Source organism: Simochromis diagramma, unplaced genomic scaffold (genome assembly GCF_900408965.1).
Source record: "Simochromis diagramma unplaced genomic scaffold, fSimDia1.1 OVJJ01000352.1, whole genome shotgun sequence".
NCBI classification, from domain to species: domain Eukaryota; kingdom Metazoa; phylum Chordata; class Actinopteri; order Cichliformes; family Cichlidae; genus Simochromis; species Simochromis diagramma.
In genome coordinates this window covers 315181-387099 of record NW_024386759.1, presented here as the reverse complement: position 1 = coordinate 387099, position 71919 = coordinate 315181, and the positions used below count along the sequence as shown (strand labels likewise).

The 71919-nt window shown below is 44.1% G+C and overlaps 2 protein-coding genes and 1 long non-coding RNA gene across 7 annotated transcripts; 2 read left to right on the top strand and 1 right to left on the bottom strand.

Moving 5' to 3' along the window:
• Window positions 1-25781: 25781 nt before the first annotated feature.
• Window positions 25782-47329, top strand: ldlrad2 (low density lipoprotein receptor class A domain containing 2). The gene is made up of 5 exons (XM_040029077.1): window positions 25782-26138; window positions 32663-33154; window positions 44206-44355; window positions 44498-44638; window positions 45992-47329. The coding sequence occupies exons 1-5, from the start codon at window positions 26054-26056 to the stop codon at window positions 46270-46272; spliced, it is 1149 nt and encodes a 382-aa protein (XP_039885011.1). The 5' UTR covers window positions 25782-26053; the 3' UTR covers window positions 46273-47329.
• On the top strand, window positions 37792-43479 carry LOC120731816. 5 transcript variants are annotated; one of them, XR_005695423.1, is made up of 4 exons: window positions 37793-37806; window positions 38967-38972; window positions 42742-43049; window positions 43456-43479. It is a non-coding gene; the product is annotated as an uncharacterized LOC120731816 (long non-coding RNA). The 5 variants fall into 5 exon arrangements; XR_005695422.1 differs by lacking the exon at window positions 43456-43479 and adding an exon at window positions 43178-43296 and having other exon boundaries at window positions 42742-43019; XR_005695421.1 differs by lacking the exon at window positions 43456-43479 and adding an exon at window positions 43208-43291.
• An 18542-nt stretch (window positions 47330-65871) lies between the features above and the next one.
• LOC120732042 (E3 SUMO-protein ligase ZBED1-like) lies at window positions 65872-67933 on the bottom strand. Its single transcript, XM_040029415.1, has 3 exons — window positions 66751-67933; window positions 66071-66523; window positions 65872-66016 (listed from the first exon to the last, which is right to left on the bottom strand). The coding sequence occupies exons 1-3, from the start codon at window positions 67821-67823 to the stop codon at window positions 65872-65874; spliced, it is 1671 nt and encodes a 556-aa protein (XP_039885349.1). The 5' UTR covers window positions 67824-67933.
• Window positions 67934-71919: the final 3986 nt, after the last annotated feature.

Genomic DNA, 71919 nt, shown 5'->3' with positions numbered 1-71919 from the left:
GTAAAGGGCAGAGAGCTCCAGTCAGACTCAGACGCCAGCAAGGTGGAGGTGGAGTACTGGTTTGGGCTGGTATCATCAAAGATGAGCTTGTGGGGCCTTTTCGGGTTGAGGATGGAGTCAAGCTCAACTCCCAGTCCTACTGCCAGTTTCTGGAAGACACCTCTTCAAGCAGTGGTACAGGAAGAAGTCTGCATCCTTCAAGAAAAACATGATTTTCATGCAGGACAATGCTCCATCACACGCGTCCAAGTACTCCACAGCGTGGCTGGCAAGAAAGGGTATAAAAGAAGAAAAACTAATGACATGGCCTACCTTGTTCACCTGATCTGAACCCCATTGAGAACCTGTGGTCCATCATCAAATGTGAGATTTACAAGGAGGGAAAACAGTACACCTCTCTGAACAGTGTCTGGGAGGCTGTGGTTGCTGCTGCACGCAATGTTGATGGTGAACAGATCAAAACACTGACAGAATCCATGGATGGCAGGCTTTTGAGTGTCCTTGCAAAGAAAGGTGGCTATATTGGTCGCTGATTTGTTTTTGTTTTGTTTTTGAATGTCAGAAATGTATATTTGTGAATGTGGAGATGTTATATTGGTTTCACTGGTAAAAATAAATAATTGAAATGGGTATATATTTGTTTTTTGTTAAGTTGCCTAATAATTATGCACAGTAATAGTCACCTGCACACACAGATATCCCCCTAAAATAGCTAAAACTAAAAACTACTTCCAAAAACATTCAGCTTTGATATTAATGAGTTTTTTGGGTTCATTGAGAACATGGTTGTTGTTCAATAATAAAATTATTCCTCAGAAATACAACTTGCCTAATAATTTTGCACTCCCTGTATACCTGCATCTCTACCAACTTGCATTGCAGTTTCTGCAGCCTCTTCTGTTCCACATGAGAGAATTCTTTCTAAGGCAGGAGAAATTATCTCCAAGAAAAGAAACAGATTCAGTCCTCGCACAGTGGAATAAACTCTCTTCTTAAATAACAACCAAGCAGGATGAGCTTAAATATCATCATACATCATGTTTTTACTTTACAAGTTCATAAGCATTTTCCCTTTCCAGTTCAAAATTCTACCGACAGGTCAAAAATATGTGTAAGAAAATTGACCTAATATAAGATTATTTATCAACCTACCTGTCCAGCTGTCCAGTGATTAATAGAATAAGTACATGGAGGCAGGATCTCACAGCAGAACCATACCCCATAATGTGTTGTACATTATTATATGTAAATTATATGTATTTTTCATCAACCAACATCAAAAAGTTACAAACAAAGAAAGTTTAGTGATCAAATAATGAAGCAGTACACTTTAATTTGCAGATTCAAGCTGTTCTTCATATCTTTGGCCACCAGATGTCATCAGAGATGACTGAAAAGCTTTGAGTAGTGAATTATTTTTTAAGACAAGCTTCAATGCTTCAGAAAGCTTTGTTTCGTCATCACTAGCAGTAGTGATGTGCTCCCTGCTTTTTGTTGGTGGCTGAATTCATTCACACAGACACCCTGGAAAACATGCTTCACACACACACACACACACACACACACACACACACACACACACCTGTGTATTTATATCTTGTGAGGGACATCTCATTGACACAATGCTTCCCCTAGCCGCTTCCCCTAACCCTAACCATCAAAAATGAATGCCTAGCACTGACCCTTACCCTAAACCTAACCATAATGTAATGGTACTGACTAGTGGCGGAGCGGGGGGGTGGCTTACTGGGCTTAAGCCCGGGTTGTTTTGTCAGAAGCCCGGGGTCTTTTGGCGTGTAATTTGTTTCATAGTTAGATGCCTGGCTGACAACTGTATAAAACAAAAAGTACACACAATATTCGAAGCAGATAGTGCACACTGTGGGAATTTACGACTGTGCGTAATTCCCCCCTAATATTGGTATGATCCGAGCTCAGGCACTAAGCGACTGAGAAAGGGGGCGGGGCAGCTGCTGTCTGTGAGTGCGGTGTTGGAGAAACGCAGCCAGGCAGACAGAGGAGAGCTGAAGTTCGACCAGGTACCAAAGAAAATCATTCGTACTGTACAAATAATGTAAATATGACGGTGAATCACGAAAGATTGATATCAAACTGATCACTTGACCAATATTACGTTACTTGCTCTTCAAGTGAATCAACAAAAGGCGAAATGAAAAGCCGAACAACAACAATGCTGTTTCTTTAGAGAGTCTCAGCTCACATGTGTGTTTATTTCATATTTTCAGTTGTTTCCCTCCACGGTGTTACGTTCTAGTCTAGGCATGTCTTGAACGCAACACAACATTGGCCCACCACACTCCACCCAAAACAAGAACCCAAACAATAGTATCTTTTAAAATGCTAAGCAGCCATTTATTTACTTCAGCAGTGAGCAGTGCCAAAAATAACAAATAAAACTCCCTAATGGTCCCTATGCTTTCCTACCCAAACTGAAAACCAAACAAAAGACAATTCCCTTACCTAACTCGCTACATGAAAAACAGGAGAAAACTTAATCAACAAAAATGGCTTCTCACGCCTACCTGGCTGCTGCAGTGAACAATATATACAAGGTGAACAAATTACTCGATTGCTACTTTACAAATCTATTTACAGCTATTTACAAAACTAAGATACCAACACCACAGTGATCACGACCCATGACAAACTGAAACACAGGGCTTAAATACATAGAGGGAGCAGTCAGGGAATGGACAACAGGAGGGAAACACAGCTGGGGCAAATCATAACTGACGAGACAAGGAAGCGTAAACTGAACACACTGAGATAAGACAGACCTTCAAAGTAAAACAGGAAACACATAACAGTCACGCATAACACAAAACACTGACAACATTGGATCGTAACATTTCCCCCCACCCAAAAATCAAACATTTAACTCCAAGTGAAATGTTTGATTCATACAGACGGAGGCCGGACGGGCCCCTCGGACCCTCCAGCGAAGACGAAAGGCTGAAGCGGTCCCTCGGACCCTCCAGCGAAGCAGACGAAGGCCAGACGGGCCCCTCGGACCCTCCAGCGAAGACGGAAGGCTGAAGCGGTCCCTCGGACCCTCCAGCGAAGCAGACAAAGGCCAGACGGGCCCCTCGGACCCTCCAGTGAAGACGGAAGGCTGAAGCGGTCCCCCCGGACCCTCCAGCGAAGCCGGACGGAACGCCGAAGCGGTCCCTCGGACCCTCCAGCGGAGACGGACGGAAGGCCGGACAGGCCCCTCGGACCCTCCAGCGAAGACAGACGAAAGCCGAAGCGGTCCCTCGGACCCTCCAGCGGAGACGGAAGGCTGAAGCGGTCCCTCGGACCCTCCAGCGAAGACAGACGGAAGGCTGAAGGTAAATAAATCGGTTTCAGTAATGCACTGATATACAAGAATGGACATAAGGAGCTTCTTTCAAAGAAAAAACTCTGGTAGTATTTTATATATTATGCTTTGTATGTTGTTCAGTATATTTCTATGCAAAACAAGAGGAACTTCAATACACAGCAGTATATTCACAGCTGAAACCAGATATTTACACTTTATGGAAAACACAAGAACATTTTCTTACTGTACAACATCAATATAGAGTAAACTTGTTTTGTTTTGGAAAAATAAATATTGAAATATCTTTTGAATTAGTTAAATGCCAGAATAAAGAGACAGAGCTTCTATCTTTATCACTTTCATTAAATTTAGGAGTACATATACACTAAGTTTATTGTTAATTAATAAGAAAACTCCAGACGATTCCATTTTGAGCTGAAGAAGCTTCTGATAGGTTCGTAGAGTCCATGTGAGTAAATTGGTGGCACAGCTGTGGATGCATATAAGACACCCCCAAAACACAGAGCCTGTTTCTTTGACATGGGAACATCAAGAGATGTCAACCAAAACACCAGGAACAGAATTGTGGAGCTCCATAAGTGTGGCTCAGTTTGAATACAATTTGGTGCCATTTACAATTAAGAAATACAGACAGTTTCTCTCTTTACTCTTAAAGTTAACAAATATGTTTTTATATTTATCTAAAAAAATAAACATTTAGTCTGATTTGATGTTACAATTAAAAAAGTGTTTTTATCTGAAGAGTTTGTAAATATCTGGTTTCAACTGTAGATTTGATGATGTTGGTGTTTGGCTTGATTGTCAGCACAGAGAGAGAGAGAGAGGGAGAGAGAGAGAGAGAGGAACAGAGAGAGAGAGAGAGAGGAACAGAGAGAGAGAGAGAGGAACAGAGAGAGAGAGAGAGAGGAACAGAGAGAGAGAGAGAGAGAGAGAGGAACAGAGAGAGAGAGAGAGAGAGAGAGAGAGAGAGAGGGAGAGAGAGAGAGAGAGGAACAGAGAGAGAGAGAGAGAGGAACAGAGAGGAACAAGAGCAGGTGAGACTCACATGTTAGTCAAATGGTTGCTTACTAAAAGTATCACCATATCATAGGTCCTCATGTATCTCGTACCTAGTGTTTCTTTTTACGTTTGTTATTTTTCAAATTCTATATTTATTAAGTTTTGCAGACTTGTTTACACAGCAAGGCTGAATAATTATATAAACTTTTCTGAATCTAAATATTGTACTTTGGTAGAATTTAAAAAAGTAAGTGTAGTGCAGGTCTATGATGATTTTTAGTGCTACTATCATCTAGTTCTGATTCTGGTTCTGTCTTGGTTAAGTCCTCAATAGTCCTGATTTTGAACTGTTGTAGTCCTGTTTTAATTCTGGATCAGTTCTGGGTCTGGTTGAATTGGGGTTTAGTCCTCTTGTCTTGATGACAGCCCCGACTTTGTTCTGCCTTGCTGCTTAATTAAAAAACTAGTTTAAGGTGTCCTGCATATGTGATATATATATTTTTTCCTATATGAAGTCATTCTTTTTTGAACAAAACTCAAAACACAGCCTATTAATCTTTCAGTCACCCCCCCCCCCCCCCCAATCCCACATGCATACTACCCTTTAGGGCTAACTGACACTGACACTAAAACCACATTTTGAGTCTCAAAATTGCCTTCAAACTCGTGGGGTCCCCATGAGGGCTGTTTGTCCCCACAAGTATAATAAACTATCAACTACCGTCCACACACACATATACTTGTAAACCTTGCCACATGGGGACAACGATGTTCACCTGAAAAAAATGGGACCCGCGGGGACCTCGGGTTTTTTTGTGAAATACAGGATTGGCTATACCTCAGCCCTTTTTCTAGAACTTTTTGGATGCCAGAAACTACGTGCTCAATGGCATTTCTGAAGTTTTTTTAAAAAAAACTTTCAGTCAGGTTTTATTATTCCGGTGGGGACTTCAATATTACACCATACAAAAACCACCACCAGATGGCACTATACAGACTTTCTTTTGAGGATGTATTAATATGCATGTGCTCAGCATTAAAGATTAGGTTTTTAGAATCAAATATAACAATATAGTGATTGCATTTATGCTTTATTTATACTCTTTAAAGAAGTTTTATATTGCATTAGTTATTATTTTTGTATTATTATTGATATATGCATACTTATTGCTACTCCATCAAAAAACATATAAATTATTTTAAGGTAAAACCATCTTTTAACATTTAGCTACTGTAAAATTTGTATGACAGATACACATCAGACACTGGTAAATGCCATATCACTTTTAGGTCAGCATGTCATGTCTATACATCAGGTAACAAACAGTCTCTAGTATTTGCAACCAGGATAAATATGAAGCCTCACAAGCCTTCTCTTAAGTGGTTGAACGTCTACTTCCTGATGGATAATGGAGTATGAGTGCTTCCTGAAAAATAACAAACAGAAAATCATTTTCATAGTTTTTGTTATAATATACATCTTTAACCAGGAGATGCTCTAACAGTATGTCATACTTTCCCTTCAGACTCCAAACTAAGAGATCATTCAGATTGAAACTGGAGCTTCCAGTGAACATCTGCCACTTATCCCTGTATGCATATCTTAAAATCATGCCTGTAACTTGAAGGAATCCTTATTCAATTTAATTTGCTACAGTTCATATTGTATTAGTGCAGGCCTGGTGTTGCTGCATTATATCACCCAGATCCACTTGAGACTAACAGATTTGGAGAAGGACAGAAAACATCATATGAACTCGATAAATAGAGGATAGATTTTAAAGTTTTTAAATTTCAAGGTTACCTTTTGTTCCAAACAAATGCTTGAAAGGAAGCATGAGAAGAAGCAGGCGATCTGGCAGATACTGCAACCGGTTGGAGGTGAGGGGAGGAAGACAGGACAAATACATGTGGAAGAGAGCCAAAGATTAGAAAAAGTGGCATTTCCTGTGAAAACGCAGTGTGAATGCCGTGTAGTGGAATCTGAAAACAGCAGAAGGAGAACCATCTGCTGAAAATACTTTGTAGAAACTGAAGTCGTTGCTGAAAACTGTCGTATTTGAAAGGGTACACTGAACAATGTCAATAAAGCACACTGAGTGCAAGCAGAGAAGATGTGTCACAACAGCCACAGGTAGGACTCGAAACTGCACCCCCAGGTCTCACAGCAGCTGCTCATCTCACTGAGCCAAACTAGTTACTGTCCCAAACGCCGATATGGTGAGAGAAAAAATGTGCAGGGTCCCGAAGAAGCTGAATCGTGCTGAAAAGACGTGAAGAAGCAGAACTGTATGCTTAAAACGGGTGAAAAAGCTGCAATTCTGCTTAAAGAACAGAAGAGGCTGAAATTTGTGCAGAAAAGAGGTGAAAAAGCTGAACTTTCTGCAACAAAAAGGAGGTGAAAAAGCTGAACTTTCTCCTAAAAAAAGAGGTGAAAAAGCTGAACTTTCTGCTGAGAAGAGCAGAACTTGAACTTACTGCTGAAAATAGGTGAAGAAATTGAAGAGGGGCAACGAAACTGAAGTTGTTGCTGAAAACTGCTGAAGAAAGTTCTGAATGTTGCAGAAACCTCTAAAATATTCTGATACTATTGCCCAATTAGAAAATTACAGCATGGGATACTATAATGTTGAATTAATTATTTATTGAATTATTCCACAGACAATTAAGACATCTATGTTAATAAAAAGCAAAAAATATTTTTAAAATCTTGCATTCTCAGTGCAACATAAACATGTGGTTCTTTTTCTTCCTCATATTATCTTTTAACTTTGGCATTTTAGTTGACTTAAGGCCTGATTCATGTTCACATGTAGCCTGCTAATTAGCTGCTACTCATCTGCTAGCTAACATGTCCTAGCAAGCCTTGTGAAAATCCAGTAGGTTTTAGTAGTTATTTTTAATGTTATGACAAATAGTAGGAAGTGAGCTTAACAATACAATATCTTATTAAAAGCAGGGTAAAATAACTTAAAACTTACCATTTCTGGAGATTGCACAGCTAACATGCTGCATGCACGTACTTCATGTGTCTTTCCCCTTTTGACAAGAGCATGCAAAAAGGAGCACTGGATTTATCACACAGCACACCCTGAGTTAACTACAGGAGGACTTGAGGAGAGTGAATCATCATGAAAAGTCAGGTTCTGTGTGTATAATCAAGTGTTAGTTCGTTTTTGAACAGAGGGGAAGAGTTGAGGAGGAGACCTAGAACTTTGAACTGTGTGTATAATCAAGTGTGTGAACAGAGGGGAGGAGTTCACTGAATTTGATGATAAAATATCAGAAACAGATCAACTGTTTTAAACCAATCAAGTCTTTTTAAATGATCCAAGCACCAGTAGGGAAACGTGGAGTTACCTTAGTTAATTTCCATCATACTTAGGATCTAATGTATCAGATACATTTCAAAATTTTTAGAAGGATTTAATGGTATATAGATACCATGGCATCATGAAAGTCAGTTAAATTATACATGTACCAATGATTTTATAAATAATCTAACATCTGCCATTGTTTCAGGTTTTAACAAAAGAAAATATGACCTAGAAATAGATAAAACTGCAATTGAATATGTATTATGTCTTTATTAGAAAAGACAAAACAACTCCTGCTGGTAGAAAGTCACTCTTCATTGCAATCTTTCAAATAAAGCTGTGTTCAGCAAAGAGTTCAGAGTCTACACAGTGTTTTCAGGAGATAGTACTCCTTCTGCTGTTTTCATATTCCACTACACTGCATTGACGCTGCATTTTTGCAGGAAATGCAATTTTTTTTAGTTGCATCTGTTTTTACAGATGAATTGTGGAAACTGTGGTGAAGTGCTCTTTGGGCTGGTTTTCAGCTTTGCTTCTCTTCGTACTTGAATCCTGAAACTCGGGTGTTATGTATATTCTCATTAGGACAGAGATTAAAAAAAAAAAGTATATTTCCTGATTCAAAACACTGTAAAAACATACACCTAAAAATGCAATAGCAGTCATCTCACCCCAGACAAGCTGATTTAACATGAAAATATTGTATGAAAGTGTGCCAGGAGATATGCAACAAGGAAATCAAAAGTAATTCAGCTAGGCATAACATGCCCATACAGTGTGCGTATTGTGCATTGTCACTGCTGAAAAAGCCACATAAATAAATACATAAAATACAAAATATGTACCGTGATCACTAGGGATGGGTATCGAAAACCGGTTCTTGTTGGAATTGTTTGCCATTGTTACAAACAATTCCCTTATCGATTCCAGTCGCCCCGAATGAGGTCACCACATTGCGGAGCGTCATTTACCTGGCAGGAAACACGGCGGCTCAAACGCTCAAAAGTTTGATTATACTTTGCGAGAACGGATGACAACAGGGCAACTTGCAATACTTGCAAAGTAGATATTTCATTTAAGGGAGGAAACACTACAAATATGCAAAAGCATTTGCTCACAAAACACGCGATGACCTTAAATGAATGTCGTGTTTTTAATTCCGCTCCAGACTCATGAATCTCAACCCAGCAGCAGCGGTAACGTTCGCACGTCCTCTCCCGTTAATGCAGCAGGTAAATAATCACCTAACAGTGCATATTATGTTAGCGCGATCCGCCTTATTACAAAACCTGCCATTACTGTGCATTTAGGTGACCATGATGAGACAGACAGAGGCTGTATCCCAATTCAGGGTCTGCAGCCTTAAAGGTCGCATTTTAAGGCCGATTACGTCACAGTGGCGCGCCGAAGGCTGTCCCAATTCAAAGGCTGCTCGAAATGCGGCCCTCAAATGCGTCCTTCATTTCCCTGAATTTTAAGGCTGTGGCGGTGTAGACTTCGTGGCCCAACATATCCCAGAATTCATAGCGTGGCAGTCGGTGTGGATAATGTTGCCGCAGACGGCAGAAGCGGAGCAGCCGAAGAGTAAACTGTGAAAAGTAAGTACTGAATATGATGTCACTTATTTATGTGCAAATGTTTAATAATGAGGAACATTAAAACATTCCTGTTGGCCACATGTCAGCAAAGTTATGTGACATTAGTGACGTTTATACTTTCAGCGTTAACTTGGTTTTAAAGCCTTTACATTAAAATATATGCCGTTCAATAGTCGCCCTTAATCTTACAGAGAATGTGATGATTTTGTGGATAATTAAAGTCAGTCATATATCCACAAACACAACAAGCTGAAAGTCAGTGAATGCTGCTCGGTTTGCAGTCCTGAACATCACGGCACAAGCAGGATTCACTGCACTGTTAATGTTAGCTATGTTATATTGCTGCCTCTGTTCGGTGGTGTCGAGCCAAACGGACTTTAACGTGTGTTTGAACGAGCTGACGGTTCACTCGTTAAGCTGAAAGAAAGATGCTTTAATCACAGCAGTCACACATGTGTCCACTGTACCATCTGGAACTCTTCTTGTTTCGTAATAACACAAACACTAAATCCTGCTTCTCTGGTGCTGTTGTGTAGCAGTGTGTACACCTGAGACTGTCACCTGTCTGTCTGTCCTGCACTCTCTCTCTGTTTCTTTCTCTCTGATTGTGGAATAAAAGTATGAGCATGTGTTTATAAGTTACACTTGTGTTTGAATCCTGCAGCTTATCACACATTTGATTTCCATGTGTGACGACTGCAAGTGTCCAGAGTGAGGACAGACTGAGGGACCCACTGCTGCACATCATCTGTGAGGCTTTGCACCCCTGATGATCCACCAGGACAAACTCAGCAGTGTGTGAGGAAGAGGAGGAGGAAGAGCCAGCAGCAGCTGACAGATGGAGAGAATAGACAGACTGTTCCCTGTTTGTGAAGGACTGCTAGCAACGTTTAACATAACTGTCTGTGCTGAATCAGTCTTATTAGGTAATGTTCAAATAATGTTATCATCCCAGTGTTTTCAGTGTGGGAGAAAGTACTCAGGGCCTTCAAGCTACACACTATGAAAGGCAGCAACAAGTTTAATATTCAGAAACCTAAAGTCTGTATCAGCAGCAGAATGGAGCTAAAAATAAATGTTGGTTCCAGTTCTATGAAGCTTTGAGTATTTTGGATCAGTATGAAGGCTGCTTCTAACAGCTTGGACGAGTTTACGGACACTGTCACCTCCTATATCCACTTCTGTGAGGACAGCATTGTGCCATCACGCACCAGGGTGAGTTATAACAATGACAAACCCTGGTTTACTCCTAAACTCAAAAAGCTGTGGCTGGAAAAGAGAAAGGCGTTCAGAAGCGGAGACAGGGACTGCTACAGAGAGGCCAAGTACAGGTTGACTAAAGAAGTGGACATTGCTAAACATCAGCACTCTGAGAAGATGCAGCAGCAGATCTCAGAGAATGACTCGGCCTCTGTGTGGAAAGGTTTTAGGAATATCACCAACTACAAGCCTAAAACCCCCCACTCCACTGACGACTTGCTCTTAGCCAACACCCTAAACAACTTCTACTGCCGTTTTGACGAGCCATCAGGCAGCCTTCACACCTCCAACGGCCCCAACAATAGAGACACTTTGGACACTAATTCCCCCACCTCTCCCCCCTCCATAGAGCCATCACCACCTTCAAACCGTTCACCTACAACACCCCCCTCCTCACCCCACACAAAAGAGGATTTCACACCACCTCCTCCGACCACAACTCTTCATATTCATGAAGCAGATGTGAGGAAGCAGTTTAAGAACCTGAATGCTCGGAAAGCTCCCGGCCCAGACGGCGTGTCTCCTGCCACCCTCAGACACTGTGCAAACGAGCTGGCCCCAGTGTTTTCTGGCATTTTCAACTCTTCACTGCAGGCATGTCATGTGCCTGCCTGCTTCAAGTCCTCTACGAATAATCCCTGTCCCCAAGAAACCTAGGATCACTGGACTAAATGACTACAGACCCGTGGCTCTGACATCTGTGGTCATGAAGTCATTTGAGCGCCTAGTTCTCTCCCATCTCAAGACCCTCACGGCCCCCCTCCTGGATCCCCTACAGTTTGCATATAGAGCCAACAGGTCTGTAGACGACGCCATCAACATGGCCCTACACTTCATCCTTCAGCATCTGGACTCCCCAGGAACCTACGCCAGGATCCTGTTTGTGGACTTCAGCTCTGCCTTCAACACCATCCTTCCAGACCATCTCCGAGGCAAGCTTTCCCAGATGAATGTGCCTGATCCCATCTGCCGGTGGATCACTGACTTCCTGACGGACAGGAAGCAGCATGTGAGGCTAGGAAAGAATGTCTCGGACTCCCGGACCATCAGCACCGGCTCCCCTCAGGGCTGTGTTCTTTCTCCTCTGCTCTTCTCCCTGTACACCAACTGCTGCACCTCCACCCACCAGTCTGTCAAGCTAATCAAGTTTGCAGATGACACCACCGTTATTGGACTCATCTCGGACGGGGATGAGTCTGCCTACAGGAGGGAGGTTGAACGTCTGGTGTCCTGGTGCAGCCACAACAACCTGGTGCTGAATGCCCAGAAGACAGTGGAGATTATTGTGGACTTCAGGAAGCACACAGCCCCACTCCCCCCCATCATCCTGACTGACACCCCCATCACCTCTGTGGACTCATTCCGCTTCCTGGGTACCACCATCACCCAGGACCTGAAGTGGGAGCCCACCATCACCTCCGTCATCAAGAAAGCCCAGCAGAGGATGTACTTCCTGAGGCAGCTGAAGAAATTCAACCTGCCAACACGGACGATGATGCAATTCTACACTGCTATCATCGAGTCCATCCTCACCTCCTCCATCACCGTGTGGTACGCTGGAGCCACTATCAGGGACAAACAGAGACTGCAGCGTGTTGTGCGCTCTGCTGAGAAGGTGATTGGCTGCAGACTCCCATCCCTGCAGGACCTGTACACCTCCAGGACATTGCGGCGTGCAGCTCGGATCTCAGCTGACCCTTCTCATCCTGGACACAGTCTGTTTGACCTGCTCCCCTCAGGCAGGAGGCTCCGGTCCATTCGCACCAGAACCTCTCGCCATAAGAACAGTTTCTTCCCCTCTGCTGTTGGACACATGAACAATAACCATATGACTGTCCCCGCCACTATCACATGACCCTACGCTGTGTCACTGCATCATTCCATGTTTGGCACTGATCACCACCTGCACTAATGTATATATCTTTCTACGTAGCACTCTTAATTCTTATTCTCATGTATATATCTCATGTATATCTCATGCACATATCTTTCTACGTAGCACTTTTAATTCTTATTCTTATTTTTATATCTTTATGACACTATGTTTGCACTGAAGCACCGCAGCAATTTCCTAATGTTGTAAACCTGCTCAACATTTGGCAATAAACCCCTTTCTGATTCTGATTCTGATTCTGATTCAGTAGCACTGCTGTGTGTGTTGCATCATATTGCTGTAACTGTTTATATGCTTTATATATTCTGAGCTAAGTTGATCTATAGTGTTACATCGTATTCTATAAGGATGTTATGTGTTTGTAGACTTTCTGCCCAGTTTGAGCCATTTAGCAGAAGTCAGCCTGTTTAAGGCTCTGATGTCTATTCTGTGTGACTTAAAGCAGTTATGACATGGTCTGATTTTCTCACCCAATAAAGGAATATTTCATATATCAGTCTACTCTTCATTCTATCAGACACAGTTATCACAGCTCGTACATTTGCTTTTTACACATATATGTAAGCATTGAGCCAAATTTAGTAATGCCAACATATTAAAAGAACAATATTTGTCTCTTATATATAATACATCTGTATATACACTGTCATAGATACTTGTCTTTGAGTGAAGATTTAAGGTGACAGGAAATATAAATAACTGCAACTTGAATCTTTACTGAAGCTCAGCATTTGACACAGAGTTCATGTTCACTGCTGTAATAACTAATAATGATTAATATAATATTGTCCATATTATATTTACATTACCAAAGTGATATGACTTTAGTCTCATGAACAACATTAGCGAATTATTATTTACCAGCTAATCTTAAATGACTGTTCAGTACAGAAATGAAGCCCAACAATCATGTTTTACAGTCCTGTGGTCTCAGCCTCAGATACTTATCAAATCACACAAAGCTCGTGTAGAAACAAACAAACAAATGAACAAAATATGTTCTCCTTCATTAATGTCAACCACACATTTCCAGCTATCATGGTTGCTAGGCAACCTGGGCAGCGCGACGGAGGCTAGACCGTCCCATTTCACAAGCCTCACACTTAGCGGTCTTTGAGTATGCGGACCTTGAGGACCGTTGAGGCTGCGTACTTTAAGGCTGCAGACCCTGAATTGGGATACAGCCAGTGTCTGGCTCAGATGCTGGCAGTTCTCGCTACAGTCTACCGGTAGCGTCTCCTTTCAGGCCAGGATAGACGAATGTCACCGAGCAGTGACTAAGTTTATGGTAAAAGGCTTGCACCCATTTGCCACAGCAGGATCCCCCGATTTTCCGTAAGTGAATGTGTTTAATTGTAGGCAGGGACATTACTGGATATTCTTCTGTAATTGCTACAGAATAATTTATTTTATACTTTGTTATTGCTACAGAAGAATATTTATTTTATTATTTTACATTTACAATGGGGACTGGGGACCCTGTGACACCCCATTGAAGAGCCGTAGGCTGGATCTCTTAAGATCTCACTGTTGGGTTTGTAAGGAAATGTTACTCCTAAATTTCTATCTTGTTCAAAGAGAAGATATAAAACAAAGTTCTAAGCTAATCGACCTTAGTGTTCTCCTTTTTTTTAAAAGAATCAGTAAGAGAATCGAATCGTTAAACAGAATCAAAAATGGAATCGGAATCGTGAAAATCTTATCAATACCCATCCCTAGTGATCACTGATATCCATAGAAACCTGAATTTTCTAAATAAATAAATACATTTGAGCCTTCACGAGTAGCCTAATTTCAGAATGTTTTATGGTCAAGACCAAAAAATAAAATTTTTCAAGTCCAGTCCAGTGCAGCTACAGACAAGGTCGACAGAACTGCAGCAAGCACTGGGCAATTACCGTATTTTTGCGTATAAGGCGCACTGAAACAAAACAGTCTGATAAGTCAAACTTTACTCAGCTCATTCTTCTTGCTTCCTCCACTTCCGTACCATTGATTCATTAATGTTGAATTCTCTGGCAGCTGCTCTATTCCCATGGTGTTGCAGTATATTAATGACTTACCTCGTATTGTGGATGGATTATCTCAGTTATTCTCCTGACTGAAGTTTGGTCCGTTTACAGCATCCTGTCATGTGATTGCATTTGTCCCTAACCATCAGGAACCCTCACGTTAACTTTTATCAAGTGGAAAAAAGTTGGCGTTCATCCTCCAGCTTCACTGTGATTATGTTATGCTAACATAGCTGTGTAGCTAGCCACCACGTAGCACATCATTATATACCAGCTAGCACAACTTCCAAGCACAACTAGAATTCATACATGAGGCGCACTGTCAATTTTTGAGAAAATTAAAGGATTTTAAGTGCGCCTTATAGTGCGAAAAATGCAGTAACTTCATGCAAGGGTACAGTCTAAAGGGGAAACAAAGGTTATGGTGACACAGGGCGACTGTGGCTCAGGTGTGTGTGTGTGTGTGTGTGTGTGTGTGTGTTTGCAGAGAACTCAGGACTAACTAACCACTCAAATGTACACAAAATATTCCTCAATAACTGATACTGAAAATGTAACTAATGTAACTAAGATTTGCACTAAAATCTGAAAAGTTCAAATATTATGTGAGAGATTTAGAGGAAGGCAGAACAGAGTGAGTATCGGTGTGTGGGAGGATGAGTACCACAAAATGATTTAACATACCTTGTTGCATTATCCATATTCGTTTGTATGGGCAGTAGCAAAGAGTTCTACTAACCATTTTGGTAGAAAATACTCTACTCTGTGTAGAATCAGGTGAGCAGGTAATTAAAAATGCAATCTTTCTATCAGAAGAAACATCAGCAAACACTGCCCGAGTGCAGTTTGTGTGTGTGTGTGTCACTAGCTGTATTTCCAGGGAGAGAAAAATTTGCAAGCTAACTTTACTCAAAGATGTTTGAAGTAAATGCCAACTTTATACTGTCTAGTACAGTCATTCTCAAACAGTGGTACGTGGGAAGTCTAAGATTTTTTTTTAAAGATAACATAATTATATATGTCACGGGCAATGTTGCCAACTTAGTGACTTTGTCGCTATGTTTAGCGAGTTTTCAGACCCCCTTAGCGACTTTTTTTCTAAAAAGCGACTAGCAACAAATCTGGCAACTTTTTCTGGTGTTATTGGAGACTTATTTATGACGACTTTTTGACATGAAAGCGTCTATCGCTCTTTCGGTGCGTACATGCGATAGAAGTGACCAGAGAGTCAGGTTTACATGTAGAGTCAATGAAGGAGTGCAATGAAGCACGGCTGCAGGTCCTGCGACAAATCAGAAGCAGATTTGCATCGCGAAAAGGCTTTTCTGCCTTATTCGCGCACACAATTAGTGCGACTGTTATGGCCCTGTCCATAATCTGTTTTGGTGGCTTTTGTTGTCTGTGCCTTTAAGTCTTTGCAGGTCCCGGAGTGGATGAGCTGACGGCTGCTGATTGGTCCCCTGGCCATGTGATCTTCTTCAAATCCCTCACCAGCAGTTGTCCTGGGGCAGCCACTGACAGCAGCGGCAGACCTGACCCTGGCCTCCAAAACCTGAGACTTTTGTGCCTGTGATTTTTGCGGCTTTTCTGAGTTTTGTATACAGTGTGTACATTAGTTTTCATTGTAAATTGCACATTGTAAATAGCACTGCAACAGAAGGGGTGAGCTGCCTTATTGTTTTTCCTTGCACTGTTTTCTCCTGTTTATTTCAGTTAGGGAGTTAGGTGTAGCGCTTGTCTTTTGTTTGATGTTTGATTTCACATAGGGTTTTAGATAGCACCTCCTCCTGACTTAGTTTGTTTTGTTTGTTATTTTGGCCTTTGTTCACCCCGGAGCTTCATTTTTGCAGTGTAGAAAAATAAATCACGATTCACTAAGAAATTGGTTTCCCTCTGTGTATGGTTTTGGGGACCAGGGCGGGGCAGTCTTTTCAAACTTATGTTGCGTTCCTGTACACCTAGACTGGGACGTAACAGCGACTGATGCGTTAGAAGCGCAAAGTAAAATACGCATGGCATTTTAGGTGGTGCATTTTGTGCATTCGCGCTTATCGCATCTGCCACTCAAGTTGGAAAAATCTGAACGCCGCAACAACCAATCAGGTGACGGGTGTCAGTGATGCTGTGACTAAGTGAATGGAGTCAGAGCATCAGCAGGACATGGATACTGATAAACACCATGGCTAATCACCCCGAGCTACATGACGCCAGCTGTTTTCTATACAGAGACAGGAATAAAAAAATAAAAAAGGTTAAACTATTTAGACAGGAAAGCTCTTGAGAGGTTTGTGGGTGGCTCTTAAAAGAGCCATTGTGGCTGCAAAGGCCTCGCTCTCTCTGTCGAGAAGTTAGCCATGAACAGCTTCCTCACCCGGACACCCAGGCCTGATTACTCCACCACAGCACGTCCCGCGCCGCTCACATATTATAAACTTTTACTAACCGCAGACAGATGGACAAGCGCTCTGCAGTTGTGATTGAGCGCCTGTAGTTGGTGTCTAGGTGGGCGATGCTTGGACCGACACGGAACAGCAGCTCCTCAAACTGGATGAGGGACAGACGGTGGTACCGCTGTCCCTCATCCAGACGCAGCTCCTGGAGCAGGTGCTGAAACTCACCAAACTGCTCACGCTTCTGGAGGACCTGATGTCCAAGTCCAAAGCTAGGAAGATTATGATGGACCTCTCCCATCCCAACAATGGACTCTTCTCACTGTTGAGGTCTGGGAAGCGCTTCCGCTCCCTTAAGGCCAAAACAGAGAGAATGAGGAGGAGCTTCTTCCCCCAGGCTATTCGGGGCCTGAACCAGGTGTAGGACTGGACTCTCCCAAACACGTCACTATAAGACTGGACTCTCACACACGTCACCACACGCACCACCACACATTTCCTATAATCCTATAATTCCTATAATTTATAATCCTTATCTTTATAATCTCTTCTGCTATTTGCACATTCTTTACTGTAAATTCCTAAGTTAATTTGTAAATTTTTGTAGTAAACTGTAAATTGTCCATCCATCCATCCATCTTCATCCGCTTTATCCGGGGCCGGGTCGCGGGGGCAGCAGCCTAAGCAAATTGCAAATTTACTGTAAATTGTAAATATTGTAAAACTTTTCTTCTGTCATTTAATGGTCGGGCATTGTACAGCTACAAGCATTTCACCCCCATGTCATACTGTGTATGGTTGTGTGTGTGTGACAAATAAAATTTGAATTTGAATTTGAATTTAATTGCTAAAAGAAATTTAACTTGCAGTTCTAAATACATTCTGAATGCATTTAGAACAGGTTTTTTTACTGACTATGTCTCTTCCACAATGTTGTAGGTTACAATTACATTAGCATGACCAATTATGCAAATTAGGCAATGTCATCATTTAGCGACTTTTAGGACAGCCAATAGCGATTTTCTTTACTGAGGAGTTGCCAACTCTGGTCACGGGTGTGACCAGTCATGCCCTTCTAAACGAGGCAGCAGCATGGGGTAATTACAGAAGCAGAAAGATGTAGAACCCAGTTAAATTATACAAAAAAAATATATACACTTTTTTTTTTTTGTCCCGTTTGGATCTTGAGCCATCAGAATTGTTGTCTTAAGGCCAAGAAAGATGCCAAGCGGATTTACTTTACCAAGTGGATCATCATGGCCTTGCCATATTGGTCCATTTGTTTGACCTTTATTATAATTATGTATTTATTTGATTTTATTTTCGGTTGTTACAGACGGGACAGACATGACTGAGGGATAGGACAGGGAGAAAGAATGAAAGAAAGAGAGGGAGAGAAAGAAAGAAAAACAAACAAAACACCTGGATCACCTGTATGGAGAAAAAAAAAGAAGAGAAAGCAAACAAAAAAGAGCAACATGATAAATACAGCACCATCACAATAAACTAGCTAGCAGTAGATAACAGTAGATACTAAATATTGCAGCACCGCCCAGCCCCACAGAGTCCGGGGCAGCCCACCCGACTCCACCGCAGAGAAAACTGCACCCACCCCATCATCCAATCATCTCCCAAACTACACAAGACAATAGACACCCAGGTTGAGTTCATTCTCTACCTCTCCTATATCTCTCCCCCCACCTGCAGAGTGAGCTCCTGTAGAGAGGAGACCACCTGCAAAGATATAACAGCCTCCCCACCAGTTAGAGAGCCCCCTAGTTGGGCCGATGCACCAGAGGTCCCCTGCACTGGGGCTGAGCCCCCCTGCACCCACCCGCCCACACTTTGATAAGTCTTCACATATCTCAGGCCAAAACTTCTGAACTGGTGGACAGAAGCACAAGGAGAGCAGCAGCAGTCACCCTTCTTAATTTTACTGGAGCGTCTGTATGAGTTTTATCAGATCAGCACTTACCCCGCAAGGGCAGAGCTCCAAACTCCGCCTGCCGCTGCTTCGTGTTCATAACATACAGTTGATAACTATCCCGTGGAAGTCGTCCGCCATCAGCCTTGCTCAGCAAACAGCTGAACTTAGTGCCGCTTTCCAACGATGCAGTGTCGCGATGAATAAGATCCATAGCAGATGATGTTAAAAACACACTGAGCGCATTAAAGTTACAGAGACAACATTGTTGCCACCTTGTCTCTCTCAGACAGCAGTTCAGTGAATATTTCCCAGCAACAGTAGATTTTCTCCTCCCATTTGCGACCACGTATCTATGTGAGAATTGCTTCTCTTCACTCGCCTTCATAAAGACAAAATATAGAAACAGATTAGATGCTGAATCCAACTTTAGGCTGAAGCTGACCTCAATCAACCCAGACATCACAGAACGCCATGCACATCCCTCTCAATAAATATGTAGACCAAGTTGCAAATAACAACAACATTTAAATGCTTTTATTGTTTTCATGGAGCCGTTATTATTAATATCCCTTTTGCTGTGAATGTTTTCATGCAGTACAGATGTTATTTTCCCTTGTCACGTCTTGAATGTTTAAATGCAGTGCACTTCATATTGTCGCTTGATGGGTGATTTAGTCAAGTACAGTTGTGGTGTTTTATGACAGTTAAAATAAATAACATTCCTATAAGAAATACAATTATCTTGTGTAAACTGTATATGTTGTTAAATAGGCCTATACTACTGTATTTTAATGTCGGTCATAAGAGTGAATAATAATAATAATAATAATAATGGATTGGATTTATATAGCGCTTTTCAAGGCACCCAAAGTGCTTTACAATGCCACTATTCATTCACTCTCGCATTCACACACTGGGGGAGGCAGCTACAGTTGTAGCCAGAAGCGAGGTATTTCAAGAGCTATATATTTTATGAGGTGGTAGTCATTGTGAAAAGTTTGAGAACCACTGGTCTAGTATAAAGAGTGTAGTGTGATTGTAGGGAATGGAAATCATGGTAAATGGACTGATTCTTGTATAGAACGTTTCTACTCCCAGTGTACTCAAAGCACTCTATACAACATGCCACATTCACAGCTTCTAATCTTTCAGTCACAGCTAACATTCATACTCTGATGGATGCATCAGAGAGAAACTTGGAGTTGGTGTCTTGCCCAAATATATTTGGCATGCAGACTGGAGGAGCCAGGGTTTGACCCACCAACCTTCTGATGTAGATGACCTGCTCTACCTCCCGAGCTACAGCCAATCACATCATCCAAGATGGCTTGTGAAGGTGTGAACATCTTGTGAAACATCAGTTGTATAAATCCACACAGAGCAGCAGGTTTGCTGATCACATCATGTACACTCTGCCTGTGCTGAGCCACAACACAGATTTTAGTGTTCCCCCATGAAGGTGAAGAGGATTGGGTGAAATGGGCACAGCTTCATCCCTGACAGTCAGCAGACCTCAGTCTCATGAGGTTGTTTAAAAGCAAATAAAAGTCACAAACGCCCAGTTAGAGAACTGGTCACAGTAACAAGATTAAACATTAAAAACAGCTTAAATGTGTTTATGTTACTTGTAGGGGTGCAACGATACACAAAATTCACGGTTCGGTTCGATACTTTGGTGTCACGGTTCAATATTTTTTCGATACAAAAAAAATGTTCATGCCTTTTTAATTTGTCATTTATTAAATTTTCACGGCACATTCTGCACCACATCTCTGTGCGTTCATCATTTGTTTGAAGCCAGCTCACCTCCTGCAACCACTTTTCCGAGAATAAGCGCTTCTTTTGCGGTTCGGACTCCTGACGTTTCTTTGGAGGTGGAGGAACATCACAGTAATTGCTTAAAGGAGCTTCTTCGACATCTTTAAGAGTTCTAAACAAATGTCTGTCCTCCTTCTGAAAATCTTATGTACGCAAACACCCGTTGCAACTTCTTATCTTGTGCGCGTTTTTTATTTTGACAGCGAACGCGCACCTGCGGACCACTTATGTGCAGGGGTGCACATAAGTGGTCCGCAGGTGCGCGTTCGCTATTTAGCTCGTCATATTGCAGCCACAGAAATTCTTTTGTCCATGAAACCATAAAGCTGCACTTTCTTTTTGCCTTATAGTCTGATTTGTCATAACTTTTCCGTTTTGTGGTAAGCTTTTCTTTGGCTGTCACTTCTTCACCCTGACCTGTCTTATTTGGCTCAGCAGAACTAAAATATATATCCTACTGCTTTTACACACGCACTCACATAAGCTCAGCGATCCTCTGAGCGATCAACCTCTCACATGTTTAAGCTGCGGGAGATTTCACTTGTCATGTTTGCATAGTAAGCTAACGATTGATAAGAAGATGTCAGAGGAATTGGTGCACAAATTATCATCACTCACCAATCAGTGCTGTCGCTCTCTATACACAGTTCGCGCGATTGCAAAGTGAAAGCAAAAAATAAGCGCAAATTCAAACGCGATGTCAATATTGTCACGGTCTGGCTGGCAGACCGTGGGGATGTGTGGGGAAGGAGGACCCAGGCGCGGTGCTCTATGTATAAACAGTGTGTTTATTTACAATGTGCAACAAAGTAACAATAAATCCCCGTGTTTTCCCAGACTCCCGTGTTGTGTCTCTCCGTGAATAGTCCGTGTCTTTGTGCTCTCCGCTCCCGTGTCAGCACCCCCCGGTGCTCGCTGCTCTCGTGTCTTCCACGCTCCTCCTGCGGGAAACAATAGACGCAGCCGTCAGGACACATACAACTGCGGGCATACACGCACACTAACTTAACTGAACAGAAGACTAACGTGGAGTCTCATGCAATGATCCCGCGTCGGTGGGAGCTCCAAGACTCTCCTAAGTAGCTCCCCCGACGAGCCCTGATCAGCGGCAGGTGTGTGGCTTCGGGTGTGGCCAGTCCCTCCGCAGGGCCACACCCCTCAGGCCTGCAGGTGGCCGAGCTCCATCCTCCAGGCACACCCGCAGACATACACACCCATACCTCGCCTAAACATACACTGAACAAAAATATAAACGCAACACTTTTGTTTTTGCTCCCATTCCCCATGGGATGGACGTAGAGACCTAAAATTCATTCCAGATACACAATATAACCATCCCTCCCAAACAGTGGTCACAAATCAGTCCAAATGTGTGGTAGTGGGCACATCTGCTATATTGAGATAATCCATCCCACCTCACAGGTGTGCCACATCAGGATGCTGATCTGACATCATGAGTAGTGCACAGGTGTACCTCAGACTGCCCACAACAAAAGGCCACCCCGAGGAGCCCGTCCAGCTTCCGGCCTCGTCAGCTGGAGGGCCCGAGGAGCCCGTCCAGCCCCAAGCCTCGTCAGCTGGAGGTTCAGGAGAACCTAGCCAGCTTCCTGCCTCGTCAGCTGGAGGGCCCGAGGAGCCTGTCCAGCTTCCTGCCACGTCAGCTGGAGGGCCCGAGGAGCCCGTCCAGCTTCCTGCCTCGTCAGCTGGAGGGCCCGAGGAGCCCGTCCAGCCCCAAGACTCATCATCCTCTCCAGCTGCAGCCTCATCATCCTCGCCAGCTGCAGCCTCATCATCCTCGCCAGCTGCAGCCTCCGAGTCTTCATCCTCGTCTGGTCCAGCTCCGGCTTCGCCCAGTCCAGCCTCCTCATCAGCTTCATCGGCTTCGCCCGGTCCAGCCTCTGCCTCAGCTTCGCCTGGTCCGGCCTCAGCTTCACCCACGCCGTCGCCTGGTCCAGCTTCAGCATCCTCAGCGTCGCCCGGTCCAGCTTCAGCAGCATCCTCAGCTTCGCCCAGTCCAGCTTCAGCATCCTCATCAGCTTCGCCCGGTCCAGCTTCAGCATCCTCAGCTTCGCCCGGTCCAGCTTCAGCATCCTCAGCGTCGCCCGGTCCAGCATCTGCTTCAGCTTCACCCGCTTCGCCTGGTTCAGCTTCGGCTTCGCCTCCACCTGGTCCAGCCTCCGCATCCACTTCAGCGTCGCCTGGTCCAGCCTCCGCTTCAGCCTCGTCTGGTCCAGCCTCCGCTTCAGCGACGCCTGGTCCGCCCGGTCCAACATCTGCTTCAGCTTCACCCGCTTCGCCTGGTTCAGCTTCAGCTTCGCTTCCGCCTGGTCCAGCCTCCGCATCCGCTTCAACGTCGCCTGGTCCAGCCTCTGCTTCAGCCTCGCCTGGTCCAGCCTCTGCTACTGCCTCGCCTGGTCCAGCCTCTGCTTCTGCCTCGCCTGGTCCAGCCTCAGCTTCTGCCTCGTCTGGTCCAGCCTCCTCCTCACCTGGTACTGCGGGGGCCACGCAGCCTTCTGGTCCCCAGCTGCCGCCTCAACATCGTCGGTCATCTGCCAGGCCGCATGTTGGGCATCTTCGCCACTGTGGCCGGCCTCCGGACTTGCATTGTCGCCACCGCTGTCGTGAGTATGGTCGGCCCCCAGAACTGCTTTCACGCCGCTGTTGCCGTCCGCACGGTCGGCCCCCAGAACTGCTTTCACGCCGCTGTTGCCGTCCGCACGGTCGGCCCCCAGAACTGCTTTCACGCCGCTGTTGCCGTCCGCACGGTCGGCCCCCAGAACTGTTTCCACGCCGCTGTTGCCGTCCGCACGGTCGGCCCCCAGAACTGTTTCCACGCCACTGCCTACTGCGTAGCCGGCCTCCAGACCTGCCCCACTGCCGCTCCCTTTCACATGGTCGGCCCCCGGAACTGAACTGCTTTGGCCTCCGGCGCTGTCGGCCTCCGGGTCAGCCCCCTGAACTTGTCCGTCTGGGCCTTTTTGGACTTTTTGGTCTGAAAACTGCTGTTCACAAACGCTGTCCATCTAATCTGACTGAGCTGGAGCTGTTTTGCAAAGAAGAATGAGCAAAGATTTCAGTCTGTAGATGTGCAAAGCTGGTAGAGACAGACACTAAAAGACTGGCAGCTGGAACTGCAGCAAAAGGTGGTTCTACAAAGTATTGACTCAGGGGCTGAATAATTACGCACACCCCACTTTACTGTTATTTATTTGTAAAAACTGTTTGGAATCATGTCTGATTTTCGTTCCACTTCTCACGTGTGCACCACTTTGTGTTGGTCTTTCACCTGGAATTCCAATAAAATTGATTCATGTTTGTGGCTGTAATGTGACAGAATGTGGAAAAGTTCAAGGGGGCCGAATACTTTTGCAAACCACTGTAGGTATCAAAAACAGTGGCTGTCTCTTTATATTCACCCATTCAAACTGACACTAAGCCCTTGTGGGACCTAAATGAACTATCCAAAAGGTGCAGGAGTGATGTGATGAACCATTTTGAATGGCTGCTAACTAGGTCTGGCTGTGACTCAGTGTAGGTCAGTGGCTCCCAAACGTTTTTTGCTAAGCCCCCCTTTGTCTTACAAGAAAAATGCCCCCCCCCCCCCACACACACACACACACACAAACCATATTTTGTTCCACTGCGGTTTATTTCACACCTCAAACATTTAGTAAACAATTAAGCAAATACAAGTAATAATAAATTAATAAATAAATTACAAGTAGTAATAAAATAAACTACTCTACTACTCTTTTACGCTACGTCCGCACCTACACGGGTGTTTTTGAAAATGCAGCTGTTTCGTCCACGTATACAGCATTTCCAATCACCGAAAACTGAGATTTTTTAAAACTCCTTTTTTCCATTTACATGTGGACGAGGAATACAGAGTTCGTCACGCAACGTCAAAGGTATGTGCCTTTTTTCATGTCATGCTGTGCGCCACGTTATTGTTTATATGAGATGAACTGCAGAATGACAGACAGAGACAAAATACTGTTACTGTTAATCTGACTATCTGCAGGTTTTACACGCAGTTACTGTCCCTCCATTTACAAAGGCAGAGGCGTCACGGTGTAATTATTTTACGTGTAGTTGTTTTTTTCCTGTGTAATAATGTTCAACGTTGCTGTCAATACATTTTTCAAAAAAATGCCTCTCTGTGCAAAAATGGGTTCAAAAATATAAACAGCTGTGGGATCCTGTTAGTCTGTCATTTAGACAGGGGGAACAAAGTGTAGCAGGATCAGCCTGATATTATTTGTATCCCGCTGTAACTTTACTGTATAAAGAGCAAACATCTCCAAGATGTCAGGAGTAGTTAGACATTACAACAAGTGTTTGTGAACTAAAAATCAAGAATGTGGGATCCTGTTTGTCTGATTTGAACAGCCCAGCGCTGCTCCCGATGCAGGGGAAACCTACCTCGGCACTTGTGCAGATGAAACCAAAGGGCAGATTTGCTTCACCATATTTTCTAGTCTTTGGCTTAGAATGAAGTTGGTTTGGAAACATATATAGCGATGCTTCATCTCCTGCTTTGCGTTTTGTGGGCGCCCCGTGCTAGCAGTGTCCAAGCGTTTTTTGGGGGGGGGGGTTTCCCCTTTTTTCCCCCTGCAATGGCTCTGCGCCCCCCTTAGGGGGCGGGCCCCACACTTTGGGAAGCTCTGGTGTAGGTCATCTACTAACTGGAAAGTTGGTGATTCAATCCCTGGCTGCTCCTACATGCGAAAGTATACTTGGCCAAGATACTGAACCACAAATTTCACTCTAGTATGGTCACTGGAGTGAAAATAGGAAAGAAAAGTGCTTGTGTGGATGAATGAATGAATGAATGAATGAATGAGCCATGTTGCATAAAGTTCTTTGAGTTCTTGAGTAGAGTAAAGAGCGCTACATAAGGACCAGCCCATTTACAACTGGATATAATTACTGTTCCAGTGTGTTTTCTCGTGAAACACATGATTTGTGATTAAATGTTTCTACAGCAGTATATCTAACGTGTATCTAATGATGTAAGATTTGGTTAAGCACATAACTGTACTGACTTAGCCTTAAACCAGAGAAGCAGCTAAAAGCACCCAAGGAAGAAGGAGAGTTCAGCTAACTAAATGAAGTTTACATCAAGTGAGTGGACCTTTATTTTGAACAAAGACTCTGTGTGTGTGTGTGTGTGTGTGTGTGTGTGTGTGTGTGTGTGTGTGTGTGTGTGTGTGTGTGTGTGTGTGTGTGTGTGCGCGCGCACCCCTTCCCTAACTTGAAGGCTGATTGGTTGGGTGTTGTCAAGGAGATGACTGGACACGAGAGGAGAAGGTTCAACTCGAATAACAAAGTAACAGAAGAGAGGAGCACACCGCTAAAAAGACAGTCACACTCTTGCATGCTGCACTTTCTATTTTGGACAAATGTGACAAATTTAGGTTAAAGTGACTCTGTTAACCTGTGAACTGACTGAACCCTCCTCTGCTTTTCACGTTCGTATCCCAGTTTGGATAATGGAGAGCTGCAATCAGCGGGTGTTCACACTGCTGCTCCTGCTGCGCTGCTTCATGAGTCTCTCCACCTCGTCCATCGACACCAGTAAGTTTTTAACACCCGGATACAACTGTGTGAAATACTCCACAAACTCAACTAAAAGAGGCTTGGTGCACGTGTGCGTGCTGTATTTCTCTGTGCACAACGCTCTGATTGCGTTAAATATGTGAGAGTCAAAGTAACAAAACAAAGGCATGTTATGACATGCAATCATTTTAAAATCTCTGTGTGTGTTTTTTTTTTTCCTTTAATTGCGTTAACAAGGTTTTTCCAAAGACACCAGCAACACATTTCAAATAAACCAGGCCAAGTTTATTCGTTAGTATTTCTACTAATTACTTCAAAAACATGAGAGGCTGAGACGTTCTAGTGCTTCAGTGTGTGCTCAGGCTGTACTGCTGTCCATAAAGTAGAAATCACTGACTAGGCTCAGGAACACTGACCCTGTATATCACACACGTTTTGCCTTCTACATAACTTCTTTTGAACTAAAGGTCTATGAAGACAGTGCCCAACAAAATTCGGCTTGTAATCACAAACAAATGTCACAGTCCACCGTGTCCATTTCACAGTTTGCCTGTCCAAAGCCTGAAACGTCCCGCATGCAGAAGTTGCATTACTAGAAGGGGGAGATAATATATTTATAATATATATAAGTCGGTAGTAGGGATGGGTACCGGTATCCGGTGCCATGATGGCACCGGTTCTGACATAAACGGTAGTAACCAGACCGAAAAGCAGCGCACATTTCGGTGCTTTATTTCGGTGCTTTTTTTTCCTGAGCTGTGATACACTTTGGATTCTAGCCAATCATTTTACGTTTCCGAGGATAGTAGGCGGGTCCAGGTATGTACGTTCTTTTAGAGCAGAGCTACAGATTAAAAATGCCCAAGGCGAAGTGGTCAAAAGTCTGGCTGTACTTCACAGCAAAAGATGCAAACTCAGCAGCCTGCAACAAGTGCTTTAAGCTGATACTGTGATACTGTCAAAGGAGGTAACACCTCAAATCTGATGAAACACCGGGCGACGCATAGCGTTTTTGTTAAAAGCCGAGAAATGCGCCGTATTTGATAGCTTGCTGCGAGACCTCACACCGTGCACATCTACTGCGGGTGGGTTGCCTGTTATCAGACCCGGAGTTAGCAACATCCCCCAAAAACACGAAGAGGAGAGTCCTGGCCCCTAGCCCTGCCAGTGTAGCAGAAATGATGACGATGATGATGCAGCAGCAGCCGTTCTTCTCTGCGTGAGTAGCTTAATGTTGTTCGTGTGTAATTTACGTTGAGTAGGCTAACCACGTTATTACATTAATGCATGTAAGGTGAACTAGCAAACATCATCATAGCTACATGCGGCTGTCTTCTTGTTTCATGGCAGATGCTCCCTTCACCCTGGCCAAAAAGGCTAAAATGACCAAAGAAAAAGTGGAAAACAGTTAAACATGAGAGGTTTTTGGACAAAGTTTGTGTTTTTTCCATTGATTAAGCACTGCTTCCAGCCAAGAGTGATACCATATATGCCCTATAGCTGCAGAAAAGGCTGACATTGTTATCTTTTTACGAAAAAACAGCTGAACATGAGAGGTTTTTGGACAAAGTTTGTGTTTTTTCCATTGATTAAGCACTGCTTCCAGCCAAGAGTGATACCATATATGCCCCATAGCTGCAGAAAAGGTTAACATTGTTATCTTTTTACGAAAAAACAGCTGAACATGAGAGGTTTTTTGGACCAATTTTGTGTTCTCCATTCTTTAAGCACCGGTTTGAGCACCGTTTAAGCACCGGCACCGTTTCAAAAGTACCGGTTTGGCACCGGTATCGGATAAAACCTAAACGATACCCATCCCTAGTCGGTAGTGAGATAAACATGTATGATGTACACTCCAGGGTCCTTCATCACTAGAAACAATTAAGCTAGGCTGCTAACATGTATTTGCTTGTAAATGTGTTCTGTGTCTTAATAAATTAATTATTGTACATGAAATATACAGATGGGAGCCAAATTCAAGAGCAAACCTAGACCAGACCTCTAAAGTAAGGAGATGTGATGGCTGATGTTGTTATACCTAAGGGTTTGTCTTACTTATGCTCCCACCATATGAGACCAAATAATTTAATTGTGGGAGAAATTTAAGAGGTCAAAGTGGGACATGACCAGTAGCGTGATGGAGAATGACCGAGCTAAGATCCTGTGGGACTTCCAGATACAGAAGAACTGGTTCTTATACAGGACTTTTCTACTCTGAGCACTCTATACAACTCGTTCATTCACCCAATCACGCAAGCTAAGTTGTTAAGTGCTCCCTATCTAACATTCACACTCAGAGAGCAACATGGGAACCACTAACCTTCCAGTTAGTAGCTGACCTGCTCTACCACCTGAGCTACAACCACCCCGGACAAAATGGTGGTGGCTAACCAACCAGACATAGTGGTGGTGGACCAACTGAAGAAGACGGCCGTAGTGATAGATGTAGCAATACTGAATGACGGCAACATCAGGAAGTAGTAACACGAGAAGCTGGAGAAATACCAAGGGCTCTAGAAGACGTGGAGGATGAAGGTAACAGTGGTGGCAATCGGAGCGCTTGGTGCAGTGACTCCCAAGCAAGGCGAATGGCTCCAGCAGATTACAGGAACAACATCAACAACATTGTCGAAGATCCAAGCTTGCAGTATGAAAAACAAAAGTTTGATGCTGATGCTTTGGTGCCTGCTTCCTGAACTGACACTGGGAGCTGGTTCCACCACAGGTGATGGTCCTGGTTGAAGATTCACTGAACTCAGAGTGCCTCCACACTCACCAGAACTCAGTCCAATAGAAAATATTCAGATTTGGTGGAACGGGAGATTTTCATCATGGATGTGCAGCAAATCCACGATGTCATGTCATGGAACAGAATTCTGAGACATGTTTCCAGCATGTTGAACTAGCATATAGCATACACCCCCTTAGCTGGCAAACAAAGCCCATAAAGAGGACCATCACCACCTGGCCTGAGGTCACCCTCCCCCGATTGCAGGACTGCTTTGAACACACACAGTGGGATGCCTTCTACATCCGGGTGTCCCCAAACCAGAAACCCTGGATGACGAGCCAGGTCCATATGGTCCTCCAGGCTCGTGATACAGCCTTCAGGTCGGGTGACAGAGCATTGTACAGCACCACTCGAGCCAACCTAAGGAGGGGAATCAGGACCACCAAGGCAGAATACAAGAGGAGAATAGAGGAACATCTCGACGACCCCAGACAGGTGTGACAGGGCATACAGACCATTACCAACTACAAAGGATATTCTGTGACACCTGGGGACTCAGATGCGGGGCTAGCAGAGGAGCTGAACACATGTTTTGCCCGTTTTGAGTCTAAAACACAGCACCCAGCCACACCACCCCAACGACCACCGCAACCCACACCAGCCTCTAGCAACCCCCAACTCACTCTCGAGGCACAGGATGTGAGGCGTGAACCCCAGGAAGTCTGCAGGTCCCGATGGAGTACCTGGGAAGGTCCTCAAAGCATGTGCCAAGCAGCTAGCACATGTCTTCACTGACATCTTCAGCCTGTCTATGGAACAAGCCGTCATCCCACCCTGTCTGAAATCTACCATAATCGTTCCCATCCCCAAAAAGTCGCCCATAACCAGTCTCAGTTACTTCCGTCCAATTGCACTAACCCCTGTCATCACCGAGTGCTTTGAGAAACTGGTTCTGGGGCACATCAGAACCTGTCTCCCCCCCACTCTGGACCCACACCAATTCACATACCGGACTAACAGATCCACCGAAGATGCCATAGCCATTGCACTCTACACAGCACTGAGCCACCTGGAACAACACGAGAGCGATGTCAGAATGCTCTTCACTGACTTCAGCTCTGCCTTTAACACAATAATACCGGACATTTTGATCACCAAGATAGCCAACCTGGGGCTCCCACCACCCACCTGCTCTTGGATAAAGGACTTCTTGGTCAACAGACCCCAGCGGGTGAAGCTCGGCCCTCACCTCTCTTCCCCTCACACTCTCAGTCCTGAAACTGGGAAAATGGTGTGCATCAAACAACCTGACACTTAACATCACCAAGACCAAGGAACTCATCCTGCACTTCAGGTGGAACAGAACTGCCTCTGCCCCCCTGCACATCAACGGAGAAAGTGTAGAGCGAGTGGAGTCCTTCAAATTCCTTGGCGTCCACATCTCTGCAGACCTCTCCTGGTCAACTAACACCACAGCGCTAGTCAAGATGGCCCAGCAGCGGCTACACATCCTAAGGGTGCTTGCACAAAAAGTAATCTGCGCTGAAATACCATCAGTTCTCTGCCTGTCTGTCTCTGTCATCCAGTACTGTACTGTGTATTTATATTTATATTAAGTGTATAGTTAAATTATTGTATAGTCTTTATAATGTGCTAAGGTACCCATGCACTTTTCTAGAGCTGTTTCTAATCTTGTTATACTATGTATAATGACAATAAAGGCTTTCAATTTAATTAAATAGTGTCGCTAACAAAGTGGCCAGTGAGTGTATTTCTGTTGTTTGTATGTGTTCTTGAGTGCTTGTACAGCTTAGGCACTGGACAAGCACTGTTGACTGGTTGTTGGTTGCTCGAGTCTGCAGGCCAAATATCCTTGAGCAAATTACTAACCCTAAGTTGCTCTCCAAAGCATCCATCAGTGTATGAGTGTGTGTGAATATTACGTAGAGAGAAAAAGTGCATGTTGTCTAAAACACTGAGTGCTCTGGGAGAGTAGAAAAGGACTACATAAGAATGGGTCAAATGACCTTTTTTAACCTCCAGGAACTCATGAAAGCTGCCCAAGAAAAAAAACAATTACTAAACTACAAAGGTTATCAAATCAAATCTAAATATAACCTGTGAGCATTGTGAATAACCCCTCGTCTGTCAGCTCAACAACATAGACTTAATTTACAATACATTTTTGAGAGATGAATTGAATTTTCAACCTGCAAAATTCTTTAGTGAGGCCTCTGTACCTTCTGGTCACCCGTGCATTGGATGTTATCCTCTCCAGGTCTTGTATTTACTTAGGCCATGTGGAGGGGATGAGCTGTTTCCCACCAACAGGGGCTCATGTGCCCTAGGACATTCAAGTTGCCACGGAAACAAAGCTAATAAACTTCAGGGGTGGTCATAAATTTCCTCATTATTTGGCCTGTGGCCCAGAGGGAAGGGGCCATGGGTGACAGTGTGGAGGCTGCCGGAGCCTGCTTTTAGATAAGCTGCTTCTTAGACGTTGGTCCCACGGTAGATTTAGCAGACCAGGTCTACAATGTTATGATATGTGTGTCCTCCGAGGATCTGCTCTTCAGATGTGGTTTAACTAACTCTGACCTATCAGGCTAAAATGGTCCTGTTCCTTGTCAGCCAGCTATTTTTCTGCCAAGGGTGTTGTTTTGACCTCCTTGGCATTTTAATAATTCTGTAACTCTGTTAAATTAAAACCACATTATGTTATTTTTCATGACTTTTGTTTAAATGGGCTTATTTAGCAAATATTGAATTTTTGGGTGTATGGGATCAAAAGGAAAAAAGTCACGACAACTTCTACCTAGAACCACCATTTAAACTGTCCTGCATGAATTATGACACCATCAATCAGGATTTTTTTTCTTAAGTATTTTTATTCATCTTTAGGCATGAAAAAAGATTTTTGAGCTTAACTTTTTTTAATTTACTTTTCAAAGAGTTTTTTTTACATGTACACTGGCTGACCAGTGGGTGGCAGGGTATGGAGTGACACATCAGTGTGTAGTGATTTATGTGCAAGTATACCATCAACACTGACACAAATACAAGAAAACCACCTATAAATACCCGTCTACTGTAGTGAGCACTGTGTGTGAAAGGGTTAATGTAACACCAGACTGGTTAGCACACATTTTGTGCGCACATTTTGAGTTGAAGATTGATTAAAAACATCCCAGAGCTAGCCAGAGATGACTGAAAAACATGGTAGCACCAGAGATACTCTGCATAGACCCAATAAGGAAGAAAAAAAAAACAGAAAAGAAGAAGGAATTCAAATTTTAGTCAAGTGTAAACCAAAAAGCTGGTATCTTGGGTTGGTAATTGTGAACAAAATGGTATTCAGGTGGAAGCCTTCATCTCGTTTGCAAATCCATATCTGTGCTGATGTGCAAACGTTAGTTTAATTTTTAATAAAAAGACACTACTGAATTCTTTTGGTTTGTAAGAACATTAAACAATGAAGTCAGAGTTGCACAGTTTACAGAGAATGGGAAAGCGAAAATATTCAGCAAGCTGAAATTTGTTGGCTGACGTTACACGACAATAGCTTTAAGATGAAAGGAAGGCAACATAAACTCAAACAACCATAATGGTTCGAAATACTTTAAAATACTGTGAAAAAAAAACAAAAAAACAAAAGCAACACAACTCAAAAATACAGAGTGTGTTCAGGTTAGCCCATTTTTAATAAAGAGAAATTGATCAAAGTAACCTTTTAAAAAAATCTGTAACAACCTTGCTTTGACTGTGTAATATGTGGGAAGTTAGTCTCTTGTTTTTTTTTCTTCCCTGTCAGTGAATGTGGTAGATTTCTGTGGCCAGACAATCCAAGGTGACGGTATGATCATCAACTCACACCAGGAATCCAAGAAGTACTACTTTGTGATCATGGGGACTGATTGCCACCTGACAATGCAGGCCAGCTCTCCCAAAGACAAGGTCCAGTTCCATTTCCGCTTCTTCCTGGTTTACAGCTTGCTTAGAGTGGCCCCCCTGAGTCCTGCGCCTGTCTTGCCAGAGTCTCTGTCCCCCCACGGTTCTGCCCCTCTCAGCCCCAGATCGCAGTCTACCTCTGGTGAAAACTCAGAAGATCCGTGTCACGCCGGCTCTTACGTTCAGTTCTATGATGGTCGGGACACAACCTCGCCTCTCTTGGGGCCTCCTCTTTGTGGGAAGAGCCCACCCCGACCAGTGCTGTCCACAGGAAACTACCTGACCCTGAGGCTGGTGACCAGGGGGACTCAGCCTCGAGTTGACTTTGTGGGGGACTTCACCTCCTTCAGACTGGGTAAGAAAAACACGGTAAAGGTTATAAAAATGTGTTTGAAAGTCAGTCTTTAGCTAAGAAACAGGAGACCTTTAATCAAACACATACTTTAGGAAGGTTCTGCTTTGTTTTACTTGAAGGTCAGCTGAAGTTAAAAGCGAAAACCCACAGCGATGACAGAAGAAGCTTATAAGAAACTGGAATAACACGTCTTGTATTTTAATGTAACATTTTGTTTTGCAGATACAAAATGTCACTGGAGATTTAACAGGATAGACAGATGCTGCATCATTTAAAGTCAGTGTTAATTTAATTTGAGAAGTAGCGCTGGGGGCTTCTGGCCTACTACTCCTTGCAGAAACTCTCTAAATACTTTAGGTGTCTTTGCTGCAAGTTGGCAACTCAAAACGTGAGCTCTGTCCACAGATTTCCTACAGGACTGAGGTCTGGAGACTGGCTAGGTCACTCCTGCAACTTGTGCAGGTCTGCAGGGTTGTCACTGACAGCTCTTTGATTTTACCCATAGTAGTGCTGAGGTTGGAATGGAAGAAATCGGTTCTGTGAGCAGGTGTGATTTCTTTTTTTTTGCCTGTCCGGTTTGGTTCTTTAGCCATCAGAATTGATATCTGAAAGCCAACAAAGGCACCCAATGGATTTACTTTTCCAAGTGGATCATCACGGCCTTGCCGTTTTAGTCCATTTGTTCAACCCTTGTTGTTATTATTTATTTTATTTTATTTTATTTTCAGTTGTTACAGACGGGACAGACATGGCTGGGGGATAGGAAAGGAAGAAAGAGAGATGAAGGAACAGAAAAACAGAGGGGAAGAGGGACAGTGAGAAAGGAAACTTAAAAAGAAAAAAAATCTCCCAGATCACCTGTTGAGAGAAAAAAAAGAAAAAAAGAGAAAACAAGCAAAAAAAAGAGAGCAACATAATAAGTGTAAATAACAGTAAATACTAAATATTAAATGTTTTTGTGCAGCACGCAGGACTGACAGCACACAGTGTGCTTTGAGGTAGCAGCCAAGAAAAGTGTAGCTTGTCTGAACACCCGTGTGGATCAGTGCGCTTGTTTTCAAAAGGTTTCTCCATGTAGCAATCTGCTAGAGGGTGTAGGGAGCCATAGCCCTGTCCCCCAGGGCATGAAGCATGCATGGAGGAGATCCAGGCCCCAGACATCCAGAGGCTCCAGAGTGCGAGAGCCCAAGGAGGTCCACTTTAGGGGCAACCATGCCACCCTCCTGAGAAGATTTGAGGAGAGCCCCAGACGAGAGGACTCCCAGCAGCCACGGAGCAGAAGCCAGAGGGAGCTGCAGTGGCGTGCCCGCGGGCTCTGCCGGCAGCCAGCTGTGCCAGAGTGAACCGAGCCGTAGGCCCAGAGGCCGGAGGGCCCCCCAACCCCCGGAAGAGGCCCGAGCAAGCCATGGGCACCAGGACCCACCAAGCAGCCACCGGGAGTGAGCCGGTACATACATGAGCGCCCAGCCCTGGACACCACCTAGACCCAGTAGATGTAACCCTTTCCCCGGAGGTGGAGACAAGCATACCGCTCCCGGCTCTGCAGCAGCCGGGAGGCCCTGCATCACAGACCCCAATTGGACGGCCAACTCTTCCTCCCAGCCTCTGCGTCCCAATGGCTAACAGAGAACGGGGGTATGTGAAGACCCCATACCTCCCTCCTCCCACTCATGTGTAGTGTTGCTGCGTGCTGTTCCCAAGTGCATTTAAAACACGGTAGGGCATGGTGCTGCTGGCAAAGAACAGCAGGTGTCAGCACGGCCCCTCTCGAGAACCCTCAATGTCTACATGCATTTAAAATCAAGAGGCGGCCACCAGCACCAGAGGTGAGGTTCAATACACAGACCGTCCCCCACCCCCAAGCCCCTACATGTATATGTTATGAGAGTGTGAGTAATGTGGATGTCTAGGTTGTGGAATAAAATTGAGGCACAGGCGGCCAGAAGGGGACAGAGGGGACACAGCAGGTGTGATTTCTAGACATGAAGAGCTGAGATCAGGAGTAGCTGTAATTGATTTACTGATTTGTTCCTATGTATGTGCCATTGTAATGTATGGGCACAGCCAGTCTGTGGGCTGATATTTGGTGAAAGAAAAGAGAGAGACTGGTCATTTCTGTTTAAAACATACAAATTCAACAGGGCATCAAAAGTATTCCCCCCAGTGCACACTGCTGAATAGTGCAAAAGTTCATATTTAAATTCTTAAACAGTGATGTAGATTGTATTCAGAGTAGTTGTAAAACCAATGAGAAGTCTTTTGTTTTAATATTAGTTGTTGGCAGATCACTGGAAATAAACCAACGTTTTTTAGGGTTTGCCGAGTTTTCCACTCAGGCCTTTTATATAAGTGCTGTTTTGTTTCTTTGGTGATATTTATTTGATATCTCCCTTTGAGGTAGCAGCAGGGGGATCAATTCATTATCCCGCCTCACTGTATCTGCAGCTAGACTTTGTGACTCTGTGTCAGCAATACGTGGAGGCTTTACATTTGCAGATTTCTGTTTGCCATACCTCAGGAAGGCCAGAAAGTAATTTCTTCAAATTTGGTAGATATATTCATTCTTGTCCTTACCACATCTTCCATTATAAAATGGACCAGAACCAGAACACAGGGCATCTTTCTTCAGGAGACAACACTTTGTTTTCTTGTCAAGCTGAGTTTGTTGTCGCTTGTTCAGGTGTTTATTGTGTCTTTCAGTTTCCACATAACACTGAGTAGAGATGTGAAAACAGATTATTTTGTTCAGTGTACATTGGTGCTGTTTGTGGTAAAAGAACGTCTTCGGTATGGTTTGAAGTTTGAAAAAGTTTTGTGTCTAACATTAGTTTTGTGTCATGCAGCAGACACGTAGATTTATATTTAAAAACAAATCATCTGTATACTTTTGTGCACTTGGCTTAATAAGTTCATCTGCATGTTTTCAGGGGGAGAAACGTTTTGTCATCATCCAAGTGACTTCCTAAACGTAAAGAGCAGTGTGTGAGTGATACACTGTGGCTGTGGTTTCATGGTCAGAGTAAGGTTACACCAGGTGTGGCAGAGATACATGTGAATTTAGATGATGAAGCTGAGATTCATTGACTGAATTCCACCATCATATCAACTTTATACCACCTAGAAAAACAGACAGCATAAACAGTGTGCTGTCAGTGTGGAGAATGGAAATCAGCCAGGACAACTCAGGAAACATCTGCTCACATCTGGTTGATTTAAGTTGTGTACATCCACAAAGAGCAGCAGGTCAGCTGATCACAGCCTGTACACTCAGAAAATCTACTGCAGCTCTTAGTAGAAATTATTGAGAGTTATGATTATTTTCCCCACACTGAGCCACTAAGACCAATTATAGGGTTCCACACCCGCTGAATCCACTTTAACCTCTGACTGTACACATTTTCTGTTTTGTTTTGGGGGGTTTTCAGTTTCACAAAAATAGAAACATCCTCAAAAGAGGGTTCAAATTTATTGATGTCTTTATTATCCAGGTGAGTAAATCCCAAAAAGTTTATTCTGTTCATCTGGACGTAGCATTTTCAGTGGGAGAAACGTTTGCTCATCATCAGGTGACTTCTTCAGTCTCAGCTGACTGCAGGTTTCAACCTTATAAACAGGACATTTGCATAATGACTGAAACCAGCCCACTGAAGGAACAATGGGCTGGGAGGTCAGTTCACTGATCATTAATATGCAAATTCTCATGACTATATATCAACAACCACTGATGTCTGTGAAGGTTCTCAGTCATCCAGGTCATTGTAGTCAAAGGAGCTTGCAAAGAAAAGCGTCTGGACTTCTTTAAGTTGCTTGAAGACGTTTCACCTCTCATCCGAGAAGCTTCTTCAGTTCTAAGGTCAAATGGTGGAGAGTCCCAGATTTAAACCTAGTGGGAGTTTCCCCCCACAGAGGGACAAAGGACCCCCTGATGATCCTCTAATCGCCTGAGACAAGGTGTGAAACTGGGTGTGGGTCCCAATCAGCCAGAGTTTCAGGTGAGCTCTTTGTGAAACCTGGCCCCACCTTATCATGCGAATTCCTGAGATCAGATGGCCCTTTAGATGCAGATGGACAGCTGAGTCTTGTCCTGTGGAGGTGGCTCTTCTATGTTGTGCCATGCACTTGTGAAGTGGCTGTTTGGTCTCTCCAATTGGAGAGACCAAACAGCCACTTTCCATCTGCATCTAAAGGTCAAAGGTCACTCTTTTGAGGATGCCAATGTTCACATTTTGGACAGAGAGGACAGATGGTTTGAAAGAGGAGTGAAAGAAGCCATCTATGTCCACTGTGAGCGACCATCTTTGAACAGAGGCGGGGCTTACGACACCAACTGTCTGCCATCTATAATCCAGTTTTGAGTTCCCTCCCCAGACGCCTTAACGCCCACTCACATCCTGGGCCATCTGACCTCAGGAATTCACATGATAGGGTGGGGCCAGGTTTCACAATGAGCTCACCCGAAACTCTGGCTGATTGTGACCCACACCCAGTTTCACACCTTGGCTCAGGCAATTAGAGGATCATCAGGGGGTCCTTTGTCCCTCTGTGGGGGGAAACTCCTACTAGGTTTATATCTGGCACTCCCCACCATTTGACCTTAGAACTGAAGAAGCTTCTCGGATGAGAGGTGAAACGTCTTCAAGCAACTTAAAGAAGTCCAGACGCTTTTCTTTGCAAGCTCCTTTGACAACAACCACTGATCAATGATCATTGAGTCATGATCAGTGACCATGGGAAACCTGGTCATTGATCCACTCTTTGTGGATGTACACGACTTAAATCAATGTGGAAATCAATTTATTGACTGGTGGAATTCAGTCAGTGAATCTTAGCATCATCAGCAAAATTCATATGAATCGCTGCTACACTTGATGTAACCTTACTCTGACCATGACCAGAGATGGGCAGTAACGCGTTACTTGTAACACGTTACTGTAATCTGATTACTTTTTTCAAGTAACGAGTAAAGTAAGGTATTACTATTGCAAAAACGGTAATTAGATTACCGTTACTTTCCCGTAGGAACGCTGCGTTACTGCGTTACTAAAACCGTGATTTTTTTGCGAGAATGTCTCATGACAGCGACGTAAGCGAGTGCGCCGTTAGTGACAATAGCTGTGTGCAGATCAACAATGGATCACATATCGATTGTGGGGGAGAGTATGAGCGTGCAGCGTTTAAAGCATGGAAGTACTGACCTTACTTTGAGTTTGATTCCATAAAAAGTGACAAAAACATTAGTGTCCGTTGTGCGTGGGAAGAAAACTTTTTACAGCGAAAAAACCCCTAAACAAGCACCGAGTGCACAACGACGTAATGGGAAATTCACAGAGAAACTCGCGGATTCTTCCACTGACCACGGCACACCTGCACCAGGGTAAACCTCCGCCTACCCCGCTCCTGCTTTACAGGTGAAAATAGAGCAACAGGACCGCTAGTCTGTGACTTTATTTATTTTCTGCTGTGTTTTACTTGCATCGATTTGAAAGACTGAGTTTAAACACAAAAAATATTTTATTTTATGTGCTGGAATGTGCAGAAAATAGGTTTAAATGTTAAATTAATTTATTCAAGTCAGAGAATGTTGCATATAATAAAATTTTTGCTTGATGCATAAAGTTAAAAGATTAAAACTGATAAAACAAGTTAAAAAAAAAAAGAGATGTTTCCATTTGATTACATTTTGTATGATGGATTATGCAGAAAAAGTAGAATTGGGCTGAAAGATCTATCGCTTTATCACCTCTTCAGGTTGTAAATCGTGTTTTTAAAAAGTAACTAAGTAACTAAGTAATTAATTACTTTTGAAAATAAGTAATCAGTAAAGTAACGGGATTACTTTTTGGGGGACGTAATCAGTAATTAGTTACTGATTACTTTTTTCAAGTAACTTGACCAACACTGACCATTACACAGCCATAGTGTATCAGTCACACACTGTTCTTTACTTTAAACCCATCACACTACAACTAACTAACCTGCTTATCCTGCAGAGGGTTTTAATGCAGCCTTTGAATAACACACTTAGTTTGACTCAGTTTGTTTTGCAGCATGTTTCTCAATGTGATAAAACATAATGTCACATAGACACACTTAATATCTGATTAAAAACATGAGGACTTACATGGAAGCTTTAAATTCCCAGTCTATCAAGCACCACTGAGCATCCTTCCCTTTAAATCCAAGCTCTCTTCTTCCTCTCCTGTCCTTCTGTCTTAGTCTTTGGCCATGGAGAAAGACATTACCATATGGCCAGAGGGTGCCTCTCAGCAGCTGCAGGACTGTTTTGACAAGACTAACTGGGATATCTTTGAACATCAGGAATTCAATTCAATTTTATTTACACAGCGCCAAATCACAACAACAGTCGCCACAAGGCACTTTATACTGTAAGGTAGACCCTACAATAATACATACAGAGAATAACACAACAATCATATGACCCCCTATGAGCAGCACTTTGGCGACAGTGGGAAGGAAAAAACTCCCTTTTAACAGGAAGGACCCTCCGGCAGAACCAGGCTCAGGGAGGGGCGGGGCCATCTGCTGCGACCGGTTGGGGTGAGAGAAGGAAGACAGGATAAAGACATGCTGTGGAAGAGAGACAGAGGTTAATAACAGATATGATTCAGTGCAGAGAGGTCTGTTAACACATAGTGAGTGAGAAAGGTGACTGGAAAGGAAAAACTCAATGCATCATGGGAATCCCCGGCAGCCTACGTCTATTGCAGCATAACTAAGGGAGGATTCAGGGTCACCTGGTCCAGCCCTAACTATATGCTTTAGCAAAAAGGAAAGTTTGAAGCCTAATCTTAAAAGTAGAGATAGTGTCTGTCTCCTGAATCCAAACTGGAAGCTGGTTCCACAGAAGAGGGGCCTGAAAACTGAAGGCTCTGCCTCCCATTCTACTTTTAAATACTCTAGGAACAACAAGTAGGCCATGCAGAGCGAGAGCGAAGTGCTCTAATAGGGTGATATGGTACTACAAGGTCATTAAGATAAGATGGGGCCTGATTATTTAAGACCTTGTATGTGAGGAGCAGGATTTTGAATTCAATTCTGGATTTAACAGGAAGCCAATGAAGGGAAGCCAAAACAGGAGAAATATGCTCTCTCTTTCTAGTCCCTGTCAGGACTCTGGCTGCAGCATTTTGGATTAGCTGAAGGCTTTTCAGTGAGTTTTTTGGACATCCTGATAATAATGAATTACAGTCGTCCAGCCTGGAAGTAATAAATGCATGAACTAGTTTTTCAGCGTCACTCTGAGACAGGATATTTCTAACTTTAGAGATGTTGCACAAATGGAAGAACGCAGTCTTACATATTTGTTTAATATGTGCGTTGAAGGACATGTCCTGGTCAAAAATGACTCCAAGGTTCCTCACAGCGTTACTGGAGGCCAAGGTAATGCCATCCAGAGTAAGAATCTGCTTAGATACCATATTTCTAAGATTTTCAGGGCCGAGTACAATAACCTCAGTTTGATCTGAATTAAGAAGCAGAAAGTTAGCGGCCATCCAGGTCTTTATGTCTTTAAGACATTCATGCAGTTTAACTAATTGGTGTGTGTTATCTGGCTTCATGGACAGATAGAGCTGGGTGTCATCTGCATAGCAGTGTAAATGTATGCTATGTCTTCTAATGATACTGCCTAAGGGAAGCATGTATAATGTAAACAGAATTGGTCCTAGCACTGAACCCTGTGGAACTCCATAATTAACCTCAGTGTGTGAAGAGGACTCTCCATTTACATGCACAAACTGGAGTCTATTAGATAGATATGATACAGACCACTGCAGCACAGTATCTGTAATACCTACAGCATGTTCTAATCGCTCTAATAGGATATTATGGTCGACAGTACCGAACGCTGCACTGAGGTCTAGCAGGACAAGCACAGAGATGAGTCCACTGTCAGAGGCCATAAGAAGATAATTTGTAACCTTCACTAAAGCTGTTTCTGTGCTGTGATGAGCTCTGAAACCTGACTGAAACTCTTCAAATAAACCATTCCTCTGCAGATGATCTGTTAGCTGTTTGACAACTACTCTTTCAAGGATTTTTGATATGAAAGGAAGGTTGGAGATTGGCCTTTAATTAGCTAAGACAGCTGGGTCTAGAGATGCTTTTTGAGTAAAGATTTACTCCATGCTGCCGTAACACACCTGGAGCTATGTGTGGATGCTTTTCATGGATTACTGCTAAGCTTTTAACACCAGTCTTCCACACAAACTGGTGGTTAAGCTACAGGACCTGGGGCTTCCATACAGCACCTGCATGTGGCTCAACAGCTTCCTCTCAGGCTGTAGACAGAGAGTGAGAGTTGGCCATCACACATCCTCAGCCCTGAGCCTCAGCACTGGCTCACAGAGACTGCTAGTGTCCTTCTACAGAGCCACCAACAGACACAGACCTATTGCATATGCATCTGGTACACTAGCTGCACCGTGGCTCAGAGAAAAGCACTCCAAAGGATCATTAACACCACCCAAAGGATCACTAGCTGCCCTCTCCCCACACTGGAAGATCTACACAATACCCACTGTCTTAAAAAAGCTGCTGCTACTAAAAAATGTCCATCACGCCACTCTTGAATTGATCTATGCGCTGACTGAAGCATGTATGTGGGAATGTATGTGAATGTGTGCTCATACTACTTTTATTAGCACTTTAAGTATTTTATTTATTGATTTTATTGAATTTTATTGTTTTATTTATATTTTCACATTTTTATTTTTTATGCACTGATCGGGGACCACTTATAATGTGGTTCTACCTGTGACAATGACAATAAAGACATTCTGATTCTGATCTTTGAGTGAAGTTAGCTCTCTTTCATTTCTCTCCCTGTCAAATATGGCAGCTGGACCTTTCACTGCAACACACTGAGGCTACGTCCACACATCATTTTCTCTCCATTTTGGCCTCCCACACTGAGACAGCGTTTTCCTCAAGGGAAAAACGCAGCGTTTTGAAAACGCTCTCGAAAACGCTGCCCCGGCGCAGTGTGGACACTAGAAGGTGCAGACTTTCTAAAACAATGACACATTTTAGTCATGTGATGCAGTCATGTGACCACTTAAAAGAAGATAGTGGAGTGCATTATACAGCAGTTGTTTTGATTGCTCTCAATTTTGACAGCCCTAAAAAAGATTATTATCAGTTTGTATGCTCCAGATAGCTTTACTTCAAATTCTTTAATTCCCACTCGCTTTTGCGCCTGCGGATGTACAACTCTGTGAAAATGACTGAAAACACTAGTGTGGACGCGGAGCGTTTTCAGACGAAAACACCGTTTTGAAATCTATCTAAGCTAGTGTGAACGTAGCCTGAGAGACAAACTGCACACACACAGTTTGTGTTTGTTGAGTTGATAGAAACGCTGTGTTAGAAATTACCTCACACTTAAAAAGTATTACTCTCTTTATGTTGGCTCCTCTTCTGTAGGGCTAGCTAGATGCTGAAGTACCACAGCTTACAGACAGTTGCAGTCGTTCTACTGCTGTGGCATAAACCAAACAAACAAATTTGGCAAAATTCTAATCGGTTTGATGTTTGACGCATTCAACTCAAATCCATCAAACCAAAAGTAACTAGAAAAATTTGCATTTCCTGCGAAAATGTTGTGTGGATGCCTTAACGCTGAAGATGTCTGCTGAAAAAAGCTGAAAAGGTTGAAAAAAAACATTGCCCTGAGCAGGATTCGAACCTGGCCCTTCTGGTCTCAAGGCAGCTACTCATCTCACTGCGCCAAACTCATTTTCACACAGAAGAGGTGGAGAGACTGACAATTCTGGTGAAATTAGCAGAAGCGGCTGAGAATTGTGCTGATAAGAGGTGAAAAGGCTAAAAATTTTGCAGAAAAGAGGTGAATCAGCAGAATTTCTGCTGAAAAGAGGTAAAGAAGCAAAAAGATGAGCTGAAAAGAGATGAATCAGCAGAATTTCTGCTGAAAAGAGTTTTTTCTGAAAACAGCTGAGATTTGTGCTAATAAGAGGTGAAAAGGCTGAAAATTTTTCAGAAGAGGTGAATAAGCAGAATTTGGGCATAAAAGAGGTGAAAATTCTGCTGAAAAGAGTTCAATCAGCAGAATTTCTGCTGAAAAGAGTTTAATCAGCAGAATTTCTGCTGGAAAGAGTTTAATCAGCAGAATATCTGCTGAAAAGAGTTCAATCAGCAGAATTTCTGCTGGAAAGAGTTTTTTCTGAAAACAGCAGAAAAAACTGAAAATTTTGCTGAAAAGAGTTCAATCAGAAGAATTTCTGCTGAAAAGAGTTGAATGAGCAGAATTCTGCTGAAAAGAGGTTTTTGCTGAAAACAGCTGAAAAGGCTTGGATTTGTGCTGAAAAGGGGTGAAAAAGCTTAAATTTGTGTTGAAAAGAGTTAAAAAAGTTTAAGTGTTAACTGAAAGAAATGTTGCCATAAGCGGGATTTGAACCCTGGCCTCCCAGTCTGAGAACGGATGCTTATCTCACTGAGCTAAAACACAGGTCAACCTGGCAAGGAAAATCAGTGAGGCCACGGATAATATGGCAGAAATGGGCAAAAAATATTGCAAAAAAAAATTCAATATCTCAAAAAGTATAGAAGTTATGAGCACCAAAGGTCATAGCACGCATTAGCAGAAAGAGCAGAATTTTTTAAGATTTGAACGGTGAAAATAGCACAAAAACTGTGGGAGTAGTTAAGCGCCAAAAAGTGTACGGAAGCAACTAGAATAAAATAGTGGAATAAAGAATAAAGAGAAACAGGAACTCAATAGTGTGGATGCCTGAGGCATCCACACAACAAGCCTGTCAGGGAGTAAAAGTAAAAAGCAGTCAGGAAATAAACTATTCAAGTAAAGTACAGATACATGTTCTTAGGTAGAGTAAGGAAGTATTTGTACTTCGTACTTCCCACCTCTGACCATACCTACCATACCTATTTTCTGTACAAGGTAGAAATCCATTGCATGCACTGAATGTGTGTGTCAGTATTCAGTGGCAGTAGTCTACCCACTACCAAAGTAATCCCTCTTTTTCACTGTCTTTGTTGTCTTCTTCTTCCTTCAGGTTTTAATCAATCAGATTGCAGCAATGAGCCTTACTTCATTTGCAGGAATGGAAAGTGCATCCCTCTGAGTTTGGTGTGTGATGAAAAAGGCATTGATAACTGTGGGGATGGAAGTGACCTGGAGGAAAACCTCACCACAGGCTGCAAAGGTCAGTTAGGCTGATACTTACTTAATTAGGAAATTTGAGGATTTTGGAATACTGTAAACAGTTTAAGAAATGTATTGTAAAGCTTACCAGTGAAACACCATTTGTAATATTTAATAGCTGACCCAAGTCTGTCCTTCTTCAGGAGGTCAAATTTTACCTCCTGAACCTTCACCAGCAATAGCAACCCCTCCTCATCCCTTTCTGAGTCCACCCACTGTGCCCTTCCTGACACGTATGAACTGTGGTGCGCCAATTGGTCCTCCCAATCCTGAGTTGGTAGCAGGTACGTAAACTTGCACAAAGACAGTAAGACTTACACCCTGCAGTCAGTTGGCTGCTAAATAACAAAATTCAGTTGCACTCAAGAGTAGTCCAATAAAATTTCTTCAGTCATTGTTTCACAGAAGATCATTATCAGATGTGATGTGGCCAGTAGGGGTGACTGTGGAGGTGTCGGACTGTTTCAAAGCCTCGTTACAATTCTGGCACAATTGCTTTAAATGCTGCAGCTTTTACCAAGCCTCGCTTTGCCCAGCGCTACAGAGCTCTGTCTAGAGGAGCAGACTACTTGCTTTCAGTGGTCAGAATTTCATTCATGTGCTTAATTTATTGTGGAGAAGTAAGTTATAGCAAATATCTACAGAGCAACATAATCATAGTCAAAGTGACTATTCAGTTGAAATAGTGGAGGGTTTTTTTAAATATATTTTGGCCCTTTGTTCATATTCAGATATACTTTTAAGGAACTCTCTGCAGCGGGAACATAAAGAGAGGCTCTGAAGTGCTGATGGATGGTCAGGCAATCTGTGGTTTATGACTTTTTGTCAGCGTTTGTTTGGTAGAGGACTCAATCGCAGGACTCAGAAGCTTAGGGAGAAGATGAAGGGTTTATTTGTGATATTGCACCAGGTGAAGATATATAAATATATACAATGGGATAAGAAAACACGGGGCTCGAGGGAGTCCAAGGGTGAGGGAAAGGTCTGAGGCAGGCACCCACATTAGTTCTTCTTTACTCCGTCCATGACTCACTCAAGCAGTCTGATCCAAAACGCTCACCGTCACTCACACACATCCACAGAGTTCAAAGCGACAGGGGAGACAGGCAGGGGATCAGGGAAGCCTGTACACAGGGGAAAATACGTCAGGGAGAAACTCTGAGAAATCTCAAGGAAAAGATGCTCAAGTGTCTGGGCTACACTGACACTATTCAGTACAACGATCCAGCGAGGAAGCAGTCGCCTGCCATCTTAAGTAGTCTGCCAGGGTAATCACTCACAATGAGAAGCCAGAGTAGGATTAGCATGAATGAGCAACAGGTGTGCGTTGAAGGTGGGTGCAGAGGTGGGGGAGCAAGGTCCAGCTCTGCCCTGGTGGGAGAGGCGAAGGCAAAAAAAACACACCACACCGGATCCTGAGACTCATGACACTTTTTTTATGAATGGATGATCAATGGGCAGGACATTTCCAAGTCCATGGACCCTGTTGGGTATCACTGAATTGTTGACTATTGTTTTTTTGTGAGGTGGATCTTCCCCATCACACACATAAATGAATGTACTTTTTCACTGCTGCTGTTTATTTAATTATGACTGTCATTTCCGATACAAATAACTATACTTTGTTTTAACTCTAGACTCTCCTGCCTCTTTGTCCCTGTTGGTTCTCTACATCATCATGGGCATGGTGACAGGTGGCATAGTGCTCTGCTGGTGCTTCTGGTCACCTGGCTGCTTCATGTGGCGAGTTAGCGCCTGTCGCTTCTTACCCTGCTGTAACTCAGCCTGTGCCTCATGCCAGTTGTGCACTCACAGCTGTATCCGCAATAAGGAGCACCGACCGGGAAAAGTCACTCCACACACACATGCCAGTGGCACACCGATGGGGACCGCGGTGGTTACTACAGCAGGTGTGTAAAGCAGCAGGACTGTCCAACAGGTCACGATTGGTACACAGAGATATGGCATGGACATGAATCATGAAGGCTGAGTGGTGTGTGACGATGTGTGAGACTCTGGCATGGACAGATCTGATGGAGTCGATTAAATGTGTTTTAAATGTAATCACACAGGTGGTGTCGTTTATGTTACTATGAGAAGATAAAGCAGGATAGAATTTATATCTGCAATTTAGTATGAAAGTATGTGATCAGTGTTTAGTCATATGCTATTTTCACTCTGTCTTTGAAGTAACTGTTTAGTCATGCTGTGAAAATATACCACGTGTCCACAAAGTATGCTGAGGTCATATACTGAAGAAACAGCAGTGGAGTGGCCCACCTGGTGACAACAGCTGTTTGTCCCTTTGAAAAATTCACTTTTCACTCTCCATGCTGACATACTGTGGGGGAACATAACTAATCCATCCCCTGATAAATTTGTAATGTTTCTCAGTTCCAAAGAAATGAACAGTCTCTAATAAAACCCAGAAAACCACCTAACAAACGCTATAAATTGATTTGGATTTCATTAAGTGAAATTCGTGGTGAACCTGTCCAATGCAGCCACAGATTGGCTGTGTGCCCATGTACCACACAGATCCTAATCAGTCAATGAATTAATCAGTCAGAGACTGCTAACCTCTACTCATTATTTGTATAAAGCACTTCTGTCTGCAGAACCAGTTCCTTCATTCCGACCTATCGACCACAAAGGGTAAGACCAAATAGCTGATAAAGGATGTCAGGGACACAATTGTAGACCTGCACAAGGCTTGAATGGCCTATAAAACCATCAGCAAGTACTAAGTCCTGTTTCTCTTGGGAATCAAATAAGGAAAATTGTGTTCGTTAAGTTAGTTCTTTGATGTAACAATGCTTCTTGGCAATAAATCTAATAACTCTAAAAGGCTGTGTGTATGATGCCACATTTTTTAGGAAACAGCATTTGTATTTGTGTTGTCTCGTTATTTTGAACATGTTCAAATAGTATAACAACAACAACAGAGAAAAAGGAGACAAACAAACAAAGCAAAACAAAAGCAAAACAAAAACAATAACAACTGTAAATTATAAATAATATGTTTAAAAAGCAGCTGGAAGAAGTGTAAGCTTATTTAATCCCACCCCCTCTCCCTCCTTTAGTAACTAATAGGCTACACCTTTTCTCCCTGTCCATTGTAAATTCTTCCGTACAATTTGTTACATGTATTTGCTTTTATAACTGTAGTAACACGTCAAAAGGCTTTTACATTTACAGATATATATATACTTATGTAAACATACTTGTGCACCCACACACACATACACATCCCTGTTGTGAAACTAATGGGGGAGAACACCAGATCAGAGCCTTTCCTCCTCCCTGCACTTTGCAAAAACCATAGTTTTGAACCTCTGTTTAAACTGAGTCATGCTTCAGTTCTTCACTCAGTCTGTTCCACAGCTTTATTCCACACACAGAGATGCAAAAGCCTTTAAGTGTTGTATGAATACAGGGATGTTTTACATTTATTTCCCCCCTCTAACTGTATCCCTCTTCCCTTTTAGAAAACATTTTGAGAATATTGTCAGGAAGTGGGCTGTTTATTGCTTTATATATAATTTGTACAGTGAGAAAATGAACCGGATCAGTGAATTCTATAACCAGTATTATGGATTATCCTTATGGCCCTTTTTGCAAAATGAATATTGATGATAGCAAACACTTACAAGCACCAAACCTCTGTTTTCTCTGCCAGTACCAAACAGCATATTCAGCTATTGTCTCCTATTTGGTCTTTTTTCATTGGTCTGGATGCTTCTGATTGGGCAGACCAACGTTTCACCTCCCTCGTGGTTACTTCTTCCCTCCGTATGTTTTGTTTATACTGAGGAATGAGGAAGATGGCGTTCCTCATTCCCCAGTATAAACAAAACGTTCCAGTGCAAATGCCCCTGACAGTAAAGGGCAGTCACGGCAGGCCTCCAGCAGCCCTCTGACACTGGAGAATGGCTCTGTGCAGTCTGTTCAGGATTGTCTGGATAGAGAGCCATCGGCCACATCATCCTGCAAGCCTTGATTACCAATTTGAAGATTGGATATGGTTCCTAAATGCTGATAGGTGTGTGGAAATGGGATTCTTATGTTGTTGTCTTCTTTGGACACCTGCTTCACAGTCTGTCTCTGACATCCCCCATTATATGGAAGGTGAACTTCATTTTGGAGATGGTTCTAGGGATCATTCCAAATAATGCTGCAATTTGGTTTTGTGGAACACCAGCTTGAACTTGTCCAATGACAGGGCCCTATCCAGTCAAAGATGGGACAGACGGACAAACACCAGCTGACCACTTTAGCAGGGTTCATGTTTGAATGCTGCAGGCATCAATCAGGCACCTGACTGTCAGCACCTGTGATACCAGCAGCTCAAAACAAGGCTCATTAGCAGAATAGGTTGTTTGGGATTGACAGGGAAGATTTGTAAGTTTTGCATGAGTGTGACCCACATACTTAACTCTGCTGCTCAAGCCAGAAATGTGTTTTCCTTACAAATGTGGCACCTTTTAAGGGAAAAAGGGGCTTTTCCCAGATTTAATGCAAATAAGCATTGTTCAAACAAACTGTGATTAAGTGACCCTGACCAGATGATGTTTTGGCCATTCTCTCTCTGACTTGCTTGTTTACCTTTGTCTGTATGTTTAAAACATTATATAAAGTAGAGGCTAGAAGGACTTTGTTTGGTCTAAAACTTAAAGGCAAGAATTTATTATTCATTTGCTAATAAAAGATGTTGTTGGTAACTTACTTATATTTATTTCATCTGGTTCCAGTTTCCATATATAACATGTATGTGTGACGAGGTGCAGCTAGACTGTACAATACAGGAGGTATGTAACCTAAAGGCTTTCACTTTGGTTCTATTTAATTCCATTTGATTTTAATTATATAGCATCAAATCACAACAACATTTGCTTCAAAGTGCTTTATATTGTAAGGTAAAGACCCTAGAATTGTCAAGAACCGTAGTTCTAACACGCAAGCTGGACCCAGAAGCAAACACAGTACGCAGGAAATGCACGCAGAATAAACTTTATTTCTTAACTAAAGGTGACCCGGCAACTTCTTGAGAGATGACTCAGTATGCAAATTAGCTGGAGTGAGTGGTGACGAAGGAGTTTCCTGTGTGTGTGTGTGACTGAGGCTTTCAGGAGAGGAAGCATGGCAGAGAAGAGGAGTGCAGATTTGGATAGGAAATTTATAGTTTAGTGATTATATGTTGCCGTAAGGGGGTTATGTCTTATGCTGAATCTAAGTATGCTAAAGTGCATAAAGGGGGTGATTGTTGTGTGCAAATTGTGTGGTTTTAACGAGACTTTCGGTGTATTGAGGAGGTGAAATTATGTGGTGGCAATACTTGTGTGTTTAAGGTTTTTGAAGTTGTTGTGGTGATGGGTTGATTCTGTCAGTTAGGTTCGGGTTGTTGTTGTTTTTGTTTTTAATAGGAGAGAGTTTTAGTAAACATGGACAGGTCTAAGAGGGGGCCCATTATTTTTGTAACAGTGCACTTAGAGAAAACCTGTCAGGTGATTTTGTTTTGTGTTTTCATGAGCTAATAATCAGCTCTCTTTTTTCTCATTTTTGTTCTAAGCAGGCCTGGAACAGTGAATAACAGCACTGACAAATTCTCGGGAAGAGCAAATATAAGGTGGGCTTTCCAGATTACAACTGGCTGAGGAGAAAGCTGCCTGTGGGGACCTGATGAGGTCGTAAGTCCCTGTCTAAAAGGATTGTAGCGAGTCAATCCAGTCCAAAAGCATAAAGAAATATTTTCCTATGGAAAATAGAACAAATGAATGAGCTCATTTTGCAGAGGGTGGAGAATCTGATCATTTGCGTGGGAGGCTCCACTATTAGCAAAATATGGTGTGAATGCGTGTGAGTGAATGTGTGATTGGATGATGAGTGGGGAAAACTGAGCATTTTTAGTTTTGTATAGTATTTTGACACATGAAATGTGTCAAAATAAAGGGGGAATTTAGGGTTTAATAATTTAATTGTTTAATAATTTAGGATCATTTTAGGACTTTTTGGGGTTTTTGGTCATTTGGATATGGTAAAACTGAAACTGTTATTTTTATGTTAAGGTTAAAGGATTAAAGTGAACTGAATCCTGTTTAGAAGATACAATGCCAGTGTTTTAAAGCTGTATACAAATCTTAGAGGGAAATTGTGGGACACGTTGACAAAAAGATATGCTTTGGGGAAAATTAGTGAGGGTTGTAGGAGTAGAACAGGTTTGATTTCTTTTTTGATGTCTAGAAGTAGTGGTTATAATGTAGGCTTACACATACAGATATTACATAGATTTATTTTTAGGATAAAGGGGAGAGCTTATAAGTAGAAATGATTGTTATACATATTGCATTTTGTGCCTTTAAAGGAGTTGTGGCTCAATTCGTCTCTTGAGGGTCACGAGCCTTTGGCTAGCGCTATGATTAGCCAATCTACTGTAAGGATGAAATGTGAGTTATTGAAGGATTGCACACGCTTACAGACACAGAGTCCAGAAACACACATGACAGTATTGATTCCAGGCAAAAGGCCTCAAATTCATTTAGCTTTTAACTGAACTTAAAGAAGGACCAAAGGAAGGAAAGCATATATTTGGGTTAAGTCTGATAAACTAGAATTAGAAGGTATTGTTACATTAAAATGAGCAAAATGAAATAAAAAGGATATACCAAAAACAGGTTATAACATAGGAAATGTGAGGTTAAAATGAAGTTAGTGTTAACACACAGGAGTTGTTTCTAGGCAGCGTTTAGCTATGATGAAATGTATGCATGAGTAATTGCTTATATGCTTAAACTTAATTGATTAAAGTGGTTGTTTTCTTTTGGAGCTGTTAGTAGAATAGGCGCTTATAATGATTTTCTTGTTAAAAAGGTGACTTTAGATTAGAATAGAGGAACTTGTAGCAGCGACAGTTTGTGTACAGGATGTGATGATCAGATAAGGGAAAGTAGAGTGAGCAACCAGACGTGAAAGCAGCGCTTTAAGAGTTTTAAAGTGATGAGTAACGCTGAAGAATATATAAATACAAGTCAATAAGTTAAGAAGATAATTAGGATCATGCTTTTGATTAAAGAGTCCCAAATAGGATAAGTTAGGGAGGTGCAGGAAAAGGTGTTTTGTTTCCTTTGCAGAAGATCTCGGCGACCACAGGGGGTGAGGATCCTGGAGGCCCGAGACAAGAGAGGGACGCAGAAAAAACCTAATCTGACGCATGGAGTGTTCTCGAATGGGAGCTGGTGTTTATTACTGGACCAATTAGATGACATGAGGTTGTCTGGTTTGCTGAGCCAGAGGACGGCTAGAGAGGGTCAGAGCGAGGACACAATGTATTGCGACCTCTGGTGTTCCAGAGGTCGAGAGAGGGAGTGTGGAGCAGGGAAATTATTTTACTGCTATTGTTAAATAATCATCATCATTACCATTGCATTAATAATATAATCTGCAGCATTGATATTGTATTCAGAGGTTTAAACAGTGTGTGTCTTTCAGAAAGACTAAGTTGCAGGAGTTGACAGGAAGTTGCAGAGAGTTTGCAGAAGTGAAAGCAGAGTCTAAGTTATTCTGAGGAGCAGGCTAGACGAGGCTATTTGAATTACTAGGTTATTCAAATTGTGTGTTATACTTTTATATTCTTTTATTAAGCTCTTAGTAGAGGTTCTTGATTAAAACATTTATTCAACATAGTACATGTAGTTTCAGTTAGGTTATTACACATAAGGATGAGCCTCTGGTCTGGTAAAAGGTCAGAAGTGCAACGGGTGAGATGAGAGAGCATGTAAGGTCAACACATACACACACACACATTAGTTAGACTCATTTATAGGTGAGAAGTTGGTCATGTTTGTCTCTGGAAAGAGGAACAGCGTCTGGCAGGATGTGGGGCTCGTGTTCCAGACAAGATAGAAGACAACGTTCTTTTTAAACTGTGTTAAAAGTCATTGTGGTTTTGATTTGACGTATGTATATATTCTGTCTGTGACGTATGAAGGGGCGTCATTAATTCAAACCCTGATGCTATAAAAATCTGTGTATGCTTTGATTAAGTCGAAGATCAAGTGCTGTTTGTGGTGATCTTCCCACGCGTGTCATGGTCCTGGGCCATGTTGGCCCAGTATTCTCAGTTTTGTGTGTTTTGTATTTTATTCCCTAGTCTTGCCTTGGTTCCTAGGATTATTTAGTTATGATGATCCTTATTTGGTTACCTCCTGTATGCCCCTGTGTATCTGTGAGCCCTCGTCTCTCCTTGTGTTTTATTCTATGTCTTCCCCAGCCCGTTATGTCTGTGTTTTCCCCGTGCTCTCTCTCCTCCTGTCTGAACCTCTGTGTACTTCCTGTTTGACTCTGCCCGTCTCCCGTCAGTGTTATGTTCACCCCGCCCTGTCTCGTTATGGTTATCTGTGTCAGCTGTGTTCCCCGTGTGTTCCCACTTTCCTCGTTAACCCTCTGTGTATTTCTGTCTGCATCTCCCTCTGTTCGGCGTCGCGTTCTCCCTCATGCTGTGTGTGATTCCCCCTGTGTTTCCTGGTGAACTTTATGTTAGGTTTTCCCAGTTTAGTTTTCCTATTATCTTTTGTCAGCAATAAAGCTGCATTTTGAGTTTATCCCCTGAGTCCGTGAGTTTGCATTTTGGGTCCCCATCCTGCCTGCCACACAGCGACCATGACAGAAGAACGCGAACCCGACATGGACCCAGCAACTCACAACCCCTCCGCGGAGCTCCGGGAGGATTTGATCTATACAGTGGAGTACCACTATCAGGAGTGGGAGGCGCTGCCAGGAGACGAACACCGGGAGGTCGTAGCCGTCCGTCTACAGCGGATGGTGTCCGGACTCCCGTGGCTGTTCGGCGCGCTGCGCCCCCACATCCGGGACTTTCTCGTTTCCACTGTGGGCATCCGCCCGGGGCAGCTGTTCCAGCATGAAGAACCGGAAACGGTCAGAACCGGAACTATGAGGCTCACCACCGTTACACCGTCTGTTCACGCTTCGTCGGCTTCCACATCTTCGCCACCGCCTGACTGCACTACGCGGCGCACGGAGATGCCAGAGGCTAGGGACTTCAGTGAGGAGGAGCGGCAGCAGGTGTTATGGGCGTATCGGGAGGACGAGCTCCGTTGGAAGCCCTGGCTCATCTCCGAGGAGGAGCTCTCGTCAGCCGCCCCACCTCGGACCAACCGCCCACCCTCGCCGCCTCGATCGGACTACTCGTCTCCTGCTTCCTGCCTGGCACGGATGTGGTCGGAGGACGAGGAGCCGGTCGCCACGGAAGGCCAGGCTTTGCCCACGGCCGCTCCAAAGAGAAAGCGGCGTTGCCGCCGCGCACCGCCACGGCCTGTTTTGCCCTCCACTGAGCAACACGAGGAAGCTGTGGGGGGCATGGATTCCGACCTCGAGGAGCGGCAGCGCGCCGCCTGCGCGCAACTGGAGGAAAAGCTACGGGAGGAGCCATGGCTCGCTCCTCACTACGGTGAGATTTTCCGCGGGACACGCCTAGCCCTTGGGGGCCCCCGGAGCTACCTGGAGCTCCCGCCTGCCGCTCCGCCAACACTCGCCTCCTCGGCCTCTGCGACGCCACAGGAGGCTCCACCTTCCTCGTTAACGGGGCCCACGGCCAAAAGGAAACGGCGTTCGCGTCGCCATCGCATCGCCCGACGCTCGGAGGTGAGTGAAACCGTCCAGTCACTCCAAGTTACCGCTGAGTGGAAGGCATGTGAGGTGGTTACAGACTTAGCCGGTGATATGGCTAGCAATGAGCTATTCACCAAGCCGCAGGCTAGAGACAGTTCTCCTCAGTCAATCACGACTAATTCACTCACTCCTGCAGGGACCTCAGAATCCACACATAGACTGAGAGAGACTTCCACTGCTTCTCATGTTGATAGTGGGAGGGAGGTATTTCCTTTTGTGTCCCTTTCCGTGTCTGCAGTTCCAACCAAGTCTGAGTTGCCGGTGGCTAATTTCTTCCCTCCTGAGCCGGCCCTGCTCCTTCACCAGTCTCTGAATGAAGGTAACGAAAGCATAACTAGTGCTCCGGTTTGCCCAGCTACACTTGTTTCTCACGAACTGGAGACTGTGAACGCTGATCATGAACCCATATTATGCCATCAAGATGCAAACATAACTGCAGATCATGGTGACCTGGACTTTGTAATGTCACAACACGACTTCTGTCTTCCTGAAGGTAATAAACCAGGTGGTTCTGAACTGTTTTGCTCCAGCACCATTACCTCCACTCAGGAGATGGAGGCTGAGATCAGGGTTGATGTGACACCATTTTCTCCTGCCTCTGTGAACTCATCACTAGATAGGACTTTGGCCTCGAACAATGGTGTTACCACTCACTCTCAGCCTGAAGTGTCACCTGCTTCAGTTAATGGTTCACGTACCGTTTCACCTGTATCTGTCTCTCCACTCAATAGGGTTAGCACTCTGAAGCCACAGATCACTACGGGTACGGGTTCCAACAAACACATCCATCCAACACACCACAGTCATGCTACCACGGTGCCATTGGTTAGGTCCATACCTGTGTATTTACTGTTTTTCCAGGAGTTAGCTCCTGATGATCTAAGCCTTGTTTTTGTGGATCGAGTGGCAATTCTTGTTTTCCGTATGGTTGAACCAGCTCCTCTGAGCCGCACACTACCATCTCTTAAGTCCAACCAGCTTATGTTGACCTCTCCTAGGATTACAGAGACTGGGCCAGTAACCTGTGAGCCACTTTGGACTGATGCAGACTCTGGGAACCTAATGATTGCTGGCTCAGAACTGGTGGTCACTACCACTGCTCACTTCATGGTCTTTTGTGCCAAGATATTAAGCCCTATAGACTGTTTTTCACCCGCTCTCTCTCTCTCTGGGATTGTGCCTCAGCAGCCTGTGTTTCCTCAGCTCCTAGTCCAGCCAGGGGCCTCCATAACTGTTTGTCCTGCGTCTGCTGTTGAACTCCCGGGTGTGCCTATCCGGCACCCTGCGGCGACACCACCGCTTCACGTCACGTCAGCTGGAGGGTCCGAGGGGCCCGTTCGGCCACCCGTCTCCGCTGGAGGGTCCGAGGGGCCCGTTCGGCCACCAGCTGCTCCACCGGCAGCCTCGTCCACGTTTGCAGCAGCCGTGTCTTCATCCACGCTAGCTGCGGCCTCCGTGTCTCCGTCCACGTCGCCGCCTGGTCCAGCTTCATCCGAGTCTTCATCCGAGTCTTCATCCTCGTCTGGTCCAGCCTCCGCCTCTGCCACGCCTGGTCCAGCTCCAGCCTGTGCTTCGCCTGGTCCAGCTCCAGCCTGTGCTTCGCCTGGTCCAGCCTCAGCATCAGCTCCTGTTTCGCCGTCGCCTGATCCAGCTTCGGCTTCTGCTTCTGCTCCGCCTGGTCCAGCTTCGGCCTCCGCCTCTGCCTCGCCCGGTCCAGCTCCGGCCTCCGCCTCTGCCTCGCCCGGTCCAACTCCATCAGAGTCTTCGTCCTCGTCTGGCCCCGCCTCAGAGTCTTCGTCCTCGTCTGGTCCCGCCTCAGAGTCTTCGTCCTTGACTGGTCCTGTGCCCACCGGGCCTCGGCCAGTACGCCTGACACTGGAGAGCCGCCGCTGCCTTGCGCGCGGCCGGCCCCCTGAACTGCTCCGTCGTCTCCTTCGTCGCCGCCGCTGCCTTGCGTGCGGCCAGCCTCCTGAACTGCTCCGTCATCTCCTTCGTCGCCGCCGTTGCCTTTCGCGCGGCCGGCCCCCTGAACTGTGTCCACGTCGTCGCTGTTGCCTTGCGCACGGCCGGCCCACTGAACTGAGCTGTGCTCTTCTTTTGTTTTCTGTTCGTTTTCACTGCCCTATGCATAGCCAAGAAAACAGTCCTCATGAACTGGAAAAATAAAAACAATCTTAATTCTAACCAATATAGAAATTATCTATTAGATTACATTAGTCTTGATACAGCCTCTGCCACCACATCAGATCAATTGCTCTGGGCTCCTTTGATCAGCTCCATCACCTAGTGGGGGTGGGGGGTCATAGTTTGGTCCCGCCTTCACTGTTGTGATTGGTGTGGGGGTAGGGACAAGCTTAGGTCCTGCTGCACTGGGCCCCGGTCTGGATGGGCCTGGGCCCCCTTTCCCTGGCGGGTCGCGGAGTATGGGGGTGCCTACTGGGGTCAGCGGGGGAGCTGGCCCCAGGGAGGGGTCACTTGCCCCTCCCTTCCTTCCCTCCCCATCTCCAGCTGCCTCCCTCTTCCCGCTCCACCACAACCACCCACACATGCAGGGCCTTGGAGTAGGGGTGTGTCACCAGGGTGCAGAGGAGGCTACCCCCCCGTCCCCTTCTGGCTGCCTCTGCCTCAATTTTATCCCACAACTTAGACATTCACATTACTCACACTCTCATTACACATACATATAGGATCTTGGGGGTGGGCACGCTACACGGACTCCAAATTACCATCAGGGTGTACACCTCACCCCTGGCGTTGTTGCCCACCTCTCAATTTTAAATACACGTAGACATTGAGGGCTAGCAGGAGGGACTATGCGCTTACCTGCTGCTCTCTGGCAGGTAGCTCCATGCCCTCCTGGGTTTTAAAGGCACCTTAGAACACACATGCATCAACACTACAATGAGCGGGTGGAGGGAGGTTTGGAGTCTTCTCTCACCCCCGTTCTCTGCGACCTGCTGGAGCGGGGGGGGCTAGGAGGAGGAGTTGGCCGTCCGACTGCGGTCTGGAGTGTGGGGCCTCCCTGCTGCTGCAGAGTCGGGGCGGTCTGCCTCTCCCCACCGCAGGGAAAAGGGTAACACCACCTGGGTCTGGGTGCAGTTCCCCCCTCCAGAGGCAAGGGTACCTAGACCCGGTTCGTAGAGTACGCTTGGGGAGTGTGATCGTGTGTACAGCGTCTCTTTATGTCTGTCTCCACGTTGGGTGAGTGTGGAGTAAGTGCATATGAGAGCATGAGGGTGGGAATGGATGTTTGTTTCTGTGTGTGCCTGTATGTCTGTGTCTAGACTGAGGTTATTGTACTCGGCCCTGAAAATCTTAGAAATCTGGTATCTAACCAGATTCTTACTCTGGATGGCATTACCTTGGCCTCCAGTAACGCTGTGAGGAACCTTGGAGTCATTTTTGACCAGGACATGTCCTTCAACGCACATATTAAACAAATATGTAAGACTGCTTTCTTCCATTTGCGCAACATCTCTAAAATTAGAAATATCCTGTCTCAGAGTGACGCTGAAAAACTAGTTCATGCATTTATTACTTCCAGGCTGGACTACTGTAATTCATTATTATCAGGATGTCCAAAAAACTCGCTGAAAAGCCTTCAGCTAATCCAAAATGCTGCAGCAAGAGTCCTGACAGGGACTAGAAAGAGAGAGCATATTTCTCCTGTTTTGGCTTCCCTTCATTGGCTTCCTGTTAAATCCAGAATTCAAAATCCTGCTCCTCACATACAAGGTCTTAAATAATCAGGCCCCATCTTATCTTAATGACCTTGTAGTACCATATCACCCTATTAGAGCGCTTCGCTCTTGCTCTGCAGGCCTACTTGTTGTTCCTAGAGTATTTAAAAGTAGAATGGGAGGCAGAGCCTTCAGTTTTCAGGCCCCTCTTCTGTGGAACCAGCTTCCAGTTTGGATTCGGGAGACAGACACTATCTCTACTTTTGAGATTAGGCTTAAAACTTTCCTTTTTGCTAAAGCATATAGTTAGGGCTGGACCAGGTGACCCTGAATCCTCCCTTAGTTATGCTGCAATAGATGTAGGCTGCCGGGGGATTCCCATGATGCATTGAGTTTTTCCTTTCCAGTCTCCTTTCTCACTCACTATGTATTAACAGACCTCTCTGCACTGAATCATATCTGTTATTAACCTCTGTCTCTCTTCCACAGCATGTCTTTATCCTGTCTTCCTTCTCTCACCCCAACCGGTCGCAGCAGATGGCCCCGCCCCTCCCTGAGCCTGGTTCTGCCGGAGGGTTCTTCCTGTTAAAAGGGAGTTTTTCCTTCCCACTGTCGCCAAAGTGCTTGCTCATAGGGGGTCATATGATTGTTGGGTTTTTCTCTGTATCTATGAAGCGCCTTGAGGCGACTTTTGTTGTGATTTGGCGCTATATAAATAAAATTGAATTGAATTGAATTGAATTGTCTATATGTCAGGTTGGGTATCAGACGCCACCTCTCTGGGGACATCTCAGGCCCTCCAAGGTTTGGAGGCCTATCTCCCCCCACCACCACTTCCCCTGCCAGTGGCGGACTCCCTCAGACATCGGTGCGTTGGTGGTTCTTTGTGTCTGGGGGTGGGCGCCCAGGTACACACCGGCTCACTCCTTGGCGGCTGCTTATCGGGGCCTGGAGCCTGGGGCTTGCTCGGGCCACTTCGGAGGTGGGGTGCCCTCTCGGCCTGGGGCTCGGTCACTCAGGCACAGCTGGCTGCCGGCGGAGCTCACGGGCGCGTCACTGCAACCCCCCCTGGCTTCTGCTCCGCGGCTGCTGAGTGAGCCCTCATCTGGGACTCTCCTCAGATCTTTCTGGGACAGTGGCACGGCTGCCCCTCTGTTGGTCTTCCTTGGTCTCTTGTGTTCTGGGGGCCTCTGGATGTCTGGAGTTTTGATCTCCTCCATACCTGCTTCATGCCCTGGAGGACGGGGCTGTGGCCCCCCCACACCCTCTAGCAGATCATTACATGAAGGAACCTTTTAAAAACAAGCGCATCCATGCTCACAGGTGTACACACGGGTGATCACACCCACAAACTACACCCTTTTTGGCTCCTACCTCAAAGCACACTGTGTTCTGTTGATCTTATGTGCTGCACAATAATGTTTAATATTTAGTATTTACTGTCATATTCCCATATATCATTGTGATGTTGTTTATTCTATTACTCTTGTTCTCTTCTGCTTGTTTTCTTTTTTCTTTCTCAACAGGTGATCCAGGTGATTGATATATGCTTTTTTTTTTCTTTTTTTTTTCTGCTCATTCTGTTGGTTTTTGTTTTTTGCCCTTCTCCCCCGTCCCTCTTCTCAGCTGTTTCTCTTTCCCTCTTTCTTTCTCCCCTTCTTTCCCCCAGTCAAGTCTGTCCCGTATTCAACAAGTGAAAATAAAATAAACAATAAAAGGTGAATCAAATAGACCATTACGGCAAGGCTGGGACGGTCCATTTGGTAAAGTAAATTCGTTGGGCATCTTTCTTCGCCTTTAGACAATAATTCTGATGCAAAAGAGCCAAACGGGACAGGCAGAAAAAAAAAAAAAAAAGATCTGGTCAATTACTCTTGGTCCACCCCAGGTCCCGCCTGAAGACCAGGGGCAATTGTGCCTTTGTCTCAGCTGCACCGAACCTCTGGAAAAGTCTTCCTGTTACTATTCATGCCTCATACTCTATTCAATCTTTCAAAACAGGGCTGGAAACATACATACATTTCATTTAACATTCCCCACTAGCTAGTGCCCTTATTTCATCACTTCTTCCCCTAAACTCGGGTTTTTCACTCATCTTAACCCGTAACTTTGTCCTCTCAGATGAGAAATCAATTTGTGCACATGCTGTGAAGTTTCTGGGCACTTTAGGCATCCTAGATAATCAAATGCTGCTTCTGGCTCCCAACCCATTAAACATTAGCTGCCTCCCCCGCATGGCCATCTCAGTCTCTTCTCGTAGTAGTTTTACCTTCTTCAGTCATGTGCATTACTTTAGACTTCTCATCCTGTGCAACTTCTACCACGTTCTGTCATTTAAGGTCACTGTCACTTAGGAAGCTTTATCACACCTGCTCAATATTTTAAATGGTATATCCTTTTCTATGTTTTCATTCTTCTTCTTTTGTAGTCCATCGTCAGGGATTGGGTGTTACTATTCGTATTGTTAAAAGTTAGCAGGTTTAGCCCCATTTCCTGTTCTCCCTATATTTCATGCCTGTTGGCAGCATGGGTCACAGACACAGTACCATGACAGGATCAGTATAGTTATTCTTAAAGAATCAGGAGTGCTGTTAGTGAAAAGACAAACAGGTTCTTCTTTGACTAACAGTGGGTGTAAAGACACGAGTGTGTTTATGAAACCACAGCACTGTTTTTAGGAGGCACAGTGAATGCACACACTTACATATGACAGTGTTAGCTCATACAAATAAACTATAACAAAGAACTGCCTAAGGATGAATAAAAATAGAAAGCCGAGGTTTCTTTTTTTTATGTTCTTTAATCCGGTCTGGCAGCTTTTACCATCAGATTTATGATCTGAATGAACTGCTGTGCCAAACAACAGCTCATTTTCTAAGATCAGCTTTATAAATTCTCTATTGGCTCCTCTTGTTCAGGGCTTATCTGTTTGTGTCATTTCTGTTTTTGAGTTTTAGGTGCTATAAGAGAGTACAAATAGAAATGCACACATCCCCTGGTGCGATTAATGCACAATCACCAACTGCACCTGTAAGAAGGACAAACATACAGCAAATCAAATCAAATCAAATCACTTTTATTGATTTATTGCATTTATTGCAATAAATCACTTTTATTGATTTATTGCACCTGGAACATAAAAGTTCAAAAATGCACAGGTGCATAAATCAACAGTCTTCTTGTGGGTTATGTGAGTGTGAGAGAGAGTGTCTGTGTGTTTTTGTCACAAAATGTACTTGAAAATGAGTGGGGGAAGCTCCAATAACCCCCCCCCAGAAGCCAGAAGAACAAAGAGAAGGATCCGGGAGAACCAGGCGATCCGCAACCCCCAACAGTGCTGAAGATCTAAGGCCACATATCTCTGCAATATCTGCATGCCAGTGCAACAGGAGAAGAAGGGAGGCCCTCGACGGAGCGACCGCTGCCAAGGGCTGAGAGGACCTCAGGGAACAGGCAGCAGGATGTCTGTCTCAAGTCACTCCATTCAAGAAAACTGTGTGTAAAAATACCCTCACCTTTTTGATAAACTCCTCTTTTTCCCCAGATATGTTTACCTGCAGTTCCTGAAGACACTGTCATGAACCAGCTATGAAGCAGGCAGACTGCAACACAAAATATGCTCTACTTTTGGAAGGAAAAATAGACCACAACTAAACTTGAACAAACTCAACCCTAAACACAACAACAATGGACAGAGGGCTTAAATACACAAGGAAAAGAAGAAGAAAAAGGGAGGCACAGCTGAGGCTAATCAGACACAACGAGACAAAGGAAGCAAAGACGAGGTACCTTCAAAGTAAGACAGGAAGCGACATGCACCGTGACAATAGAACACAGAACACGCAGACATGAATTCAGCTAATCCAAAATGCTGCAGCAAGAGTCCTGACAGGGACTAGAAAGAGAGAGTATACTGTATTGGCTTCCCTTCATTGGCTCCCTGTTAAATCCAGAATTAAAACTCCTGCTCCTCATATATTTTTGATGTTAGTTAGCTTCAGTCCCATGATAGATTTATTCCATTTTTACCTGCAGGAGCTGCATTGCAAATAAAGATCTTCTTATGTTCGCTAGGTTATTTCTTAGTTTCTTGGCAGCCTGTAATGCTTTTATCATCTATGACAGACAAACTCTCCTGGACATTCATCAAAACTTGCAATCCGGACCTTCAGGAACTGACTTTTGTAAATGATGGTTACACACCTTAGCTACCTGGGCAGAAGAAATGCTGGAGAAAAAGGGAGGAAAGAGCCGGGATTCTGGCTGAGAAACAGACGACGTTGCACCCCGCTTCCCAGCATTCTTCGAACATCCAGTCTCTGGAAAACAAGCTGAATGAACTAAGGGCCAGGATAACTTTCCAAAGGAACATTAAGAACTGCAACATCTGTGTTTTCACAGAGACATGGCTGGACCCTTCCTTCCCTGACACAGCCATTGTCCCTGAGGAGCTCTCCATTCACCGCCAGGACAGAACAAAGGACTCGGGTAAATGTAGGGGGGTGGCGTGTGCGTAAAGACCAGTGTACTGATGTACACACAGTTTTGTGGGGGTCAGAGAGACAGAGAGAGCCAGAGCCAGTCAGAGCCTCCGCTGGTTCAGTCAAGGTGTCTTTATATACACTGGGACTGGCCTTCTCAGAGATACTTCAAAGGCTTGGCTACACTGACGCTAGGTAGTGTGACGATCCAGTGAGGAAGCAGCACCTCCTGCCATCTTAAGTAGTCTGCCAAGAATAAGGCTGTGTCCCAATTAAGAGACCGCACGCTTGAAGTACGCGCACTACGCGTACGAGAAGTGCGGAAGTGAGAGGCTTGTGAAATGGGACGGTCTAGTCTTCGTCGCGCTGTTCAGGTTGCCTAGCAACCATGATACTAACCGCGAGAAACGTTACAGCATTGTGTGACAGAAATGAAGGAGAAAAATGTTTTGTTGGTCATTCATTTTTATCATGACATCACTTTGATTAGTTGAGTATCTGAGGCTGAGACCACAGGACTGTAAAACATGATTGTTGGGCTTCATTTAAAGTATCTGTATATATATATATATATATATATATATTAGGGGTGCAACGATACACAAAATTCACGGTTCGGTTCAATACTTTGGTGTCACGGTTCGTTATTTTTTCGATACAAAAAAAAATGTTCATGCCTTTTTAATTTGTCATTTATTAAATTTTTCACGGCACATTCCGCACCACATCTCTGTGTGTTCATCATTTGTTTGAAGCCAGCTCACCTCCTGCAACCACTTTTCCGAGAATAAGCGCTTCTTTTGTGGTTCGGACTCCTTCTGACATTTCTTTGGAGGTGGAGGAAAACCAAAGTAATTGCTTAAAGGAGCTTCTGCAACATCTTTGCAACTTCTTATCTTGTGCGCGTTTTTTATTTTGACAGCGAATGCGCACCTGCGGACCACTTATGTGCAGCCCTGGTTATGTAGCTCGTCATATTGCAGCCACAGAAATTCTTTTGTCCATGAAACCATAAAGCTGCACTTTCTTTTTGCCTTATAGTCTGATTTGTCATAACTTTTCCGTTTTGTGGTAAGCTTTTCTTTGGCTGTCACTTCTTCACCCTGACCTGTCTTATTTGGCTCAGCAGAACTGAAATATATATCCTGCTGCTTTTACACACGCACTCACATAAGCTCAGCGATTCTCTGCGCGATCAACCTCTCACATGTTTAAGCTTGCTGCGGGAGATTTCACTTGTCATGTTTGCATAGTAAGCTAACGATTGATAAGACGATGTCAGAGGAATTGGTGCACAAATTATCATCACTCACAGATCAGTGCTGTCGCTCTCTATACACAGTTCGCACGATTGCAAAGTGAAAGCAAAAAAACAAGCGCAAATTCAAACGCGACTTCAATATGTCACATATTGACAGTGGCTCACCGATACCAATGACATAATTACCCAGCTACATTTCCGAAAGAATGAAAAGCATTGACATATATTTTTCCTTCCTACGATAGCCCGACGGGCAGGGCAGAGATAGATTTTGGTAGCCCGACTGGAAAAATCGCTAGCCCCAGGACGTCGGGCTAGCGATATTGCGAGCCCTGTATCTGATTGAGGAATCACTCATCTTTGGAAAAGAGAGTTTATTACAGAGAAATGTCTCTTTCCAAAATAAAAGCTATACTATACGCTTCTTCTGGGCTATATTCTCAGCAGCATATTAAACATATCAGGTCCCCATAAGGAGAATCATGTGCTAACGGCTGGCTAAATGACTCGGGTAAAGTTTGTAGCATGCGTGCTTGTTGTTTTTGTCTGCTTCCACTTGTCTTTGCACGAGGATGATGTCGGCGTAAATGTGCAGTCATATTTGTTGTGTTCCCACTAGTGCTGTCAGCGTTAATCTCGTTGAAATGACGTTAACGCCACAACACGGCAAATCTCCGTTAACGAGCTACCGCGGATCGCCCCGTGCGTGGGGCTGGACGGCCAACACGTTAACGAGCTAACTGCGCTAACACACTAGCTCCCACCCATGTAATTGAGCATTGCGTGGCACATCCAACATACTGTTTTACTTTAGTCCATGACGCGCTTACCTTCAGGGTCATACGTCACATGAAAACCAAAATAGTTCCAAACACCAGATCTGAATGAGGGTGGGGGAAGTTCAATTTGCCATGTTGCAAGGAGAGCTTAACTTCTGTCTCGTTAGCTTGCCCTGCGCTCAGTGAATTTGCGTTCGACTACTCCGCCTAGGCTGCACTGTCGAGCGCAGATCCACTGAGCGCTCAACACAGACAGCATCGTCAGAAGGAAAGTTGATCAAATAAATTAAAAATGTTGTATTGTTCGATACATATGCGTACCGAACCGAAAGCACTGTATCGAACGGTTCAATATCGATACGAGTATCGTTGCACCCCTAATATATATATATATATTAGGGCTGTCAAATGATTAAAATTTTTAATCAGATTAATCACAGCCTAAAAATTAATTAATCATGATTAATCGCAACTCGAAATATGACCAAAATGTGTGCAAACATACGGACAGATAGCGGATTTTTACACACTTGTTAGTGTTATTTAATGCTAAGACCACGCTGAGTGGCAGGCCACTCAGCGTGGTCTGACGTAGGCTGGGTGTTGTGCTGGAAGCGAATTAATCACAGCCTAAAAATTGATTAATCGCAACTCGAAATATATGTGTATATGTGTATATATGTGTAAAAATCGGGACAGATAGTGGTTTTTAACACACTTGTTTGTTTTATTTATTATTAATTGTGAGTACAAGCAGTACAAGCAGAACAGGGCTTCAAATAATTGTGAGGGATTTTTACTGAATGTTTTCCACCCGTTTAAATCTAGCACATTGTTTTATCCATATACATCTTCAAGTTCACAGAACATAGGCCTAATTCAACAGGCAAAATAGAAAAAATCTCCAATCATCCTTTTGGGTAAGGTAGATTAGTGCAAAAAAATATGAACAACAGTGAAAAGTAGACTGTTCTCTCTGTTGAGGTCAGGAAAGCGATTCCGCTCCCTGAAGACCAACACAGAGAGACTGAGGAGGAGCTTCTTCCCGCAGGCGATACGGTCTCTCAATCACACCACCACACAGTACTGACCCACACATACAGTTCTTACACACACACTGGACTTTCTGGACTTTGTTTTTGCACAACACTGGTCACTATATTCTTCATTTCCGGTTAATACTTGTACAGCTGCTGTTATTGTGTATATATTTATTTATATTTAGATTTCTTCATACATTCTTATATAGTTCTATATTGTGTATTTTGTTGTACAGTTATTTTATTTTCAACTTTAATTTATATATTTATCTTATTCTTCCCAGTTAAATTTACCCTTCATTCTAATTTGTGTTGTACAGTTATTTCATTTTTAACCTTAATTTATATTTTATTCCTTCCTAGTTAAATTTACCCTTTTTAATTTTTCATATTTATTTCCTATCTTATTCATAGCCTTTTCCTTTTTGTTTTCTTTAGGTCACGAGCAGTTGTCCAAGCATTTCACTACATATCGTACTGTGTATATGACTGTGTATGTGACAAATAAAATTTGAATTTGAATTTGAATTTGAAAGTATTGTTTAAATCACATTCAACCATAGAACAAGCTCTAAACACACGGTCCTCTGGTCTACTCATCCTTCAGCCAGTTGCTGAGACAAACCAACTTGTCCACGTTCTCTGAGTGCAGAGCAGACCTCTTCTTGTTCACAATGTGCCCTGCTACAGAGAACAGCCTCTCACAGGGCACTGTGGAGGCAGGAGTGGCCAGGTATCTGCGAGCAAGGCGGGCCAGCTGGCTGTGGGCTCCTGCATGAGCTGCCCATCACTGTAAGGGACAGTCCTCTAAGGCAGTGCAGGGCTCTGCTCTGTAGCGCTGTATGGCTCTGTCCTGCTGTACCTCCTCCTCTGACTCAGAGTCAGAGTCCATCTGCAGCAGGCTCAGCCTCTTCTTGGCTGGACCTTCTTCTGCAGTGTGTGATCTTCTAGGAGAGTCTTCATGCAGCATGCCTGCCAGTGTGGTCCACACTGCTTCTCTGTCAGTCTTGGGCACACTGCGTAGGTCTTTAAAACATGGGTCCAGTGCAGTTGCGATCTGGAGCCATGCATAGTTGGTATGTTCCTGGCGGGAAGCAAGGTCTTCCTTAAACTTCTCTTTAAACCTCACCACATATGCAGGGTCCTCATCAGTTACTTCCATGACACGGCGCAGGTGGAAGAAGGCTGGTAGAACTACAGAGCAGGAGACGTAGGCCTCTCCTCCCAGCAGTTCAGTCACATATCTGCAGTGGAACGAACACACACACACACACACACACACACACACACACACACACACACATAAGACAGCAAATTAAAAAAAGCTTTTTAATACTAGGTAATATTAATAAAATATTTGATTTCATTTATTTTTTAAATAAGACATTTTCATAATAACAAAACTGATTTAAGATGTATGTTTGATACATTTAATCTAAACCTACAATTATGGTCACAATGACAGGCTCACCTGCAGGGCTCTAGAAGTGTCTCCAGTCTCTGGAGTTTGTCCCACTCTGGAGGCGTCAGGAGGACAAGTTTATGCTTTTGTTTATCCAGAGTCGCGGTTACTGCAGTTTGGTTGCGGATCAAGCGCTTCACCATCTCCAGCGTGGAGTTCCAGCGCGTAGGCACGTCCTGGGCCAACGGCTCCTGCTTGCGCCCCAGTGACACCTGCTCTGCGTTCAGCTCTGCTGTGTTTGCTGGGCTGTGCTTAAAATGGCCAACAATTTTGCGGCATTTGGCCAGCGCAGTGACAAAGCCACTGTCTGCGAGACTCACTGTGATGCATCTCTGTAGAATGTGCGCGGTACACGGCATGTGATTGAATGGCATGATGCGAGCCGCGGCGATCATATTGCGCGCACTGTCCGTGCCTACTGTTGTCACCTTCTCCTCAATTCTCCACCTGCGAGCAACAGTCTGGAACTGCTCTGCACAAGCCTCCGCAAAGTGCCGCTCTTCCGTTTTCATTATAGTCAGCGCAAAGGATGTCAGACCCCAGGCTTCAGTGATTAAATGCGCAGTAACTCCCAGGTAATTGTCATTACTCAATGATGTCCAGTGGTCTCCTGTCAGAGCCACGCATTCTGTGTGAACTAAAGCCTCTTCTTTTTTCTTTTTCTCCGTTTCATACAGTTCGTGGATTCGAATTGTTATTGTGCTTCTCGCTGGGGGCTTGTAGGACGCGTCCTGAGATGCAACCTTTAAAACATCCGCAAAGCCCTTGTCCTCCACAATGCTTAGTGGTCTACAGTCCTTTGCTATCCATTTGGCTATATTGTTGGTCAGTTTGTCCAAAGAAGACTTAGCGAGTGGCCTGCGTTCACTAAGAGTGGTCTGACGCAGGCCGGGTGAAGCTGCTGCCCCGACAAACGCGCGTTTGGCATTAAGGTGGTATTTTAAGGTCGAATTTGAACGGTGAAATTGAAACTCTTTACTACAGTGAGTGCAAATTACAACGCGTTTGTTTATTGTCCCATCTATGTTCTTCTTGTATTTAAATTCCCCATCCAGAAGGCCATCCTGTTCCTGCTTCTCCATTTTCAGTGGCGCGGTAAACAAATCAAGTGGAATTATGGGAGCGACTTATCTGCGTGTTGCGCTAAATAGTTAAATATTCTAACGTAATTAATTCAAAAATTTAATTATCGCAATTAACGCGTTAATTTCAACAGCTATACTATATATATTCAGAATCAGAATCAGAATCAGAAAGGGTTTATTGCCAGATGTTGAGGAGGTTTACAACATTAGGAAATTGCTGCGGTGCTTCAGTGCAACATACTGTCATAAAAATATAAAAATAAGAATAAGAATTAAAAGTGCTAAGTGGATAGATATATACATGATATATACATGAGTGCAGGTGGTGATCAGTGCCAAACATGGAATGATGCAGTGAACACAGCGTAGGGTCATGTGTTAGTGGTGGGAACAGTCATATGGTTATTGTTCATGTGTCCGACAGCAGAGGGGAAGAAACTGTTCTTATGGCGAGAGGTTCTGGTGCGAATGGACCGGAGCCTCCTGCCTGAGGGGAGCAGGTCAAACAGACTGTGTCCAGGGTGAGAAGGGTCAGCTGAGATCCGAGCTGCACGCCGCAGTGTCCTGGAGGTGTACAGGTCCTGCAGAGATGGGAGTCTGCAGCCAATCACCTTCTCAGCAGAGCGCACAACACGCTGCAGTCTCTGTTTGTCCCTGATAGTGGCTCCAGCGTACCACACAGTGATGGAGGAGGTGAGGATGGACTCGATGATTGCAGTGTAGAACTGCATCATCGTCCGTGTTGGCAGGTTGAATTTCTTCAGCTGCCTCAGGAAGTACATCCTCTGCTGGGCTTTTTTAATGACGGAAGTGATGGTGGGCTCCCACTTCAGGTCCTGGGTGATGGTGGTACCCAGGAAGCGGAATGAGTCCACAGAGGTGATGGGGGTGTCAGTCAGGATGATGGGGGGGAGTGGGGCTGTGTGCTTCCTGAAGTCCACAATAATCTCCACTGTCTTCTGGGCATTCAGCACCAGGTTGTTGTGGCTGCACCAGGACACCAGACGTTCAACCTCCCTCCTGTAGGCAGACTCATCCCCGTCCGAGATGAGCCCAATAACGGTGGTGTCATCTGCGAACTTGATTAGCTTGACAGACTGGTGGGTGGAGGTGCAGCAGTTGGTGTACAGGGAGAAGAGCAGAGGAGAAAGAACACAGCCCTGAGGGGAGCCGGTGCTGATGGTCCGGGAGTCCGAGACATTCTTTCCCAGCCTCACATGCTGCTTCCTGTCCGTCAGGAAGTCAGTGATCCACCGGCAGATGGGATCAGGCACATTCATCTGGGAAAGCTTGCCTTGGAGATGGTCTGGAAGGATGGTGTTGAAGGCAGAGCTGAAGTCCACAAACAGGATCCTGGCGTAGGTTCCTATTACAGGATATATTACAGCAGTGAGCTTGAACTCTGTGTCAAAGACTCAAGTTGCAGTTATTTATATTTCCTGTCACCTTAAATCTTCACTTAAAGTATCTGTGACAGTGTATATACAGATGTGTTATATATGAGACAAATATTGTTCCTTCAGTATGTTGGCATTACTAAATTTGGCTCAATGCTTACATATATGTGTAAAAAGCAAATGTACGAGCTGTGATAACTGTGTCTGATAGAATGAAGAGTAGACTGATATATGAAATATTCCTTTATTGGGTGAGAAAATCAGACCATGTCATAACTGCTGTAAGTCATACAGAATAGACATCAGAGCCTTAAACAGGCTGACGTCTGCTAAATGGGTCAAACTGGGCACAAAGTCTACAAACACATAACATCCTTATCAGAGATGGGCAGTAACGCGTTACTGTGATCTGATTACTTTTTTCAAGTAACGAGTAAAGTAAGGGATTACTATTGCAAAATCGGTAATTAGATTACCGTTACTTTCCCGTAGGAACGCTGCGTTACTGCGTTACTAAAACCGTGATTTTTTTGCGAGAATGTCTCATGACAGTGACGTAAGCGAGTGCGCCGTTGGTGACAACAGCTGTGTGCAGATCAACAATGGATCACATATCGATTGTGGGAGAGAGTATGAGCGTGCAGCGTTTAAAGCGTGGAAGTACTGACCTTACTTTGAGTTTGATTCCATAAAAAGTGACAAAAACATTAGTGTCCGCTGTGCGTGGGGAAAAAAACTTTTTACAGCGAAAAAACCCCTAAACTTCCAAACAAGCACCGAGTGCGCAACGACGTAATGGGAAACTCACAGAGAAACTCGCAGATTCTTCAACTGACCGCTGCAGCTCACCTGCACCAGGGTAAACCTCCGCCTACCCCACTCCTGCTTTACAGGTGAAAATAGAGCAACAGGACCGCTGAGTCTTTGACTTTATTTATTTTCTGCTGTGTTTTACTTGCATCTATTTGAAAGACTGAGTGTAAACACAAAAAACATTTTATTTTATGTGCTGGAATGTGCAGAAAATAGGTTTAAATTTTAAACTAATTTATTCAAGTCAGAGAATGGTGCATATAGTTAAATTTTTGCTTGATGCATAAAGTTAAAAGATTAAAACTAATAAAACAAGTTTTAAAAAGAGACTTTTCCATTTGATTACATTTTGTATGATGGATTATGTAGAAAAAGTAGAATTGGGCTGAAAGATCTATCGCTTTATCACCTCTTCAGGTTGTAAATCGTGTTTTTAAAAAGTAACTAAGTAACTAAGTAATTAATTACTTTTGAAAATAAGTAATCAGTAAAGTAACAGGATTACTTTTTTGGGGAAGTAATCAGTAATTAGTTACTGATTACTTTTTTCAAGTAACTTGACCAACACTGATCCTTATAGAATATGATGTAACACTATAGATCAACTTAGCTCAGAATATATAACGCAAATAAACAATTACAGCAATATGATGCAACAAACACAGCAGTACTACTGATCCAAAATACTCAAAGCTTCATAGAACTGAAACCAACATTTATTTTTAGCTCCATTCTGCTGCTGATACATACTTTAGGTTTCTGAACATTAAACTTGTTGCTGCCTTTCATAGTGTGTATCCCTGGGGGAAAATAATTTCCCCCAGGGATTAATAAAGTATTCTGATTCTGATTCTGATTCTGATACTTTAGGTTTCTGAACATTAAACTTGTTGCTGCCTTTCATAGTGTGTAACTTGAAGGCCCTGAGTACTTTCTCCCACACTGAAAACACTGGGATGATAACATTATTTGAACATTACCTAATAAGACTGATTCAGCACAGACAGTTATGTTAAACTTTCCTAGCAGTCCTTCACAAACAGGGAACAGTCTGTCTATTCTCTCCATCTGTCAGCTGCTGCTGGCTCTTCCTCCTCCTCTTCCTCACACACTGCTGAGTTTGTCCTGGTGGATCATCAGGGCTGCAAAGCCTCACAGATGATGTGCAGCAGTGGGTCCCTCAGTCTGTCCTCACTCTGGACACTTGCAGTCGTCACACATGGAAATCAAATGTGTGATAAGCTGCAGGATTCAAACACAAGTGTAACTTATAAACACATGTTCATACTTTTATTCCACAATCAGAGAGAAAGAAACAGAGAGAGAGTGCAGGACAGACAGACAGGTGACAGTCTCAGGTGTACACACTGCTACTGTCACGTTTTAGTTAACGGACTCAGGCGCAGACCGGGACTCTTTACAGAGTTTACAATCAATTTATTTACACAACGACACCAGGTGATGCTATTTACAACGTGCTGGAGGGAGGGGAGGGGGGTCCAGGGTTCCAGGGTATGTGAGGGGAAAGACGGGAATCAGACGCCCTCCAAAGGCTCTCTCTCTTCACTCCCCACACTGGGGAAACACAAATCCACTCACTCGTCCACAGGATGACAGGCAGGCAGGGAAAGGTCCGGGAAAGATCTGTACACAGAAACTTTAGTTAGAGGCGAACAGACGGAAAGAACTCACAGATTCTGATTCACAAACTACTGAGCGACTGACGCTGATAGCTCAACGATCCAGCGACGAGTGACACAGTGCTGCTGTCTTAAATCGGCCTTGTGATCGTCCCGATAGGCAGCAGGTGCGTGGGCCAGGGGCGGGAGCCCATAATGAGCACCGCCCCGGCAGGTGAGAGAGAGAGAGAAAAAACATGTTGC

Bases quoted from the DNA above. Each gene is read 5' to 3' on its own strand.
- LOC120732042 (XM_040029415.1), bottom strand. From the start codon at position 67,823: ATGGAGAAGCAGGAACAGGATGGCCTTCTGGATGGGGAATTTAAATAC. The intron at 66,524-66,750 runs GTGAGCCTGTCA...GTTCCACTGCAG, and splicing joins ACACTTCTAGAGCCCTGCAG to ATATGTGACTGAACTGCTGG. The intron at 66,017-66,070 runs GTGATGGGCAGC...CCTTGCTCGCAG, and splicing joins TTAGAGGACTGTCCCTTACA to ATACCTGGCCACTCCTGCCT.
- ldlrad2 (XM_040029077.1), top strand. From the start codon at position 26,054: ATGGAGAGCTGCAATCAGCGGGTGTTCACACTGCTGCTCCTGCTGCGC. The intron at 26,139-32,662 runs GTAAGTTTTTAA...CTTCCCTGTCAG, and splicing joins CACCTCGTCCATCGACACCA to TGAATGTGGTAGATTTCTGT. The intron at 44,356-44,497 runs GTCAGTTAGGCT...GTCCTTCTTCAG, and splicing joins CCTCACCACAGGCTGCAAAG to GAGGTCAAATTTTACCTCCT.